The 72089-nt window shown below is 35.1% G+C and overlaps 1 protein-coding gene across 6 annotated transcripts; it reads right to left on the bottom strand.

Annotated features, from left to right (window-relative positions):
* Window positions 1–27403: 27403 nt before the first annotated feature.
* LOC131033634 (uncharacterized) lies at window positions 27404–57782 on the bottom strand. Of its 6 annotated transcripts, none has more exons than XM_057964886.2 (16): window positions 57385–57782; window positions 55229–55401; window positions 54971–55096; window positions 54754–54861; window positions 54464–54574; window positions 51004–51087; window positions 50779–50897; window positions 50383–50484; window positions 50083–50199; window positions 49901–49966; window positions 44806–44872; window positions 37698–37751; window positions 36358–36447; window positions 30803–30844; window positions 30562–30597; window positions 27404–27876 (listed from the first exon to the last, which is right to left on the bottom strand). In XM_057964886.2, the coding sequence occupies exons 2-16, from the start codon at window positions 55286–55288 to the stop codon at window positions 27706–27708; spliced, it is 1353 nt and encodes a 450-aa protein (XP_057820869.2). In that variant the 5' UTR covers window positions 55289–55401; window positions 57385–57782; the 3' UTR covers window positions 27404–27705. The 6 variants fall into 6 exon arrangements, with proteins under 6 accessions (XP_057820869.2, XP_057820872.2, XP_057820870.2 ...); XM_057964889.2 differs by lacking the exon at window positions 57385–57782 and adding an exon at window positions 57101–57273; XM_057964887.2 differs by lacking the exon at window positions 57385–57782 and adding an exon at window positions 56796–56996.
* Window positions 57783–72089: the final 14307 nt, after the last annotated feature.

Below are 72089 nucleotides of genomic sequence, written 5' to 3'. Positions count from 1 at the left end.
GTATTGTTGTAGCAGTATTTCATTATTCATTGTGTTGGAATTTGAACTATTTATAAATTCCATGGTTGCAAACTGTCCTTAGACTGCTAATCCTATGTTGAAGCTGCTCCTTTGAAGGCATTTGGATTGAAATTATAATCATGATCATTGTTCTACTACAATAAAACAGTGTGACAAACTCTTTGATGGCTATCAATACATTATTCATTCTTGTTATATCATATGACTGTGAAGTATACCTCCATGATGGTGACTTTTGATCAGTTATAATGCTATAAATTCCAATGTCCTCATTCATATCAAGATTCCTTTCTAAGACTGTATTTTTCATTGTATTTACTTTGATGCCACTGTCTTGATGAATGGAAGACTGTGCTTTGCATCTTAAGTCATTGTTTCTCTCTTGGTTGTTTTCCAGTGAATGGACTGTGACCTTTTGTGTATTGTCATTGTTCTCTGATAAAGTAATAACAGTCATAAAGACTGTAATCTCTCTAGACAGTGATCATGATAATGGTGTTTGCACCTAACCCTCTATACATTACTAATCTCCTGGTTTTGGGACCCTTAGCAGTTGTAACTATTGCTTTTATGATTTTGATGTACCTGACTTTGGGATTGTCCTTTAACTATTAAGCGTGGGACTTTGTTTTCACCGTTGACTGCCAAATGATCTAGACAACATTGTGTTTGTGATACTACTGTGACTGGGCTTTAACCCTGTATTTTCAAAAAGAATGCCTTCATGATTGTATTCTACCTCCAATCTATGGCTTTTGTGCTGCTCTACAATCTGGATGACCTTCTTTTTGATATTTTCTCACTCTCCAAGGCACTTATTGTGACTCATAACATTGTATTTTGCTTGTGACAAATATACATTGTGCGATGATCTTCCTTTTTGTTTGGGCTTATACTATCCTTTGTGCCATTTATTGCTATGAATGCTCCTCATGCATGATCTTTTCTTTGGCACTGTACTGATACTGGTACATTCAATGTTGCATGCTCTTAATCCAATATGATTGCCCTATAGCATCATTGGGATTGTTATAGCTATTTATCTCCTTTAATAATGTATCAATAGAATAGATGGATGTGAAGTTATTATCCTACTATAACTGTACATTGGACAATGTTCTTTGACTTCATGGTTGCTCTGTGTGAGGATTATTATGACTATATGATGCTATTACTTGGTGATTCATATGGACTATTATTTAGGTATTCTCCTTATCACTGTTGTATGATGTGCATGGTTGCTATCTTATATTTGTCAACCAATCTTAGATTTTTCCTCGATGATCATGCATTTTATCTCATGGAGGCTCTTACAGGACTGGAATTTTATAACTGTTACCTCACATCTTGTTATTGTTGCAACAGGGATTATGGCCAACATAGGCTACGATTGCAACCTCTCGGTGCCATAGAATCTCTTTGTTCTTAAAATTATAGCGGACTGTCAGGTACATTCCCTCTTTTGCATTCCAAATTGTAGTGGTCATTGCACATGACCAAATTTCCTTTGACATCTAGACCATAGTATTAACTTTTAAGTAATAGGGAGAGGAACCAAGTATTCAAATTGGTACCAAGTGATATAATATTACTACTGCTTCTATCTTTCTTTTTTGCTTCATGGTTTAAACTATTCATTTGTTCTTTTTTGCTTCGTGTTTTGAACTATTCATTCAACAACTTATTGTCTTTTTCTTTAGTTCTATATACTTTTTTATGCATCTTGGATTTGCAAGTACATCATAACTCACATCCTCTAACGGATTTTGCTACTACTTGCATCCTTGAAAGTGCATGTAACTTTGCAAATGAATCACTATTTTTCCGCCACCAAAATGAATTGCCACATTGGAGTTATGTTCCTCCAAAAGTAGAAACCATGCCTTGGACACATTCAATTTTGCTTGCCTATATAGTACTACTTTCTTGCTATTTGTATTCCCATAATTTGAGTCTTTCTCATACTATTTTTTATACGTTTTCTCATCGCCTAGACTAATGCATAAAGTTCTATCATAAGCTAGATAGTCCCTCATTGTTGAAAAGAAAACCTTTGAATAGTAGCATACTATTTTACCATCTTATAATAAGATGGCTCCCATGACATCCTCAGTAGAATTTGTGTAAGATTCAATGAGAAACAAAGAATTAGGTAAGGTCAAAATTGGAGCATTGTGATGCAGAGCATCCACCAATCTCAATCAATTAGGGAGATCTTTCTCCCAACTCACCTATTCAATAGGGAACAAGCCCCAAGCCCTCGCTAGGCTACTAGCCCCTCAAGTTGCTTCAACACCCCAAAGACTCACTCCTACTCCCTAGTCCCATACAACCATTGACATACATCACATAGGGCATTCTTACCTTGCCCAAATCTATCTTGAGGTCTTTCAACCCTTGAATCACACAAACTCACAAAATCTTACTCCCTCAAGCCCTTCTCCAATTAGGATCCCTAATGGCTTTTGGACATAGCTCCTAATGCCAAGTAGGCACACATCAACCCAAGGGTACTCAAAGACATCCCCTCTACTTTGGCTTTGGTTTAATCCAATTTTTTTTTTTTTTTTAAAGATATTCCAAATTTTGTAAAGCACTGTCAAAACCCTTCCTAGGGTTAACAATGATCATAAATAATGTAATACGTCATTTGTAGCCATAGGAAGACCACCAAAACTGGTGGGAACTTGTAAAATATCATGCCTTTTCCTATGTTGGTGTTTATAGGGGCTCATGAGTAATTTCGGCACGTGCTAGTTGAATGCAAGGGACTGATTTCTGAGTCACGGTCTGAAACACAGTGATTTCATGGAGTTTGAAGTGGTGTGAATGCATCAATGGTTCTTGGGCAGTCTAGTGAAGGGAAAGAGGAATGTGTGAGGGCTCCATTGACAAGGGAAAGGGTCACCAAGTTGAAGAACCAATAACTAAGCAAACCTTTGGTTGTCCTAAGTTAACAGTGACTGTGACTGTCTGAGCAAAACCAATGAGACAACAATTTCTTGTTTTCCAAATAGGATGTGATGGGAAGTTCAGTGGTTGGATTTTTGGGAAGGTTAGTACATGGACCCTATAAAGTCCTAGAAGCCTTTTGGAGGCACTGAGGAGAGGGGAGGAAGGCCATGTTCATTATTGTCCCAAGCCTACATGACTGGCACAAAAGGACATCGGTGTAACAGTAAGACTTCCTTTGTACTTTGGTTGGTTGGTGGAGTAGAGACCCCTTTTGTGTATGTTGAGAATCCTTCTTGGGATGCCTATGAAGTATATGTGTTGGGGTTATTCATTGTATGCTTTGAATGGGAATTGGAATTCCTAATTGAGAATGTACTAGAATGAGTGACTAGTGGAAGGTCTTATGGTGTTGGAGTGTTAGAGGACATGGGGTTTGGATTCATACATGTTGGAGAGGTCTATGTGAGCATATTCCAATGAGTGAAAGAGGGCCAATAAACATGAGTGTGGTTTTGGATGTATTGTACTTTGTGAGTATTATCACTACCTCTTATCTTTATCTCAAATAACAAAAGGAATACAATGAAAAACACAATAAAGGAGTTATTAGAAATAGGGTACGTTCAACCTAGATTTAGCCCTTTTTATTCCTTGGTGGTCTTGGTAAGAAAGAAGCACGACACAATGAGAGTGTGCATTAAATACAAAATACTAAATAGGTATCTGAAATAATAAATTGGTATTAATCCTTAGGATTGATAAGCTAATAAACAAATTCCATGGAGTAATCTATTCCTGAAAAAAAAGTCCTTGAATTGGGTCACCATCAAACCCATATTTGAGAGGAGGATATATATAAGACAACTTTAGATGCAACTATATGCACTATGAATATTTATCATTTTATTTTTCTTGAAAAATGTGCCTACACCATTCTACTCTTGTATGGATTGTAAAATATTTGAGGAAATTTGTCCACATTTTCTATGATGATATTCTCATTTATAGCGAGACATTGGAAGTGCACCTAATGTAAATATATGAAGTGTTGGGGTTTTTGGATTCCTAGACTGTTTTTGATAAAGAGTCTAAATATGGAGTTTCTATGGTATAAATTACATATTTAGAGCACATCATCAGTGTAAAGGGAGTGCAAGTAGACTGGGAAAAGATCAAGGTGGTTGTGGGTTGTGGGTTTGCCTCTACCACTTGGCCTACAGGGTTACTACAAAATATTTTATAAAGGTTTATCATAGCTAACCACTCCCTTAACCAACCTAACAAAGGAAGGAGCCTTCCAGTGGATGAAAGTGAAACAATAGAATTTTGACAAGCTAAAGGTGGTAATGTGGTCATGTCCTCTATTAGCTATTACTAAAAAATGTCTTCCATTTATTTTGGATTTTAATTATTTTGGAGAAGGAATCAAAGTCACACTCATGCAAAAGCACCCCATTGCCTTTCAAAGTTATAAATCCAAGTAGGCAAAAAGGAGATTTTCAATCTATGATAAAGATATTTTGGCCCTCATGCAAATATTGTCAAATTTCAAGATCAAGATGGACAATGAAATCTTGAAATATTTCCTCAACCAAAAATATTTGAATGAGAAACAACAAAAAATGGTAAACTAAACTTCAAGCATTTGATTTTGATCTTAAGTATGTGAAGGGGAAAATAAATAGTGTTGTTAATTCTTTATCTATGAGAGCAACCTTGAACTTAATGTCCAACATCTCCGCAAATTGGAAGACTAATGTGACACATAATACACAAAGAATACATTAAATATTGGCGTTCTAGAAGTGAAATAACAGATTAAAAGTACTTAATATCCAATGACCTCATGCTCTAAAGGACAAGATTATAGGAATCTAAGATTAAGACAAAATTTCTAAGGGTAATCCATTAATTACTTTTTGTGAGCCACTAGTAGTATTTTAAAATTGATAAGAAAATCAAAGATACGTGCACTTGGAAGGGACTCCAAGGTGGCATCCTCTAATAGGCCAAGTTTTTTTTTATTTGCAAATGAAACAAAATAAAGTAGTCATTTCCAATAAGATTGTTGAATACCTTGCCAATTATTAAGAAAAATGGGTGAGTGCCTCGAGGAATTCATTGTAGGACTCCTCAAGGTCCAAGTCAAGGATTGTATATACATGGTTGTGGAAAAACCCATTTATTATGTACACCTCTTTATCATTTCTTTGAATTAAAAGGCACCATAGGTTGCTAAAGTGTTCTTTGGGGAAGTGTTTATGCTTCATGGACCACCTAAGAGAATTATGAGTTACATACATACTCAATCCTTGAGCATATAGAAAAGGCTCTTTTGTTTGGTGGGAACCAAATTCACGCCCAACACTAACAATTACCTTCAAATGGATGAACAAATTAAGATAGTAAATAAATGGGTGGAATACAATAAAAAACTATGCAATGGACTAGAAAAATGCATGGATAAAATGGCTCCCCTTGGGGAAGTACCACTGTAATACAACTCATCATATTGTCATTGAGTTGAACCCCTTCATGATATTATATGGGTATGAAGATTAAATTTTTGTTGACCCTGTTTATTTTGATAATAGGTTCCAAGGAGCAAGTGACTTCGAAATATGTGTGTTGATTGCCATCATATGGATGAAACATTTGAAATAGGAGAGTTGGTGTTTTTTTTCATTGTAGCCTTGCAAGCAGTCATTTGTAAAGGCAATCAAATATGAAAAACTCGGTCCTCACTTTTAGAGGCCATATAAGGTCCAAAAGTAGGTAGTTGAGGTAGCGTATGAGTTGTAATTACTAGATGAAATTAAAATGCATACTGTGTTTTATATATTCTAATTGAAGAGGGCACTAGGAAAACATATTGAACCTTCCTCGAAGATACCTCCTCATCTAGGTCTCTAAGACAATCATAGAGACCAAAAAAGGAAATTCAAGAGAAAAAACCATAACCAAGTACTTGATTAGATGGAATAATATTCTTACTGAGGATGCAACATGGGAAGGCCCACACTTTCTTGAATATCCAAGCTTTGAGTTGCTCGAGGGAAAGATAAATTGGTTAGGTTCGACTTGTCATGTCCCTTTTCATGTAACTCATGTCATGGATTGAAATGCACATTTATTGACTTTGAAACTTTCCTTGATATCATTTTTCATGTATATCTTTCCCCTTTATCTTCCAAGTGTTGGTCTAAGTCCCCTAAAGGTCAAAGTATGAAAGCATAGTAAATCTCATGAGTTTGTGTAAAAAATTAGAGTGATAAAGTTAACCTTCCCAAAATGACTCCCTTCTCAATTTTACTTCTCTCTCTATCCCCATCAAGGTATTTAACCTTCCTATACCACACCTCCCAACCATTACTTTATTTTTCACTCATCTCTTTATTGGTACTTTAGAGTTGTGCATGCAATCATCGATCCCTTTTGCCAACCCCTACCTTCAAACCGTATTCCTGTCATTTTTTAGTACCCCTCTCAATCTACCACCCTTGGCATTATGAATACCCTTAATGGATAAAATATCAATGTGGCTTCATGTGGGATTCCAAATGGCATTGAAATTCATCCTAGTATACTTGAAATTGAACTACTTGGGTCCATCTAGTAGGACATGCTAAAAGGGAACCAACAAGCACCATTATAATTGGAATGAGTATTATTTTATTTATCCGACATCCTCCCAACTTTTCACCGACGACCAAATTGTCGGACAAACAACATCCTCGTTGATGCATAGTTCCTGGCAAGCGTCGGAATTCTGACGTTAATCAATGAAACATCCGATGAGGATGTTGTATGTCCGACGGCACTCTATTGTCAGACACTCGTCATAATCCTTGTCGGTGCAAGTTCCTGGTCGACGTCATAATTCTAACATCCATCTGACGAGGATGATTTATGCCCGATGACATTCTCTCCTCGGATGAGCGGTCATGGACGTCGTCGGAATTCCGACATTAGCTGGCACTGTCGGAATGACCGATGACAAGTTTTTGACAGCTTCATTTGTCGGCAAAGCGACAAAAAATAGATTCTGACAATAGGCCGTCAGAAATCAGCCCCAAATGTACTAGTCCCAAGGCTTAATAGAGAGAGTGTAGACACCCCAAGTCCACAACTTTCCCAAAATAAATCTCGATCAGCCGTAGATGTGAAAGAAGTAATAAAAAATCCTTTAGCACAAGGAAAGAGCTCTATATTATAAGAAATCAAAGGCTTCCAAGAGTCACATACCCAGCGATGAAGATCTGGAAGTGAAGTCCAAAACCCAAAGAATCTACAAACCAAAGCACATCGTTGGTAAAACTCAATGTTATCAACAACATCTTGTCCACAGATCACCATAGGGGAGTATTTTAAATAGGGAAGAGGATGGACCCCTCTAGAGGGTTGGGTAGCAGATCTTGCTACACGAGCAAAGCTATGCAAGCTAGCAGAAGGAGGTTTGGAGATGTTGGCACCCACAATAGGATGCTTTGAAGTGCTAGTAAGAACTCCACCTAGCAGAGCACCAGTAGCAACCCCAAGATTTAAAGGTTCAGTAGTAGCAGTACCCACTCGACGGGCATGAGGAGGATCATCCATCGACAAAGCAGGAGCACTACTAGTTAGCATAGAGGGACCTGAGTCATCTGAAGGCATGGCCCCAGTGGCAGGGCCATGGCAAGCAGAACCATCGTTGTCCATAAAACCAGTGGGAGTCGTTGCAACAGAACCAATATGGGTGAGAGCATCCAGGGTCGCGACGTTTAAATTGTAGCGGGTAGAAGAATGAGCGGGAGCCATGTTTATTGATTTTGTTACAAAATTTTCAAGCTGAAACAATCTTTCAAGAAACAATGTTAAACACTTTTATTGTTGTTGATATGAGCTTGTCCTCTTTTCATGGAGTTTTTTCCCTCAAGGCTTTCTCCGCATAAACCTTGTGTTATGTGTTGATGTTATGTTGTTGATTTATGCCTTATTATTGATATCTTATGTTAACGTTAATCAATATTTATTGTTGTTATAAGATCACATAAAATAGGTCTATTAAGCATGGTTACTAGGATGATTTTTGGCATCATAAACAAGGATCTAATCATAGGTTTTCCACAATCAAGGCAACTTAATTTTCAGATTTGCATATGAGCTTTAGATTTTCACTTTGCTACTATCCAAGCCTTGAATCCCATCCTTTGATTAGTGTATTGGATACAAATTGATCTTCACAATATTTGGTATTGAACCTATTTATTTTCAAATATTTGGTATCAAAGTTGAAGGTTATTGGTCCTGTGTATTCCTCTATTTTTGGTTTCTTAGCTTGGAAAGCTTGTGGGAATTAATTAGAAGGAATTAAAGGTTGTTGGAAGGCTTTTGGGACTGCAATGAATGTTATGTGAGTTAACTTTGTTTTGCAGATATGTGAGATTGGAAACCATGAATATTATCAATGTGATCTATGTTGGGCATTTGAAGCTTGTGCTTATGGATCTCCATAGAGCTACTAATGCTTATGGATCTTCATGGAGTTTGATAATATGTATGTATCACCTTTTTTGGTGGTTTTGTTCCTTTACATGTGGTCATGTGTAGTGAGAAGGTGTTCATGTTGGATGAGTATGGATATACACCGGCTATTTGGACTATGAAATGGAGTGCTTATGTTTGGTTCTTAGTTTTATCCCATGGTTACATGAAAGCCTAGAAGATAAGCCATTGACCTCTTTGAGAGTTGTGGAGTTGATATGTTTCATATGCTTTAAGCTCTTGGACAACTTTCCTTTCCTTTTTTGGGTTGCAGCAATCTCTTGTTTTCAAATGACATGTATAATGTGAATGTTTGGATGTCTAAATGGATTTCAAATTTATAGAGATGGTTTTCTGGGTTTTACGTGTTAACTAAAAGTTATGGTATGTAGATTTGTGGTATGATTGGATTCACGGTATTTTGGATGGAGATAGTTACAGGTTTGCATGGCTATTTGGAAGGTTCTTCTTGATCTATGGTTACTCCTATGTGGGTTTGTTTGGCAAATCAATGTTGGTATTGATTCTAATGTTTGAGTCTTGGAAATCCATATGTTATGCCTAATAATCTATGTTAGGCATGATACTAATGTGAGGTTGAATCTTCCATTTATTGGAGATTGGAGCATTGATTATGTATTTCTTCTTTGATATGTTGCACATGTGCTAATCTTGTAGATTGTCTAATGAGGATTCGATTTAGTAGGCTCTTATTAGTCAATATTATTACATTGGTATTTTGATTGCAGTGAGAAAATGATTATTTGGAGTATCTGATATAGTTGTTCATTTGAATCTTAGTAGTAGATTATGGTGCATGAGAAACTATGTTCACTTTCAGTGGAGTTTGGGTAATGATGTTGTTCATGATGCAATGTATTACTCGGTATCACTTTCAATGGGATCTTTATGCAGTCACATAATGTGTTTTATCTTCTTTGTTTCAAGATTTTGGTTTTGAGCTATTGTGGTTGCAGTGTATTATGAGTCATGGACAAACTTTGATTAGAAGATGGATGATCTTTTGCAATGGGTGTTGGTGCCATGAGGAGCTCTTGGATTTTTCTTTTAGATTGCAGTGGGAATTTGACATCTTTGATCTATTAACAAAGGATGTGCAGCTGTATCTTCTTGGTTTGGAGATCGTGGTTTGACTTTTCCTTTTGGGAGCTCTTGGTTGAGTTCTTTGATCATGTTGGGGCCATGGAGAATCTTCAGTTAGGAGAATATTGTCATAATGCCTGAAGAGCTTGGTTACACAGTTCATTGGGAGCTTTGGCAATGATGTGAATTCGTCATTTGATGATGGATGGTTATGGTGACATCTTGGTGCTACGGAGGACTTTTGAGTCTTTGGTGAGGTGTTGTTGTTTCTCTTTGGTTTTGAGTATTAATCATTTGCTTGGAGCTTCATAATTTTGCAAGATCACATTTGTAGTTAGCATGGATTGATTAGTTTATGCTCATGGAGACTAGAGAGACTAGGGTGAGGCTATGAGATCTCATGTTTTTGGGATCATGTGTTGATGTGGTGACTCTTTGATGAGGATTTCAACAGAAATATTGAGGAGCCTACACCTGGTTATGGATGTGAATCCATTATGGACCTGGAGAGAAGATTGTCATTTATTCTAAGCTTTATTGCTTGGTGTCGTGAGAACATGACAATCTTTTTTCCCACTCTTGGTCTACTTGGCGGGTAAATGATCTAAGAGGTATTGCCCACTATGCATTCTTTATTTTGTATCTTACTTTCTCATGTGAATAAGTCTTGAATATAGAAGTTTTGAGGACTTGTTGAGAAGAAGATTGCATAGTTTTATGGATTTCCATTGTTCTCCTTATTGTTGATCTTAAGCTATAAATATAGCTTTGAGGACTTATTTGGAGAGGTAAAGGAAATGGTTTGTGGCCTTGGACATAATTACCTTTTTTTTCCAGAATGGATTGTGTGTTTGATCTACTTTTGGTATGAGATGTTTACATTTATTGTTGTCATGTTTCATTTGATTTAATGTTAGACATTGATATCCTTTCAATATAGGAATGGTGAAAGAGATCTTACATTACACAACTTGGAACATGTTAGTGTGGGACAAGGATATGGTTTGATTTGTAGGTTATCTCTTCTCGTTTTTCTTCCTAGATTTTTCTATACACATGGTAGTGTGAAAAACTTGGTAGAGCTATAGAGACTGATAGTGAGAGGTATTGCATCTTTTTTGGTTGCACAATTTGCATATCATCTATGTTTCCTTAACACTATGTGATAGAGGAGTTAGCCACATCTTTTATGTGAAGTACTATAGATGGACTTTGTATGCTTTGATATTTTTCAGATTCAACATTACTCGTGCAATGGGATTTTCTGGATATATGTATGTTTATCCTTTGAGATATCTTAATTTGTTGACTACTGATGTAATAATGAGTTTGCATGTTTCAGTGGATTTGGTTGTACGAGTTATGTAGTTTGTAGGTGTGTACAACCTATTAATTGTAGTGGGATGACTCGAATGTGGATTGTCTATATCCATGAGATTGTTTTAGTGATGATGTCGACTTTGTTAGTTGGCCTTGTCTGTGGTTATTTGTGCATTGGTATGTTGCTTTGAGATAGGAGGTTGGATATATAGAGACTTGATTGCAGGTTTAGAGTTGATATGTTGACAATGTGAAGTTTTATCTATGTTGGTTTATCTTGGTTTATCTTGGTTTAAGGTATGGTTAGCTTGGATGAATTGCAATTTGTTTCAGTTTCTATTCTAGGTGGTATGAGTAAGGTAGTTACTCATAGCCTATGTTATCATTTGAATCTGATGCTTATGTTCATGTAGAGATTGGTGAAAATTTTAGTGACAATTGACATGGTTCACCTTGGAATGTTCCTTTTTTTTTCCATATGTGGCATGTTGGAGGATATGAGGAGTTTATTGCTTAATGGTGGTTGTCATGATTGTTTTTGCAGGTGTCTTGTTGGAGCATGAGAGCATGGTGAAGATTCAAATAGTACATAGATGGCTAAGGAATGGTTTATGCTTGTTTGTATTTCCTATGGGTGTATTTACAATGTATGATGTCAAGTGGAAGAATGTTAGGATTAAGGTTCCATCTACCTTGTAAATCCCATGACATGGTTCTGGCATCTTTGAAAAATGTCCTAAGGCACTTAGGATGTATTGGGAAAATAATTTGTAATATTTAATTCTCACCATTATTTGTAATACATTCATAAGGGGTGATGGGTTACACTAGTAATGGTAAAAATGGGTTGTGAATACAAATATTTAATATTGTTTTCCCCACTTATGGATGTCTAGAATAAGATATTTAATTACTTAAGAAAGTGGGAAAAAAAGTGACCCATGGGCTTCTCCAAATGAGGGTATGGAAGAGGCAACATGTGTCTCTTGGTTTTTTATCATTTATTACATTTAATGTAATGTTTATCTTGCAAGTACAGGTGTCCATGTTGGAGGGAAGGTATTGGAAGCTAAATTGGTATCTTTTCGAGTTCTATGGAGACATTACAAGGGTTGTGGTCATAAGTAAATAATAGTGTTCTTTGGGAACCTTTGTTGGTGGTTTTGGAGCTATTGTCATTCTATAAATAGTCTTTTGAATGTAGAATTAAATGGAATAGTTGAATGTAGTTTTCTCTACAGGAATGAAGGATGGATAGGATGCATAAGGAGGTTGTTTACATGTACATAGGTGTTGATATGGTGGAGGCAAAGAGGGTAATGGAAGTGATTGTATTATAAGACTTTAATTGTAGTTTATGCAAACTTGTCCTCTCTTCTTGGTTAATTTTTTTTCCACGAGGGTTTCTCCATGTAAATCCTATGTTATTTGTTGATGTTAGGTTGTTGATTTATGTATTATTGTTGCTATCTTATGCTGATGTTAATCATTATTTATTGATGCTATAAGTTCACTTAAGATAGGTATATTAAGCATGGTTAACAGGATAATTTTTGGCATTATAAAAAAGAAGGATCTAAATATCCTCCTCGACTAAGGATTTTAAGCTCAATAAATTTTGTAACCTAGCCAACTCATTTTCCATATTTTGAATTTGAGCTTTCAGAACCTATAACAAGTGATCCATCTCTAGGGAACATGACATGATGTAGGAGCGTCTAGGAGTATATGACAATCTCACATCATCCAAAAAAATATTTTTGTGTTTTTTTATTAGGTAAACAGGTTTTTGTTAGTTTTGTTTAAAATTGGAGTTAGTGGGTCTGGTGAATAAACTTTTCAGTTATTGAAGAATCAAGAGTCACTACTATAGTAAATACATGGAAGTGAGAATCAAATAAAGAAAAGAATTTTAATCAAAATTGGTTAGTATATTTAATGCTAAAAAGGTGGTTATTGTTAGCATATTTTTAGTGTTTAAAAATAATAAATGTGTTGGGTGAATATTTTGTCACTAGCGTACCAACGACAAAATATATGATTCACACACAACTATGTTGAGAAATTAATCTCTCCTCTCATCAAGGGGAGGTTCCCTTTGAAATTTCTTCCCTAATTAACAAGAAACTAAAATCTGTGGGTAAGTTTTGAGCATATAACTCTCTTTTTTCAAAGTCTATGTATTCTCCCTCCTCTTTGTTACAATTCTCTATCACTTTTGATACTTAAAGAAACGAACAAACTAATCCAACAAATTATACCAAAACTTACAATCAAGAAGCACAAAATCTTTCTTGAATGTAATTCTAACTAAGTTAATTATCACAAATGGTAAGAAATCCAACTTGCAGTTCAAAGTCTTCAAGTGTACTTCCCCAATCCTTAAAACGACAAGTAATAGCAGCAATAAAAAGCCTACCACTAATCACTTAACATCAGAAAATTTCCCAAATTTGTAAACAGCACAAAGTCTATTTGCACAATTGGAAAGCTCTTTCATAAACTTTAACAATTTCACCAAAAGATTCAAGATCACAAAGAATGATTATGAGAACTAAACATAAGAATGATTCCAATCACAATCACAATCTTCAATCCAACACAAAGTTTGGAAACTATCGGATTGCTATCTTTATTTCCTTGAATCCACTTTTTTACATCAAAAGCACAAAGTCTTAATTGAGATAAAAATTGGACAGAGTTTTGCTAAGCATATTCAAGATAAAATATATACAAATGAGGGTCCTCCTTATATTCAACTGCACAGTCCCACTTGACTACAACTATAGCAGAAATAAAATATACAGCTGCAAGAAAACTTGCAGCATCTAACAATGCAACTACACAGAAAGAAAGTGTCAAAAATGGGACACTTTATTCATCTTTCTCCTCCTCATTGGATTTCTGAAATTCTTCGAACTTGACCAGAATAGATTCCATCTCAGCTTTGTCTGGTATTGGGGTATAGTCGGTGATGATGCGAACACGGAAAACTGCATCTTTAGCCTTTATGTATTTCTTTTTTCCATCTTTCAACATTGATGCGAGGACTTCAAAGCTGACTTGTATTTCTAGCAATTTATCAAACACATTCAATGAGAAATCTTGTTCTGTACAGTGATCCATTAAAGAAAGAAATTCTTGTATGATGGCATCACTGGTCACAAGGTTTTCATTATCATCATACAAGTAACAAGGAATATCAACTATTTTGGCTGAAATAAGATCGATTTCATCATCTCCTTCTTTCTTTTCTCAATCCAGCTCCATAATCATTGACTTTATTGTTTCTTTCTTGTGAGACAATAATGACAAAATTTGGATATATTTCTCTCTGGTTTGAAATACCTTATTCTCCACGAGGACGTCAATTCTGAAATCTTCCATTTTATTCCAAAGGGTTGCACTTCTCTCAATATCTTCTATTTCTTGAGATAAGGAAGTTTTAGCACCTTGCATTTGACTTTGGATAACTTCAAAGTCAGCCAACAACTTAATTGTTGAATCTAGAAGATGAGAACCTTCTGATTTCAATCGAACAATCCACTACTCGACCTTTGATGCCCACTTGTTCCACCTTCTTGAGAGCTTCAGTATCTATAGAAGAAACAATTGGCTCAATTTCCTGAGATGATTGTGTGACCTTGAGAAGCACACTGGTTAATTGCTCACATTTTTGCTTTAATTCATTCTTTTCATTTCTTTCTTGATCAAATATCTGCATCAAAGAATTTAATGCAGTCTGGGAATCTAACTTGACACTTTCATGTGTCTCCACTCCAAGCTCTACAGTCTGCATAGTATAATCCCCAGGTTGTATATCATCCTTATTCTTGTCTGAAGATGGCACCATAACCTCAGCATATTTCCTTTTGGTAGTCGGATACACTAGTACCCGGGAAACAGTCTTTGTTTTTATAGTACCTTTGGATTTTGGTGAAGCCAATTGTTCAAAATCAAATTCATCTGGTGAAATTACTTGTTTCTTTCTTTTGGGTACTACATCCATCCATGGTGGTAATTCTGTGTTAGTGAATGGAGTTGTGGCCTCCTGTTGAGTATCAACTGTTATTTGAGGAGAATTTTGTATTGAAGTTGTAGCAATTGTAGATGTAATTACTGGTATCAAGGTTGAAGTGTCATGTGATATGTCAGTTGATGTAGCAACAATAGTTGCTATTGATACATCCTTTGTAACAACTATAGATGGAAGAGTGGAAGGTACACTAGTAATAATCTCAGTACTTACAAGGGGTGGAACTTTTGTTGTGATCGTTGTAGAAGGTAAAGTCACCATTTGTTGTTCTGCAAATGCTTGCTCCACAGTTTCAGTAAAATCCAACATTGAGGATTCAATAGTGGTTGAAGGAATATCATCCAAACTGGAAAAATTGGATAGTGTGAAATATTGTTGAGCAATCTTTGATTGTGGTATTTCCATATTTAATTCTTCATCATCAAATTCCTCATCTTCTTGATCTAAGTCAGATTCAATAGAATGAATAACAACCCCTAGATGAGTTGATACTTGCGAGGTGGTGGGAGTATTACTCTCTCCTCGATGTGTTGATTCTTCAAGTTGTGCTTCCTCTTGATGAGGAATTTCCCCTTCTTCTAGTTCTTTTTCCTTCTTAGTTTCCTCAATAAACTGCTCCTTTGGTGCCTTTGTTGTTGTCTCTTGCACTGCTGAAGAAGACTCGCCTTTTTTAGACCCTTTGATTGTGAATTTGATTTTAGGTCCTTTTCCCTTAGATTGTGTTGAAGGGACTGAGGGTGGTGCTTGCAGATCTCCTTTGCTTTTGGTCATTGTTTCAGTTGTAGTTGTTTTACCAACTAGACCATCACTATTGTCATCATCACCAGAACTGGTAGGAAGTTGTTTCATTCTAATCTTCTTCTTTAGTAACCATGCATTGGTATTTGCCAAAATAAAGGCGATTCTTTGAGTAATAGATTTACTCTCCTTCTTTGACCATTGCACAGGCGGGAGTGGAGAATCAACAATTTTCCGTTCATAATAGACTAGGTCTACTATGTCATCAGTATCCTCCATGGTCATCAGGATTTTGGCCAAATCCAAATTTTCAATCTGCTCCAATGTAAGGCGGCTGAAATCCGTTCTCCTTATGTCTTCTTCATCCTGACAATCTGCCCATGCATCTTCAAACCCAAATACATGAGTGTAATTTCTTTTGAGTTTATTTTTCATGCCACGAAAATTAAAATTATTTCGAGCTTTGAAACTCCTCATGGAATTCCATTGCGTTTCCTCTTCCATGTTCTTAGCCTTGCGATTAGTCATAACTGAATACCGGCCAATAGATTATGGGAACTTCAAGCCAGTCTTATGATCTTGTGCCTACTTTTCATGCACATAAATCAATTGCCGACATAGTTCCATGAGTATAATGTTCTCAAATGGATATCTTGGCACAATGAAAGGTTCTCCTGAGAAACATCCTATCCGGATGCAAGTGAATGTTGGGAACTAAAGAAAGACACATCCGAAATGAGAAACCTTGCTATATGTTGCTTCTGACAGTCTCTTCTTCTGCAAGTCTTTATCAAACATACACTTCCATACAGCAAAGAAAGCATTATTAACTCTTCTGAAATGATTCCCTTGATTATTGATTGTGAGTTGGTCGTAATAGTTCCAAATAGGTACTAACCTTCTGTCACCCTTTGTAGACAGACCTGGATATTGCCTCATTGAGGTTGCTGCATATACAAGGTATGAGGTCATGTAGAATTTCAGTGTTATTTTGACCTCCTTCAATTGTGCACAGAGTGTGTCACTGATCTGTTCACCCCAATCTATCTTGGTGGCTCCTTTCCTGATTATATTCATATAGTAACACATCCAGCTTTGAAAATAGTGAGAATCTTTCAGACCTTTTACCCGTGCCAAAATGGTAACCATATCATTATATTCCTCATTGAAATCACTTCTATGGAAATACTTTGGCCATCTTGAAGTGGTGGAATTTCTGGCAGTAGAGAGAAAAATTGTATTAATTACTTTCTTACACTTTACCTCATTTTTCTCAAAATATTCTTGAGCACTTTCTTGAGTAATGTTAACCACTTCCTCAACTGGAGAGCCCTTGAATACACTTAAAAAGAAAATACTTTCTAATGTCATAACCACATTCTGATCGACATCTTTTACTTGTCTTGTATTTGGATCAAAATGATCCGCCACTACAAGTACAAAGTTTGGATCATGAGTTGCAACTGGGAAGGAAACATATTCGTGCAGCTCTAATTTGATCAAGTTTGTCAAGCGTGAAGGAGTTTTCTCAACTTGATCAATGAACTCCTGCATATTGACATGACCAATTTTTGTATCCGTTATCTCCTTGATATTGGAGTCAACTAAGCTTTTTGGATACATATTCAAGTATTTATCATACTTGTACTTCATCTTTTTTGTTGATGGTTTGCTTGGTGAGGATTCCAATTGACTTGAGGAAGGCTTTGATTTGTCTTGAGAGGGATTTGACATTTGCAAAGGACTGCATCCAACACTGGGAATTAGCTTTTTTGACAATCATCATCATCAGAAAACTGAATTTTATCAAATGGATCAAGAATTCGAAGCCAGAACGGACTTGGGAACAAAACTGCCAAAAACTAGCAAGTCAAGGAAAAAAGTCTGATCTGGCTCTTAAGTATCAAAATTTGCACATCGGACTTTAAAGTCCAATGTGCAGTGGCAAAACATCTTCCTTTCATATCAAACTTTAGAGTCCGATCTGCAAGTTGGGGAAAAGTTGTTAGCACATCGGACTTTAAAGTCCGATGTGTAGTGGAAGTATGCTCAAAGGATGTGCACACTAGACTTTAAAGTCTGATGTGCTTGAGGAAGAACAAAGATTGACATGTCGAGTTTTAAAACCCAACATGTCAATCAGATAAACCTAAATCTACATATCGGACTTTAAAGTCCAATATGTAAGACAAAATCCTTCTGCTAACACATCAGGTTTTAAAACCCGACCTATTAGCAAAAAGGATATCTCCTGCATATCAGACTTTAAAGTCCGATATGTAGGAGACATAACATCTTCCTTCACCTGCATGTTGGGATTTGAAACCCAACATACAGATGAAGAAAAGGGAAGAAAAGAGATCAGGGACAATCGGATTTCAAAATCCGATGTGCCCCTAATCCCAAAAAAATGAAGACAAAAAGAAACAACAAGAACGAAAAAGAGAAGATGCCAACAAACGGAAAAAACCTGAAATAAAATGGAAACCTACCTCAACCACGGTGATCGACAGAAATCGTTGAATCAGCAAGATGATCAAGAGTCGAAATGGAGGAGAAGAGAAAGAGGGCGTGCGAGGAGAAACAATTTAGCAAGTGAAATGAGGAATAAAAACTCAAAACTTAATAAATAAACCCTCATATTAAACAATTAATGCCAACATTAATGCTAAGCGCACCATGCATGTCGAGCTTTAAAGTCCGACATGCGGAATAAAATTTCTTGCAAGTTGGACTTTAAAGTTTGACATGCAAGCCGCTATTGTCAAACGCACATCGGACTTTTAAAGTCCGATGTGCAAGGGAAAATACCCTGCAAGTCGGACTTTAAAGTCTAATCTGCAAGAGAAGAACTACCTGCAAGTCAGACTTTAAAGTCCGATCTGTAGGGGAAGAACCAAAATATTACACATCGGACTTTAAAGTCAGATGTGCAATTCTAGCAAAAGAAAACCCTGCGGGTCGGACTTTAAAGTCCGACCTGCACGCAAAACTGCAAAAAATAAAAGAACTTAAAAACAAGAAAAACAAAAGGCGAAAAACAAAAGGAGCTAACCAACGGAGCCGATCAACCTCTCCCAGAGGACGTGAGGTACGAAACGGACCAGTTTCGTAGGGCTACCTCACGATTTTAGCTGCGCTAAAATAGAGGACAACAAAATGGTGGCATTTACGAAGTGGGCACATGAGGCTATTATTGAAGAGCCATTTGTAGTAATTTTGATTCAAAATTGAGGGGGATCAAGTGCCAAAAAGTTTTTGAACAAACAAGAGAATTTTTGCGGAAAGAATAAGAAAATAGTTTTTAGTTCATTTAGAGGTTTAGTTCATGCATGGAGAAAATATAAGGAGAAAATGCATGCAAATAGCTCCAGTAGTGCATTTATTTGCACCAAATTGTAGGCTTTCAATGCATAGTTTGATGTTCTTTGTTGTTGCACTATTCCAATCTTTGTAAGATAGATATTTATATTGAAAAAACCACTGTGTTGTTGTAGAAAGGGGGTTTAGATGTTTCATATTGAAGAGTACAAGTTTCTACATCAAGAAGATCACCTAATTTGAATACTTTAACTAGAGATTACAATGAGGTTATATAGTTTGATAATTTGGTGTCTCAATCTAGATGCATGTTTTACAATAGTCTAAGTTGTTGTAGATGAGGTCTTGAGACTATCACTTGATTGTTATTCCATATTTGGAGTTGTTTGGTTAATAAAATTTGAAGCAAAGTTTCATGAAGTTTAGATGCATAGTTTGGACATAGATTTGTGATTTTAATGGTGAGTGGTTTGAGACAGTTGTTTTATATCATTTGTTGCTAGATGAGTATCATTTAGATTCAAATATTGTTGTAATAATGAATTTGAATGGGTTGGACTTGGTGTAAATAAAATAAGAAGAAACTGGTTTGCATCAAATAATGTTTGGTTGTAGGATTGCAAGGGGTACATGGAAAAGGTGAGAAGTTGAAGTTGTAGAGATATTCTTGAACATTTTTAACACCCAGGTTGAGGTTTTGGGCATGAAATAAATCAAGTGGATGGTAGTTTAAAAATTTTGTTAAGGTGTTTTCTTGTAGATGAATGGTACATCTTTGATTGTGCAAGATTTTGTATTATGATTCCATTTGCAAGTTCAAATTTCTATGCAAAAAGTTGTCTCACAAAAATTTTGAGCATATTAAGCAGGTGCTGCAAAGATCAACACTCCTTTTTGAAGCTTTGGTGTTTGATTTGCATTATGAGGTGATTGTAGCTCAGATATTATCTACAAGGTAGGATTAATATCAAAGAAAGATTTATTTCTTAAAGCTTCTAAAGCAAAGGTGTTAATAAACTTAGGCTCATCACTAAAGCTATTCACAAAACAGGAGGAGGTCATTATTTGATAACTTCTTTTAATATGAATTTTAGATTCAAAGCATCAGGTCATAAAACTCATAAGCTAGCATAAGTTTCAAAACACGCTTATGCTCCTAGAAGGCAAGAAAATAGAAGAAAGTTGTGTCAAGATGGATATGCAAATGATTTGTCAAAAAAAGTATTTTGATTTTTTTTTCTAAACTAAACACAATGCTTTTACAAATGCTAAATAAGATACTCAAAGAAAGAATGCAATTAATTAACTAACTAAATACAACAATATATACGAGAAAAATTAGAATGTTCACAAGTACAAGCTAAGTCAAGTTCACTAAAATGAAATGGTGAAAATGTGATCATAGGCTAAGATGTGCATTAGCCTACAATCAATTTTTACTTTTTGTATACATTTCACTAGAAGAAGAGGTGTAAATGGGATCTTCTTTGTGCGTGGTGTGTGTAATTGATTGATTGTATCCAAATGAACTAGGCTAAAGGAGGCAAATATGAACAAGATTAACATAATGCATGAAACTTAGAACAAAAAGGTAGATTTGGGAATGAAATATAAAGAGGAACCTATGATTGCAATCTAGAGGTTGATTGTGTAGGGTAGAGGCATTGGGTATTGGAGTCCAAAAGCATTTTTTTTCAGATGAGAATTTTGAGGATCAATTAGGAGGCTACTGGGCAGTTGTCCTAAAAAAATAGGGCAAAACCAAAAGGACATTAGTGTTGGGCGCTAGGGTCCTAGGGTTTTGGGTTCTACAAAGTCTAGAATTTCTCATCTCATTCTTCTTTGGACATCTATAACATCCAATCAATATCAATCTTAATATTTGGACATGTGCACACAAAAGAAGGTAAAAATGTTGTGTTGTATACAGACTTGTCTATGTCAAATCTTGTGTTGGTGTCCCCACATCTACAAAAACAATTATGAATGATAATTGTTATATGGTCCCTTAGGAGAAAAAGCAAAATTAATGAAATAAACCACAATGATTACCTCGTGCACAAAACCCTTACTTGGATCTAATGTAAGGTGATGTATAGTTGCTCTCTCATAAAACTCTGCAAAACATTAGTGCAACATGATGATAATAAAAATAAATGATACTTGATGTAAGATCTAAGATGATTGATGATAATCTTTAGATTTCTCCACTTGATAGATCTATACTTCTACAATGGTTGAATTGAATTGCTTGCTTGATCATTAGAATTGATTGCTAGTTGCTAAATTAGATTGAATTAGGTCTTGCAAATGAGAAAAGGAATCACATTTATGTGTCCCATACATTTTCACAAAAACCATTCAGGAGAGGCCAACAAAAAGATTATGATCATTAAGGGCCAAAAGCCAACATTCAAATATTTGAATTTGGAGCCAAATTGGGAGGACACAAGCATTGGGCACTCGAGTCAAACCCTTTTAGTTGCACAAAGGGTTAGGCATTAGTCAATGTGTCCCATATTGCAGATTCATATCAAGGAAAGGCACATTCAAATAGGTTCAAGCACAACTACCAAAACAGTTGCTAAACCTAGCATGAAATTGTGAAGAGTATACAGTTTACGATGATCCACTAATATATTGTATCTCTTACAAGGAAGAAGTGTGATTAGGTCTCTATTGATGCTTAGGATTAAAGAACCTTTTATAAATGCTTCCATAGAAAACAAATAAAAATCATCTTTAATATATATCCACCTACTTCAATAAAATTTCACATGCAATCTACCAATCCCAAGCTTTATTATGTGCCAAAAAAAGGGCATGTGAAATAAGATGAATTTTATCTCAATTTACATTCTTAAGTACGTTGCAACTCTCTTTTATTTAGTTTTCATAAAATTATAAACCAATACAATTGATGGCATTTGTTTGGTCCGTATCTAGAAAATTGCTCATTTTAAGCTTGTGTTTCTGTTTTCATGGATCATTAATTGATTTTGGTGACTACAATTTTAGATTGTATTATAGTTGTGCATTTTCAACCATTATTTCCTATTGTCTTTCACAAATCTTCATTTTTTATTGAATTATAGTAGTGTTTAGATAATTGTGCATTATAAGCTTGTGTTTCAGTTTTCATGGATCACCAGTTGATTTTGGTGACTACAATTTTAGATTGTATTATAGTTCTCCATTTTGAACCTTAATTTTTTCTAGAAATTAGTAAGCCTTGGCATGATCTTCACATTTCATATATAAAAATGTATTTGAACATCAATTATAAGGTACATTATCATTTATCAACAATGTTTTAAACAATAAGTAATCATATTAATTTAAGAAAATCCTAATACCATGATTTAGTTGATAAAAATTAAAATTTATCAAACTATGTAGTCAATATTTAGTCTCACAACCACATGTAGAAAAATATAGATTCTTATTCTTGGGGTTTGGATAGTCTAAAATTCATCTTATTTGAATTGCATACAAGAACAATTGTTTCCTATTTTTCTCCTATGACTATGCCCTCGTAGACTCTCTTGAACACTAAACTCAACTAGAAACTACTAGATTTTACTCCTTCAAATACATGTCAATCATTAAAAGAATCCCAAGCTAAGTACATTATAGATTTTATACAAGGTATTCAAATCTATGGACCATCCCAAGATTAATATGATTATAATTGTATATGGTGAAATGGATAACAATAATAACAATATTGAAAGGCTAAATGAGTTCAACCACAAAAACCCTAGCCTAACAACAACAAAGATCCACCATAACATATGAAGATTACCTAAGACAATGCAAATCAAACGAAATCACAAAGATATACCTTCACATGTCCAATAGGGTTTGGATCTCCATTCTTCCTATCTCCATTGATCTTGCTTGATATATTTGCTCTCAGATTTTATGTGTGCACAAGAGCTCAACAAAGAACGAAATGTGGTTGCAAGTAGGATCGTAGTGAAGTCAATTGCATAAAAATGATTAGAATGCATAGAACGATTAGGGTTTGATAATGAGGGAAGCATCTCCTTATATAGAAGACACTATAAGAAATGAAGGGATAAGATTGAGAGGTGTAAAAGGAGGTCAGCTATGATTAGAGGGTAGGTAAAAATAATAATAAAATAATGAAAGGGGTAGGTAGTGTAAGAGATGAATGACATGTGTCATGGGTAGAAAAGGTTAATGAATTAATTAAATAAATAAAGATTTATTTAATTAATAGAAGAAGTGGGATCAATTAAATAAAGAAGATATTTATTTAATTTAGGAAAAGGATAATTTAAATAAATAAATGTATTTTTAAATGAGAAATAAGGCTAAAAGAGGATAAATGAATTAATTAAATAAATAAAGATTTATTTAATTAATAGAAGAATTAAGCTTAGATAATTAAATAAATAAAATATTTATTTAATTAGACATGACAATTTTGGGTGTCTACAATATTCATTAATACTCTCCTTGCTCTTACATTAATTTCGTTTGTCTCAAAGCCGGGAAGAAATTAGATCTAACCTTGAAGTTTTTTTAATCCATAGTGTCATAGCTTCTTTAACTATAAAATAGTAGAGAAAACATTAAATATGGTTTTTTTCTCTATTCAAATAATTAGTTATTGAGAGTTATTATGATAATCAAATCATTATGATAGCCACTTTATTTTGGAAGGTAGGCAAGCATTCATGGTAAATGTTCTTCCTTTGCACTATAAGCCTATGATTAGTTAAAGAAGAAAGAAAAGATTCATAATCTAGCTAATGAAAACATCGCAGTGATGTTATATATGTGAACTATATAATTATCTTTGAGGATCAAAGATTTGTTAGTTGGGACAACCACATCTCCCTAATTCAAAGCTTCAATGAATGTTGGTAAACTACACAAGTGATTCACCAATCATAATAAAAAATACTAATTGATATTGACTATTAAGTATGTTTTTTACATGTGGTTGAAGTATGCTTGATCATAGATCATTGATTTGCCAACATGTTTGAATGTTGAGTATAAAAATGTAGGTAACACTAGGTAACTTTCTACTCATTTACAAATGTTTGATGTATCAATTGAAGAATGATCCAACCGCCATTGATCTTTACTCTAGATATTTGGATGCAGCATACTCATTTGAGAAGATTTGAGACCTCCACAAGTTGTTAGGTTGATTCAATATTGTCTTTCAATTGATGGACATGTAGGATTATTGTGTATTTGATGAAATAAAATTATAGACATAACAAAAAAGAAAAATGCTTAATCAAAAGATTCATCAAAAGGTTTGCATCCCCCTTTGCACAAATCAGTAGTTTTTGACTTAAGAGATAAACATGAACACTTGAACGAAGGGAAATCCATTGGTTGTATAATCACTAATAAAATGTACAACTCAAATAATTAACTTGAATCCTTGGCCAAGGGAGGCATTGCCAATATGTAATGACAATGTGTTTACTGGAAGATGCAAGCAATGTTAATAAACTCTTGAATATAAATGTCTAAGCAAAGGTAGAATTCACACAAAATGAACTTTGAATTTTCCCCCACAAACCAATTTGAATCATCAATAGAGAAAACTCAACTCAACCTAATACTATGAAGCTCTCTTTGGTCATTAAAGAACAAAAGGGTAATCTCCACATTATATGGAGTAGAACTTTGAAAGTGGAAGCCTAAAAATAAGCAAGCATTAAAAAAAAAAAAAAAGCAAAGGTTAAACACATTTTAGGAGATACAAGATTGCACTTCAACCAACTTCAATGTAGTGTTCTTGAGTATTAAATGTCATAGGTACATGCTTATGGTGAAACCATATGTTAGGCTCTGTGTAAAGTCATGGTGTGCCCTTCCACCATGTCCAATACCTCTAAGTTTGGCCTTTTTTTGTTATGGTCCTAAAAATATAAACTAGCAAGTATATGTTATATGTTTCTAATCCTCGAACAAATACTACTCTCTAAGTTTGGCGGCCTTTTTTTGTTATGGTCCTAATATGATAAACTACTAAGTATATGTTATATATTCCTAATCCTCGAACAAATACTACTAAGTATATGTTATATATTCCTAATCCTCGAACAAATACTACTAAGTATATGTTATATATTCCTAATCCTCGAACAAATAATCTTACTATCCTCCGTCATGAGGATGTCATGTTTTTCTATGGCCTTTTTTCCACCAATTGTCTCTATTGAAGCCAACAAGGCCTTAATTCTTCTTACTATCCTCCGTCATGAGGATGTCATGTTTTTCTATGGCCTTTCGTCCACCAATTTTCTCTATTGAAGCCAACAAGGCCTTAATTCTTCTTTTCAATTCTTTAGGTGAGAGATGACAACACTTATTATGATAAACTGCCAAGTATATGTTATATATTCCTAATCCTCAAACAAATATTTGTTTCATCTTAAAAATCATCTGCCAATTTACTTACTATCCTCCGTCATGAGGATGTCATTTTTTCTATGGGCTTTTTTAATCTGCCAATATACTTACTATCCTCCATCATGAGGATGTCATGTTTTCTATGGGCTGTTTTTTTGTCCACCAATTTTCTCTATTTAAGCCAACAAGGTCTGAATTCTTCTTTTCTCTTCTTTAGGTGAGAGATGACAAGACTTACTATGATAAACTACTAAGTATATATTATATATTCCTAATCCTCGAGCAAATATTTGTTTCGTCTTATCCTCCATCATGATGGTGACATGTTTTGTATGGGCTTCTATCCACCAATTTTCTCTATTGAGGCCTCAATTCTTTTTATCTCTTCTTTAGCTGAGAGATGCCCCCTACTATTGCATGACTTTCTACTATTTTGCTCTTATGCCATCCCTCTTTAAGACTAACTTAGCATAAGAGTTGACTAGAAACTACATGCAAACTATTCAAGCATACCCTAGGCTTTCCAATATCCAAGCTACTTATTCATACGCATACTACAAATTTTATACACACTGTTCCAATAGTGAATCAGACTAGCATTGTAACCTTAGATCACGATGATTACTTCCAACCTACACTCTTTAAGAAATCATATCCACCCTCAAAAAAATGATCACACTAGATATGATTCTATGATTATTTCATGCACTTTAAATATTTTCTCTCAAATATATGGTTATCCTAAGGCATTTCAGCAATCATATCATTATAAATGGTACTCAATTCTAGGTTGGTCGATATTCCTGGTTGATGTTCTTCCTTTGAAGATGAAGACTTTTGGGTGAACCTCTAGCAACCTTTGATTGGATTGGAGAGAAGGCAAAGGCTCAAAATCCACCAAGCAAAAGATCTTAGTGACATTGAGACTATGGCAGCTCTTATGACTTCTGAGGACTATATATCTCATTGATTGGGAGCTTAAAAGATGTCAACAAACTTTAAGAGAGGCCCTAAACAAATGAAACTATGTTGGCAGTGATCTCCAATCTGTCCCTATGACACATGGTTACATTGCACTCAGCCAGAGATCATTAATGCCCTAAAAGAATAGAATGAAAAAAAAGGAAATATATCCAAATTATAGGAATGATCATCTAACCATTATTCTAGACACAAGGCATCTGGCTCGTTTAAAAATAGATATTAGACCTTTGCAAGTTACAAGGCCAACTTAGTGTTGGTCATTGATCGATGCATGAGGATCTCCATCATGTGTATTCATGGATTCAAGAAGTGATGATGTATCAAAAAGATGAGTGTATAATCAAGAATCAACAAAAGGTTTTTGATTGTCTTTTCGCTGATTGACAATTCCCGACTTCATGAACGGAAATCTATTGATCGTGTGCACACAGATACGTTATCGGTTGCGATGATAAACAAAAAACACCTAATCGAAGCGGAGACTATGAATACGTGATGAGGATGAATCCATTAAAAGATCCAAATGATGTCGGACTATATGTCCAAATGAACGATGGAAATCACACCAAAACATTTTTTTAATTTTCCCATGCAAATCCATTTGAATCTTTGGAGGAGCAAATGCAAACCCATACCATGAAACTCGACAAAAATCTTTCGCCGTTGAAGAAATTAGATATCTTAATTGAGGCAAGAAGTTTAATAACCAAAATCTTGAAGATGTCATTTCTATAGACAAAAAATAAGTAATCCATGTTGAATCTATTAGGAAAAAGATCTTAAGTTTAGGAATATTAAGGAAATGGAAAAGCTATATTTTTCAAAATTCCTTGGCTTTCTAATCATCTTAACTTGAAAATGAAGACAACCATGAGAAAGGCGATTTTAAGTGTGGACCAAATTGCCTGTATACAAATCAAAACCCTATTCCTCGAAGAGCATCAAACGAGTCATACAACCAATTGAATTAAATTACATTAAAAACAGCAAAACGATGAAGAATCGGGCAATTTAAATTGCATTTATGACAGCTGATCCAATACTATGGGTCATAGGCAAGAACCAGTCAGATAAGAATGAATGAATAATAATACATTCACCTAGCCTTATGAGAGCATTTTCATCCACGTAAAATACTCACGAGGTGAAATCGTTATGAGACAGTATACCCACTAACTCATTTCCATGAAGAGGACAAAAGATGAAAAAGCCGATAATTAGACCAGCATCGCAGGGTTACGAATGCTAATTGAAGGAAATGGCATTGGCGTGAAAAGTATTGGTTGCAACCATCATTAACCATGCCACTTATTGGGCTGTTTCCGTCGCAGAATGGATTTCTTATAGAGAGGTCTGTTGGGTTTCTTCAAACGTTCAAATGGATCCACCCAATTCTTGTCTTCTTTCACAGCTTGATCCCAACGTCGCCGAAAAATTTCCAGTTCAGCCGAAGACTGCCTTCGTATCTGCCAGCCATGCAATTGAATAAAAAAGTTAGTCCAAAGTTACAGTGTAATGCATATTTTCCGCTCACAAATGAAGATGAAAAATTGGTACTATAAATAAAACACAAAATATTTGTTATGCCAACTTTCAGAAGATAACACTAAAGGACAAGACAGGATAAGGAAGAATTAAGTAAATATCACAATACAGATTTGAGGTTAAGAAAAAGAAGACATAGGGCATCGGCATAGTACGAGATGCATGCAAAAACCACATAGCTTGGTCAGCACGAGAAATAATTTGACACGGAATATCGATTACAAACTTCTATAACCAACAAGAAGAAACCTAAATGATTTGAGCCTTGAGCTTTGTGAATTCCATTCCCTATTGTTAGATCGGTCTTGCAAATGTACATATTTAGACTTGAGACTAATGGAGATAGCATAGTAAGTGATTGTACAACCCTAACACTTTGTGTCATTGCATATGATGAGATTATCAACAGCCAACTCAGGACACAGATATCCCATGAGTCAGCCTACCTCTTTTCGTAGATTGTTCCCTTGGAAGTGGCTTTCCTTTCTTATTTTTGTAATTCAGCATTCTCCCTTCATCAATCAATCCAGATATGCTTATTTCTACTCTATTTTCTGTTACTGTATCTGTATACATCTACGTTACCCCAAGTTTCCGGGACGAGGGGACGGCTTGTTTAATCATCCCAGTCCAGGCTTGTAGTTGTAGAATAAAATATAGGGAAAATTTAAAATATATAAGAAAATTCTAAATGTTCATATGAAAACACGGATAAAGCATGCATCTATACATTATAATCATATGAAAACATGGATATAGCATGTGTATGATACTATGAAAACATTTTAGAATGCAAGCATCGAACATACAACACATTATCAATAGACTCAATACTCAATATGCACTCATAATTCAGAATTTCAATTCATTCACATTGTCAATATGCATATCATAATAGATATTAAAGAAATAACATACAAAATGCCGAAAGGCCACACTGCTGCCATATTGTTTCATTGTCAATTGTGATATGGAAATCAAAATAGTACTGAGTAAATACTAAAAAGCAAAGTATAAGATTTATTATTTAATTTATTTTCTATTTATAAATTTTAAAATTTATAATATGAATTAATTTAATTTTATAAATATTTGATATGAATTAATAAATTTAATGTTGCCTTTTAATTTTTGATAGAGGGCCCATGTTAGAAAAATAATAAAATATAGATAGTCGTATTTTGATTTCATAACTATTCAAATTCAATAATAAAAAAATTGATAGTCGTTTTTTAAATTTTTTCAATATAGAGGGCCCATGTTAGAAAAATTAAAAAAAAATTGAAAATACTACTTTTTTTTTAATATTTTTCCCTAGCTCTAGATGTGGGGGACGTCTAGCCATCCCCAATCCGTCCCCCCGTTTCGGGGACGTCCCCTCAAAATTCTGACAATTTGGGGACGGAGGGGGGGACGTCCCCTGGCCGTCCCCAAGTCCCCGAAACATCCCCAGGACTGGGACGGGGATTTTCAGGTAGGGGACGCGTCCCCTGGTTTCATAGGTATACATTGCTACTGCTTTATTGGAACTGTGTTTCCGGTTGTAAAATGTTAGCAAATACCATTACAACTGGTATGAGGGCACCGATATTGGGTAACAATTATGCAACAACATGAAAAGCACAGATAAGAAGTGGCAGATGTGAATTTATTTGGGTAAATTTTCATGCATAAGTTTGTCTTGTCCATTTTGTTTACTCGTTAGTTGTTGGGTAACATTTTGTTATCCTACCTTTTTGGCCTCACCAGAAAACACAGACATTTTGCTATCCTACCTTCTTGGTTTTATGGGTAATAATTTTTTGAAACACAAAAATTAAAAAATTAAAAAAAAAAGAGTTTTATGAAACAAATATCATGTTTCTTGAATCCAATTGTAAATGAATCTGTTCAACTTCCTCGAGTACAATTGATTTGCCCTAGTTTCATGACTTCTAGGTGACATAACAAATGTAAAATTAACCACCCTTAGCTTCACCCAAAGGCCACTTATTCTGTATGGTGGTGGGGTGGACAATGGTTTCTTTAACTTCTACAACCGTTGTCCTGGCCATATATTAGTTTGGCCATGCAATGAAATGGCTACTTTAGTTTTCGAAAGGATGAACAAACATAATGTTTTTTCACATTCAAAGAAGAAAAAATGATAGCCAGCATGTTCCAAGTAGGGGTAACATTTTTCTTGTACCCCACAATCAGTCTGTCAGTTGCCTCCTTGTGGAAGGTCGCATATAGATATTTGAACAACAGAGTGGGTCATATCTTTATGACACAGACATAAGAAGTGGTGTGGGACTCCTTCATCCTCCTTATGAAACATCAGGAGGACATCGCATACAGAGATATAAGAACTGAATAGATCACATCTTTATGACACATGGCAAACAAAGACTTGAGAAGTGTGTGGGATTCTTTTGTCTTCATGACACACACATAGCAAACGAATATTTAAGAAGCAGATCTCCTTGCTCGTGTCTTGGAATTTTCAAAAAACATTTTAGTCTATATCAATAAAGCATCTTTAAGGAAATTTTGGAACCTCGGAGCATTACGCCTGTTTTTGACATAAAAGAAAATAAAAAATCGATATACAAGATATTACCCACCTCAGATCTGTGGTCAACTTTTGCCCAACTCGTTGCCTGCAGAATAAAATACTAAAATGTTTGAGAATGGCTCAAACTAATGCATTTGACAATAGCAAAATATGTTAACTAACAAATACACTGAAAAGAATAATTATTGACAATGTAAAGTGTACATTGGTCCAGGCTTATGACCAGAAACTTTAAGATCACATTGAATACATATGTACAAATCTTGTTAAAAGTATATTACAATTCATACCTTTGTGTTAGAGCGTTGTGCAGGTGCAATTGCAAGAGAACTCTGCATGTCATTTGTTCAGAATAGATGTGTTAGGAATGCGAATATGTATAGTGTACACATTATATTATGTGTCAGACCAGTGAAAAAAATATTGCACAGTACAGTCAAAAGTTCAAAATGCTTCCAACAGATTCATTTAGGACTATAAATAAAGGATGGCATTGCTTAACATAGAAAACAAAAAGAATTTCAGTATTAGCTAATAAATATATGAAAATTAGATTTGTATAATCTATTTTGGGCAATGCTGAAAAACACAGTTTGAAGTTTATCATGTTTGAAGAAAATAAAGTCAAGATTCCTCTTATTTCCTCTGTGCTCCCCAGTTCATTGATGTCAAATACTTTTTCCAAAACTTAGTCCAGTTTGCTTGACTTCTCTAAACTTCTCAACACATCCCTTCTAAGTTACCAGTTCAGCAGGTACACTAATAAGACAATTTAGTTTAGGCTTTTTTGGGTCACCCATACGAAAAACAGATAAAAGTAATAAATATACATAGTTACAGCCTAAAAACAAGAATTAAATTCCATATACCACCACATAAAATGCATATAATACACAAAACCAACATAAAATTAAAAGATACCACTTCAATGTCAATTTGTCGGACTCAAATGTCATGACAGATATTCACTGTTCATGTTTAAATTAATATAATGAGCAATCAGAGTCTTATGGTTCTTTCATAAAGCAGGCAAACTTGGCAGAGGAAACATATCAATGTCTTGAAATTTTCAATATTTGATATCTGAATCTCTGATGATCCTCTGTTGGAAAAAAGACACAGAAAATAGGATGCATGGCTGGAATTTTCCAGCTGTTTGAGAGACCATTTTCATTATTTGCATGACATTGGGAGCATCACAGCAAATAGTTATACAATTTTCTTTGTACATGGAAATGCAGCCTCAATTAATCAGCTGATTATTTTAACAGGTCATTTTGCAGGACCCTAGATTGCCCCACAGGGGATCTGAAACAGGACTTAGCCTGGCTTCAAACTGGCCCGAGATCTGGAGTTTAATAGAGCAAGTGCATCTCTCCGATGCCATCATAGGCGACTCTTCAACGAACAAATGTGCAATGAGAGAGCCTGGATGTTACGCAAAGGATAGAATAAAAAGACTATTAGACTCTCTCTCTCTCTCTCTCTCTCTCTCTCTCTCTCTCTCTCACATTGCAAAAATTATTAATCACAATTATTAATGAATATTAGTTGAATTTAATCACAATTTCTTTCTGGCAAAAATTATCTTTGCTAACTTGATCTGAATTTTATCTTTGCAAAACACGAATATGAAAATCAACCTTGTGACAGATTCTAGCAGTATGTGGATGTGCTAACAACTGCATCTTCTACATTTTTTCTCGAACTATCTATCACTGCAATCCGATTAGATTACACTCATCAGTTTTGGGCACTATTTATAAGTAGGATATCTATGCACTGAATGTCAAAATGCAAATCCAACGACAAGTTGATCACTTAAATTTTATCCTAGATGACTGACTCTACAATATCCACCCCGAAGTGCTGCTGGGGCTTGACTGTCAATTTTTTCACACTTTGCAAGTTGTTATTCTTCAATACTAATATACCGTCTCCATATCTTGCAAAAAAAATATATTGAGATAAACAAATTACTCTTTATTTTCTATTGTAATATCCTTTTTCTTCAATTTTTGAGTAGTCAACAATATGTGAATTTTAAAATGGGATGTATCTAACTGTTAAACATGTTTTGGAAATTCAAACAATCACCCTTGTAAAATCTCTTGTCCATTATGTTTTATTGTAGCGAGACCGTTATGTGCAGATGGATTTGCATCACCACCTTTACTTGGCTTACATGTCTAAGGCTTGCACATGTTCCTCTCTATGTAAATTTTAATTCCTCAATCTGAGTTCATATTATTGCAAGAGATGTTGTAGAACCTTCTATATTTAAGTACCAATTAAGATTAAAATGGAAGATGTGCTTCATACATAGGACAATGCTGTTTATGGATATTTTGCAGGGTTACATGGGGATACATTATCCCCACCCCCTCAGCGTCCTCAGTAAAGGGGGACAACAGGGGATGTCAGCTGGCTCTCCCATCACTTGGGAAACTGGGAAAATGTCCATGGGGGCCTAACATCCATGGGATGGCTGGGATGGGATGCCCCTCAATTGTCTTGGGGATGATCAGGCATCTGTCTGGTGATCTGAAGTTTTTTTAACAAAAAAAATAATTCTACTGGATAAAGATCAAATGTATGATTGCATATAATTGTTGAAAACATTTGAATGACTGCATACAACTGTAGAATAGAAGTTTAATGACAACACACATTTCTTACTTTTTTGATTAATAGGAAATTGTGTGATCACATGCAACCATGGCAAGAAAATTTACATTTGTAGAATAACTGCATACAACTATGGTATGAAACTGTCACCCTGTTGGGCAATTTTATCTTGCATACAGTTGTAAGAGAACAGCCAAATTATAAAATGAGACTAGAGAGAGAGAGAGAGAGAAAGTTGCAATAAAAATATTGAACAATGAGATCAGGAATTTCCTAGTTGTGTTATAGCGGCTATACTTGAATCAATGGACATGTTACATTGAATATCAAATTAGAGAGAGAGAGAGAGAGAGAGAGAGAGAGAGTCTAATAGTCTAAATTCAACTAAGATAAAATTGCCCAACAGGGTGACAGTTTCATACCATAGTTGTATGCAGTTATTCTACAAATGTAAATTTTCTTGCCATGGTTGCATGTGATCACACAATTTCCTATTAATCAAAAAAGTAAGAAATGTGTGTTGTCATTAAACTTCTATTCTACAGTTGTATGCAGTCATTCAAATGTTTTCAACAATTATATGCAATCATACATTTGATCTTTATCCAGTAGAATTATTTTTTTTGTTAAAAAAACTTCAGATCACCAGACAGATGCCTGATCATCCCCAAGACAATTGAGGGGCATCCCATCCCAGCCATCCCATGGATGTTAGGCCCCCATGGACATTTTCCCAGTTTCCCAAGTGATGGGAGAGCCAGCTGACATCCCCTGTTGTCCCCCTTTACTGAGGACGCTGAGGGGGTGGGGATGTATCCCCATGTAACCCTGCAAAATATCCATAAACAGCATTGTCCTATGTATGAAGCACATCTTCCATTTTAATCTTAATTGGTACTTAAATATAGAAGGTTCTACAACATCTCTTGCAATAATATGAACTCAGATTGAGGAATTAAAATTTACATAGAGAGGAACATGTGCAAGCCTTAGACATGTAAGCCAAGTAAAGGTGGTGATGCAAATCCATCTGCACATAACGGTCTCGCTACAATAAAACATAATGGACGAGATTTTACAAGGGTGATTGTTTGAATTTCCAAAACATGTTTAACAGTTAGATACATCCCATTTTAAAATTCACATATTGTTGACTACTCAAAAATTGAAGAAAAAGGATATTACAATAGAAAATAAAGAGTAATTTGTTTATCTCAATATATTTTTTTTGAAAGATATGGAGACGGTATATTAGTATTGAAGAATAACAACTTGCAAAGTGTGAAAAAATTGACAGTCAAGCCCCAGCAGCACTTCGGGGTGGATATTGTAGAGTCAGTCATCTAGGATAAAATTTAAGTGATCAACTTGTCGTTGGATTTGCATTTTGACATTCAGTGCATAGATATCCTACTTATAAATAGTGCCCAAAACTGATGAGTGTAATCTAATCGGATTGCAGTGATAGATAGTTCGAGAAAAAATGTAGAAGATGCAGTTGTTAGCACATCCACATACTGCTAGAATCTGTCACAAGGTTGATTTTCATATTCGTGTTTTGCAAAGATAAAATTCAGATCAAGTTAGCAAAGATAATTTTTGCCAGAAAGAAATTGTGATTAAATTCAACTAATATTCATTAATATAAATATATATAGGATTTATCGTTCATTTGTTAACAAGCACGATCAATGCACGGAAACCATGGCAAGTTCACTTATGAATAGAACATGCATCAACCATTCCATAATCTAGTTGCTCTGTCCACTTCCTCCTCACTCCAGACTACCATATCCAAGAGCCAACAAAAATCTCTATGATCTCTAAAATCTGTATAAGGCAAAAGCTTCTGCAACCCTAATCAGCTAAGTTGCCGAATTGGGTATTGGGTAAGAGTACATGGGTACAGAATGCATACCCATAGGTGATTTGCCTCTGGAAATGAAATCTGTTCCCGGATGCATTTCGGCAGTCAAAATGGTGCTGGAATCGTTCTAGATTCACCACGTCACAACCAGAATTGACTGGAAATGAAAACCTGTTCCCAGAAGCATTTTGGCAGTCCAAAAGTGAACCCTAAGCATACCCATAGGCAATTTGCCTCCGAATCCGATTCGGGTACGATTTGTACCTGGAATCAACGGAAAAGGGGCACAGCACAATTGCGCTGCTTAGCTAATCAGTTCTGAAAATTGGGAGTGAAGTACTGTTAGAGGGGGATCAAATAGAAAGACCAGAAAGGGAAAATAAGGTAAACATAAATATAATTGAGGTGCTGTTATCATTCCAAACTATAGACAAAGGACACAACTAAATTAAGATTACAGCTCAAGTGTAGTAAAAAGTCAATACTCGACAAAATGAACAAGCTAATGACACTTATATTTAAGAAACCCCCCTCCCTTCCCTTCAGTGCCATCTACAATGGAAACACAGATCTGTGCCTCTAAAACCTGCAATTGGAACTTGGATCTCGACTTTCTTCAAAATATACACGGTTCTCCTTTGTGACCAATCACCATTACTACCACTTGCACTGCAGACAACAATAGCATGCACACATTAATTTATCAGGGCCACTCAAACATGGAAAACAATCAGGAAATCCTAGGCTGGTCCTTGAGTGAAGCCAAGGTTATCTTGGCACTGTATCTGAACCTAAACTGGATAAAAAACCCTAAGCCCATTTCCATAAAAACTTAAGAGCAAAGTGAAACAATTTTTTTAGGTTATATTTACATTTGCCAGATTAAATTCAACGAATGCTATGACAGGACAGAATGGTGTGAAACTCTTGAATTTAAGTCCAAATTACAAATGACCTCAAAATTAAGGGTTCAAAACTTCAATGGATTTAGTTGTTGTGAGAAGGAGCTACTTTATTTATTCATATTGCATTGATATTCTATGAATAATAGTGAAGTTCTAAAAACTACAATTTAAGCCCACATTAACCCCATATTACGTAAAAGGTGGTTTTTGTTGATTATGAATGCTTTTCATTTTTTCAGGTTCTTGCACATCAAAGTTTTACTATTAATTTACATCAGCTCTTTTTGATACAGTTTTTATATTGAAAGAAACAATCAAGCTGAATCATGCATATCTGTTCAATAACATAAACAAAATATTTTATGCAATCACATTCATATTCTCTATTAAAACTGCCAAAGAACACTTCCAAAAAGAATATGTCAAGTTGAAGTTACATATCAACCTTGTTAGCAGAAGGCCCTCCTAATGATGGTATTCCCTGGTGAAAAACGAATTCACTGTCAATCACCCCAATATTCTTTGTATGGTCTCCCTGAAATATCCAAGCATTAGTTTAAGTTAGAACTAAAAAAGAAATATGAATTTGAAAAGTGCAGAGCAACAATGGCTAAAATCTTATCGACTCCAATGTGACATATGAGAGTTTCTGTAGTAAAATTAAACAAAATGGATTTAAAAGTATCATAGTCTATAACCAAAGCTATTCAATACATAAAGATTTCATTATTTATTTAAATTTTGATTTTTATCATTATCGATGAAGACCAAATGGCTTCTTCATAAGCCTTACTAACTGTATTAAATTGAAAATATAGTAAATTAATTAAATCAACTTAAGTGTCTCAGTTTCATCGATGAAGAAAGCAAAACAAGCATGTTGTTGTCCAATATATCTACCTATAATTAGGAATTCAAAAAAGCTAGATGTGTGTTCTAGCTAACTCAAATATTTTGTCCAACCATGTTTAATGAAATAACACCTCCAAATATAGAAAAAGTTAATATTTAATTTCTTTAAATTGATAGACTATGCACATTAAACTGTTTTAAATAAATGAATCAAATCCATGGAAACCATTATGTTAACCAACTTCGAGGTGAGACATAATTGACCGCATTAATCTCGGTAGCTACACCACCCACAGAATTTAAAGAACCTAAAGGAGCATGAGTCATATATTCTGCTGAACGTCGTTCTTGCCAAGGTTGTATGTCTTTTTTCAGCTTACTCAGGTCCAAACCATTAGGACCTCTTAGAGGTTCCAACCAGGGAGCACGAAGATCCCAAAAACGCATCGTTTCCCCTCCAAAAATAATTTCTCCAGTAGGAGAACGCATAAGATATTTATTATTTACCTAAACCAGTAGGCCCTTGGGCAGACCCCACACTAGCTCCAAGACGTTGGTCTCTAACTAGAAAAGTAAATGCTTGTGCTTGAGAGGCCTCTGGGCCGGTAGGTCCATAGAATTCACTGGGATAAGCTGTATTGTTAAACCAAACAAAACAACAAGCAATGAAACCAAAGACAGAGAGAGCCGCCAAACTATAGGATAAGTAAGCTTCTCCGGACCATACAAACGCGCGGCGAGCCCACGCAAAAGGTTTTGTTAAGATGTAAAGATGTAAAGAACAAAATATTGATATTAAAAAGATAAACCTGAAATCTTCAAATACAGATATGAGAACAAAACTTTAGCTAAAGGCCACAATGTACCACAACAGTATTCATGACTAATCTAATCAAGTAGAATCAAGCAATAACAATAATATAGGAAGCAGACCTTTGCGCAATATCCAAGCTTCATATCCATCCCCCAACCATGAATGAGATCATTCTGCACAAACAAATCCTCACATGAATAAACATTCTACTGCCAAAAAGCACAGTTAGTTTTTTTGTCTTGAAAATTCAAAATATATTTAAATTTCTCTTATGTTATTTAAACTATTGCCAACTTTCATATTGTACCCCTTCCTAAATGGGGACACCAATCACATTAAAGAAGTGACTACTCAAGCGCCCAAGAAAGTTGTTAGCAATAATTAACTCTGTTAGTTCGTTGTATATTTATGAAGCCATTCTCAATGCAATCTGACAACAAACTCAGATGTGTGTACAACAATACACATAAGCACTAGATATCCAATAATAAAAATAATGGATTCACACAAATAACAAGACAATGATATAAACCTAAACTCGGAATCCTGAAAACACTAGGGATAAGCAAATGCCATCCAAATTATAAATAAGAGGAATTTGCTTCAATAAGATAGTAAGATAATGATGTAAAAATTGAAAGTTGTACCACACCAAGTCAGTCTAAAAATACCACAGGCCAGATAACTGATGCTAGGCCTAAAAAATAGTTTCTGACAAGATAACTGAAACCGGGCCTCAAAATTACTTTATGATCCCAGGGCTTCTCAGAAAACCAGAAATGCAATGAAAAAGGTTCTGAGCTATAAGATATATATATTGAAAACAAGAAATGCACAAAAAGGTTTTAGTATTAAGGTTCTGAGCTATACTCTCTACTAAAATTCACACAAAGTTCTTACAACAAAAGTTGTTTGATGGTGGCACAAGATTAACATCAAAAAAAATTCTCTAAAATATGATAGAAAGTTTCCATGATAAGGGCATTGCTAAGAAGGTTCGACAAGGTAAATGGACAACCCTAAAACTAGGGAGGATTAAGTCAGAATTCAAATGGTTCTAACTTTTTCCATGAGCACTGATAAGATGGTTAGACAAGGTAAACGGACAGCCCTAAGATATTATTCAGAATCACCTTGATCAGCTCAGTACAGCATATGGTATATCTTGCAATTTTTGGAGTGCAATGTAATAATTTTTTGGGATATACAGTGGAGCATATACCTGGAAAGGGGAAGCAGCTATGACTCAAATCAGATAAAGTCAGACTTGCAAATCCCTCCGAACTATCACAAGCGGGATAGTGCCATTCTTCCATAGAATTGAAAAATTCAAATTAAAGAACCTTGTCATAGATGAGGGGAATTGTTAGTGAATTTTGGGAGCATATTAGAGTGGCCATTATTTGGTTGGAAAAGCTTCAGCACTTTGGTTATTACAAAGTTGGATACCATAGGACTTTGATGCCAGAATTCTATGCCTGCATAGACTTATAACTTAAGTGAATAAATACAAAACGCCACGTATTTCTAACTGTTAAAATTTAACATGAATAAGGGGTATCTAAGGGTGATCATAAGCCCAAGATGAATGCAAAGAATGAATGTTTGGAAGGGGTATGTAAGTTGAAAATGCTGAAGCCTAGCCATGTAGGACAATGCTTTCATTCAAATGGATTTAAGACCCATCTCATATTAGAACCTATATCTTGATAGCTCCCAATAATAAAGTAATTCACTCCCAAGAGTAGTGTTGTTGTGTAGCTAGGTCGGATCCCTTCTAGGGTCGACCTCGTGCACAAAATGCCAAGTGGCCTGTCGGCCTTCACATTTGGATGAGTCTAATTTGGGGCAAGCGGTCATACCCGTAGTTAACAGACTACAGGACATATTTGCACAGCTAGGAAGCGCCTCCTCCATTGATTTGCCTTAGGTGGCAGTGGTGGGAAGCCAAAGCAACGGCAAGTCGAGCATTCTGTAGGCTCTGGTTGGCCGCGACTTTCTTCCGCATGGCCCTGATATTTGCACTCGCCGCCCCCTCATCCTTCAGCTCGTTCAAATTCCTGGCCCCCGGAAAGTCAAAGACAACAAAGATGCCTTCGCCTACGAATGGGGTGAATTTCTTCATCTCCCCGGCAAGCGTTTTTTTATTTTTATTTCGCCACCATTCGGTCGGAGATTCAGGCTGAGACAGAGAGAAGTTGAAAGGGTGTATCTGATAAGCAAATCCGGCTGAAAATATATTCACATGTCCTCAATATAACCTTGGTTGACCTACCCGGTATAACAAGGGTACCAGCAAATCCGGCTGAAAATATATTCACATGTCCTCAATATAACCTTGGTTGACCTACCCGATATAACAAGGGTACCGGTGGGTGATCAACCTTCTGATATTGAAGCTAGAATCAGAACAATGATTTTGTCCTATATTAGGCATGCGACTTGCATTATACTAGTTGTTTCTCCTGCAAACTCTGATTTGGCAAATTCAAATGCACTTCAGATGGCAAGAATGGTCGACCCTGATGGGTCTCAGACAATAGGTGTGATAGCAAAGCTAGATATTATGGACAGGGGAACTGATGCTCGGAATTTTCTTGGAAATGTTATTCCGCTTCGACTTGGCTATATAGGGATTGTTAATCGAAGCCATGGGGACGAATCAGAGATTGCATTCAAGGAAGGAAGATTGCTTGCTTTTTTTCATTGAGGAAGAATCAGCATTCAAAGGGAGTCTGACATATCGTCAGAAGTAACCTTGGACGAAGAGGTCAGAAGGTTGAGAGGGAGCTTGACATTTCAGCTTCAGAGGGAGCCTAACATTCCAGCTTCAGAGGGAGCCTGATATTCCAACTTTAGAGGGAGCCACGTCATCATGAAGATTTGGTTAATGAGTTCTTCTCTGCGAGGGAGAAGTTCGAGGTGCAATCCCTTGTTAATGCATTCTTCTCTAGGAGAAGTTTGAGGTGAAAGCCCTCGTTCCACCCTCTGCAAGTAGGTATGGTGTGAAAAATAAATTGAATGAATGATTCAATAATCGGATGATTACATTGAACGATATACACACGTATATATAGAGGTTACAAGACGATGTTCTATAATATGTTCTATAATTAGAACATAACATTAAAGTAAAAGATTAAAGAGCTAAAAGCTAATTAATTAAAAAGAAAAAGCTAAATGCTAAATAAAGCTTAAAAGCTAATTAACTAAAAAGCTAAATGACCATTAAACAAGGAACTAAATATAGGTGACTAAAATATAATTAAATATTCTAATACCCTCCCTTAATGGTCATTCTATCTACTAACTACCCTACAGAAGACACTGCAGGTCTTTTGATCACAAATGAAAAGAACACTCTGCTACAGTGGAGACCCTCCCTGGATCTGAAAAGTGTTAATGACCAAGAATACCAGAATCCATCCAACCTAACGTTGGGTAACCAAACTGAAAATTGAAACCATGATTTTGAGGAAAATCGGCAAACCCTTTTGCAGAAGAGTATCAACTCTAAAACTGACTGCAAGATACCATGGTTGCAGATGTTCGCCTTGGCAGGTGCGACCCAAACTAACTGCAACAAAGCACGATTTTGAGGAAAAAACCGTCAAACCCTGAAATGGGAAACCCTTGAAAAGAGAATTTAAAACGGTAAAACCCAGATAACTAAAATCTTAAACGAATATCGCGGATTACAGATGAGATAATTTTTAAGGGAAAATTATAAACCCTGCGAACAATTTTTGAGGAAAAAATCGTGAAAACCCTCCCATGATTTTTTGTGGAAAAAATCGTGAAAACCCTGGGATCTGTAAGACAAGGTCTGGCCTAAATCAATCTGATCAAGGCAACGATATTCAGATATCGTGAAACATGCACTGTTTCCAAGTGTTGTGGTAGTTGTTGAACTTTTGACTGTGTTCCAACATGATGTTGGTCAAAGATGCCATCACAAAAAATGAAGGTTGAACGAGGTCAACCTAGTGAAAGCATGAGACAAAAGAATCTGATTCAAAAATCAAAATAGAAGTAGCTGTACAAAAAATCTAAAACCTTGGAGGAGAATTCTGGCACAAATTCTAAGGCACGAATTTTGAGGTTTGGAAGAAACCTAGAAATTAAAATTTTCTACACACTTAAAACAACATAAATGGTGCCCAAAAAACAGCAAAAATCCCAACGTCCACAAAAATAGCAGAAATTGTGAACTGTTTTTAAATTCCAAGGCAAATTTGCTGGCACAAAATTCAAGGCACGAAAAACGAGGCCCTCAAAAAAATCTGAGACCAACTCAAAAAAGCTCTCGAAAAACCCACCAAGAATCTAAAAAACAGAATACAGATCCGACGGCTCAAAAATTGAGGCATAGAAAACGATGCACCCAAAAAAATCTGACGACGAACCAATTGAGGTCTCGAAAAACCCACCAAGAATCTGCAAGAAAAATAAAATTTCGACTTGAACTAAAAGGTCAAAACCCTAGTCGAAAATTGCAAAAACCCTAGGAAAATTTTCAATCTACAAAAAAAACTCCAAATTGCAGGCCCGAAAATCTCCAGAACACTAAAAAAAACATGAACTGCTGCCTAGCACAAAGAAATTCGCCCACGAACCAGAAACCCTCGAAACCCTAAAAAAGCCTTCAAAAAAGCAAAATCATTTTTTTTTTTTTAAACAATTAAAAAAAATCTGGAAAATATTCCAGAAAGAAGGCCATGATTTTTTATTAAAAAGTTCGCCAAACTTTAAAAAATCTCATCGACCCACTCTAATACCATGAAAAATAAATTGAATGAATGATTCAATAATCGGATGATTACATTGAACGATATACACACGTATATATAGAGGTTACAAGACGATGTTCTATAATTAGAACATAACGTTAAAGTAAAAGATTAAAGAGTTAAAAGCTAATTAATTAAAAAGAAAAAGCTAAATGCTAAATAAAGCTTAAAAGCTAATTAACTAAAAAGCTAAATGACCATTAAACAAGGAACTAAATATAGGTGACTAAAATATAATTAAATATTGTAATATGGTGGATCCACCCTCTGCGAGTAGGCATGGTGGAGATGCATTCTTCTCTGGGAGAAGTCTGAGGTTAGAGCCCTCGTTCCACCCTCTGCGAGTAGGTATGGTGGATCCACCCTATGCGAGTAGGCATGGTGGAGATGCATTCTTCTCTAGGAGAAGTCAGAGGTTTAAAGCCCTCATTCCACCCTCTGCGAGTAGGTATGGTGGATCCACCCTATGCGAGTAGGCATGGTGGAGATGCATTCTTCTCTGGGAGAAGTCAGAGGTTAAAGCCCTCGTTCCACCCTCTGTGAGTAGATATGGTGGATATGCATTCTTCTCTGGTAGAAGTCTGAGGTCAGAGCCCTTGTTCCACCCTTTGCAAGTAGGCATGGTGGTAATGCACTCTTCTCTGGGAGAAGTTTGAGGTGAAAGCCCTCTTCCACCCTCTACGAGTAGGCATGGTGGGTGTCATGAAAGAAATTTTCATGATGTGCTTGTTCACCCTCTGGGATTAGCTATGGTGAACATATTATTCATGTGAGTAGGCATGGTGGGTATCATGGAAGAAATTCCATGATGTGCTTGTTCACCCTTTGGGAGTAGCTATGGTGAACGTATTATTCATGGGAGTAGCCATGGTGGTAGTCACTATGTGACTTGGTTATTCAGAAGGAATCCTCTGTAGCTAAGAGGGAGTGTTGTTGTGTAGCTAGGTCGGATCCCTTCTAGGGCCGACCTAGTGCACAAAATGCCAAGTGGCTTGTCGGCCTTGGCATTTGGATGAGTCTAATTTGGGGCAGGCCCTATTTGGGCGAACCACTTGTGTGTAACTTGTGATTAAATTAAATGTAACTTGCAACAAAGGGAGACTCATATGTAACTTGTAATATATAGGTCTGACATGAATTCAAGAACATGAAGGACATGTAGTGTGCTCGGGGGTGACGATAAGAGCTTATCGTCTATGGTTGGGAAAGCAAAAGATCTGATGTTTGCATGTGGTTAACGAGCACTACCATAAAATCAACACATAGAACTTCTATAGGTTTCTCAAAGCCAAATTGCCTTGGATTAAACATTCATTATGCACATGTAGGAGAAAAAGGTGGCTCTGCTGCTGCATCACTCCCTCTCTTTTTCTACATTCTACGTAATTTCTAATTACTACTCCCCTAGATGACTTCAAAGCGTGCTAAACTCTATAAAAAATTCCTAGTAATATAATTTCTCCTGCACCTGAATTCTGTCAGCCTCACTGAATTTTATGCAACAAGGGTTGGTATTACCATAAACAAGGGCTCATCCTCCAGGAAACTGCCACATATTTCTGGGAACTATTACTTCCTACACACTGGCTGAACCTTCATGCGAGACTTCAGATTTCAATCTCAGATAAATGAAAATTATCTGCATACCCCCAATTTCACAATAGCTTTTTCTATCGTATGCAACACTGTACTCACCTCTTTTGATACATCTGGATTTGCAGCTCAAAAAAGAAAAAACTACAGTGCAATGGAGAGCTCTGAAATAATATTATTTCTTCCTCTTAACATAACTAACACCTCATGCACCCACTATAGCAACGAAAAGACAGGTACATTGCCACTGGAAATGGGAATCGTATTTAACAAAAAGGATAGACCTTGAAAGAGAGATTTAAAACCTAGCCTAACAACACTTACTAAATGACAAAACTACATTTTGAGAGTCTATAGTGCACCTCTAAACTATGCAAATTTCTCAGTGTTCAAATTCCTTTTCTGTACTCATCGTGCATGCAACATGCAAAAAATCAAAACCGCCATGAAGCCAAGAGGATGGATGTATCTTTCCGAATGACATTGTCTTCAAAAGGTCAAAAAGATCGAGTTTAGAAACCGCTAAGTTGCAATCTTCTGATACATTATTTAACTGCAAAACATCACCAATAATTTGAAAACATCTACCAGTTTGTTCAACACGACTAAAAGTGTGATAATTTATCTACAGAATAATTGTTTGCAATCTCATTTTTTATTTTTGTTACAGTAGACTGAACAAAACCCAGAAATCATTTAAAGGGATACATACTAGGATCACAGATATTAACATCCATTCATCCAACAATATACATCAATCAAGACACCAAAATGGTTTATTGCAATTTCCAACAGATGTGATTGAAAGGCTAGCCAAAGCCATTGCGAAGATAAAGCAAAACACCTGGATAAGGTGCCAGGTACACTGCCAGGCAGCTCGAGTAAACACAGGTACCATTCCTTCCACCCACCTGGACATAATGAGACAACATTTTATAAGCAAACCATCATGTAGCAATATTGACAGAAAATAAAATGTTAATTGATAAACCATATGGCTAAGAATTTCATCTGCCTGTCTATTCATGCTTGCATACTTGTAAGTTGTAACTATGTGTGTATGTGTCTGCATGAGCTTGTAAAACTATGTTCACAGGAAACACAAACACATAAGATGTACGGAAAAACAACCAGCCAATTTTAGAAATGAAAGTGTTAATAAAATAAGTTAAACAATTGTGTGGTTTGAGGAGAAAATTGCCTCATCTGACAATGGCAAACAGAGTGTCATCCAAAATGTTGATGCAAAAGTGTCTACAGAATTTTCTACCTAAAATATTCAACACATGGACTGCAGAAATATTGTGTTAAACAGTTGCTAAGAAATGAGACATAATACAGTTTAAACTCAACCTGAGTGTCATCTGATATGATGATGCAAAAAACCTCCAAAAGCATATTTACCATTCTTACTGGAATGTTGAAAAATCACATCTACCATACACTTTGAATGTCACATATTCATTGAGATTAGCTTCTAAAAATAACTGAAAGCCAACTGTAATCATGGAAGTGCAAGAATAAGATGCCGAAACAATTGTTTAGCACGGTGAAGAAGAAGCTCTTAATAGGCTATAAAAGCTTTGTAACTCCTACAAAGTTAAAAACATGTACAATATTTAAATCGATAAATCACAAAATGCATGTGCCTTGTAATCCGGAATTGCATGATTGGCTTACATCTCAAAGACTGGCTAATTTAGAAAGATATTCAAACACTTATGACAATAAAGTGGTCACATGCTATCAAAGCTTTAGCAAAACATATAGCACACAATAAAGACAAAATTTGTTAGATTTTCTAGTACAACTAAGAAACAGTTGGCTGTAGCTAGCTTATGCAAGGGCTTCATGTATGTGGTATTGGACTCACAACTGCGCCATCACCATAACACAAAAACATATGTCAAAAGAGATTTACTGCTTCTCTGAGAATCCCCCACTCCGTGTTCCATGTGCCATGTTGCCTAAGAGTTTAGAACCAACACAGTATGCCATGGTATAACCATTAGGTAAGGAAAATATAAGGATGTACTAATGCAAGAGTTATGTTCTGTGTTGCAAGCAAAAACTAGCGCTCAATATGAAAATGTCAAAGACAACAAAACCAAAAAGGCAACAGGAGCAAAAACACCTCGCACGTATAACACCTCCCACCACCACTAAAATGAAAGAAGAAAAGACGTCCAATACATGAAACCAGCACATTGTGCTTTTTGCAGCTTATGACATTCAATGAACGTAAAGCTAATTAAGAAACAGTGAGCAAATAGCTAGCTTATGCTCAGGCTTCATGCAGGTGGTGTTGAACTCATGACTGTAACATCCCAATCGCAGCAGCACCATAGTAAGTTCACTGTAACATGAAAGTCAGAATACAGAGTCAATAGATTCCATGCTTATCTGAGAATTCCACCATTTCATGTTCTGTGTTAACTAAAATCAACGACAGAATTGCAAGAGGTTAAGGAAAATACTATGATGTCCTCATGCAAGAGTTGTGATCTATGTTCAAGCAAAACTTAACCTTATACAAAAAAATGCAAAAAACAAGAGATCCAAAGGAGGATGAAACAGAGACCACTAGTAATTGTCATGACCTACGCCTCCCAAAACACCAAAAAACATCCCAACACCAATGAAATATGGAAGAAGAAAAAGACATTTAATACATGAAACCAAAGCATCATGTTTCATTCAAGTAGAGACATTTTTAATGAGTATACATCCAACTAAGAAACAATTAGCAACTTAAAATTAGATATTGTGAATCTTGTAAATTCCTTAAAAAGGGATCTCGAAAAGACTTAAAATGGTAAAATCAATAAACCATTACACAGTTATATCCAGAAATATGTTACACTGTTTTAAGTGTGAAAATTTTGATTCTTTAAGTAGCTAGGTTACACGAGGACTTATGCAGGTGCTGATGGACATTAAACTGGACTATCACCATTGCACCATCATCATAGTAATCTCACCATACCATGAAATTCCCCACTTGTCAGAAAACCCCAGAATCCATGTTCCATATTTCCTAAAATCAACAAAGTCTACAACAGCATATAACAAAGGGGTAAAGTGAATATTAGGATGTCCTCAAGCAATAAAAATGCTCTCTGCCCCAAGCAAAAGTTAGCACTCCAGATAGAAGTGCAAAACACAAAAAAAAAATACGAACAATAACAGGGATGAAACAGTGACAATTAGTAATTCTCATAATTTACATACTGGATGAAACAGTGACAATTAGTAATTTTCATAATTTACAGCTTGTATAACACCAAAGAATATCCCAACAACACTGAATCATGAAGAAGAAAAATACGTCCAATACATGAATCCAAAGAGACATTCAATAGGCATAAAACCAAATAGCCAACATGCAAAAGGGAACACATCAATTATACATTAAAATCCAGTTGGCCAATTACACAAAAGAAAATGTGATAGTGAAATTAGAAATATACTCGGTGACATGAAAAATCTAAGTTCCACGCAGGCTCATTTCATACCAATGGACCAGAAAGAACACATCAGAACAACTCCACAAGCATATAGACTATTAGCAGATAGAGTGTAGCACTCCATTGAGATAAAGCATAAAGGCAACTCCAATTGAATACATGAAACTTGCCAAACTTGAACAGCTATGCACCTGGAATAGCATTGACAAATATTATTTTTTTATTTTAAATTTACAACAAAAAAAATGAAGAAATGAGAAGCACTATAGAGTTGGTTAAGGAAGACGAAAGGTCATTTCCATAAACACTCTTAAAGCTTCTCTTTCTTCAAACAAATTAGTTAGATCGGTGGCCTCCATCATCTTGATAACTCAGTCTATTTCTCAAAATTTAGAATTGTGGAAGTAAATAAAAAAATTGTATTTAATTTAATTTATTTGAGTGATTGTGTCTTCATATATTTGTTGATGTTGGAAGGTGTGGAGTTTGTATTTAAGGAATGTGAAATGCCCTCCTATTTTTTGGTATTTGTGAAACTGTGTGGATCTATTTCCTTTCGTCTTTTTGAATGCTCCTGTAATTAGCTCGAGTACAGTAGAAATCTGTGACTAATAGTTCTATGGAGAGATGGGAGAAATTGCTACACAAACTCAGAAGTATTACTGACAGAATAGTAGAAAATCCACTTTAGGTCAAAAACTCCAGTTTATGTAGCATAGAAAGGTGCATTATTTAACTGACAAAATAGTGGAATAGTCTTTAAAATCAGGAGTATCAATGTGACTATAATACTTCTAGTTCCGATTTTTAATACTGACAGAATATAGTCACAGTAATACTTCTGATTTAAAGAATTTTCATTTTAACCTTTAAATTTGTAACAGTAATACTTCTGATTCTATTTTTATTTTTCCATGTAGAATGTTAGGTGGAGGAACTGACCGAGTTCCAAGGCCAAAAGGATCAGGTGGAACAGCCAATGTAAACTCTATCCAATGCATTGGAAAGGTACCTACATGAGGGTGAAGGCTTATTTCTTTCACCTTCTAGGAAACAGTGTTGAAGGTTGTCTAAATGCATCAGGACGATATGATGCTATGAGGGATCAAGAAAGTGTTGATGGTAAGAGTTGCTATTCGAAGCTCTCATGTTTCAACAATAGGGGCAACTACTGCAGCTCAAAGTCGTAATAGAGAGTCAGAGGTGGATGTGACTTCTAGAGATGTAACAACTAAACATGCTCGCAAAAGACCACACATTGGCTACTCAAACCCCATTGGAAGATTGTTTAACATGCAAGGTTGAGAAACAGTTGATGCAGCAATTGCACGATTCTTTTATGCAAATGGAATACCATTTAATGTTGCTCGCTCACCTTTCTATGGAGAGATGGTCCAAGCTATCAATAATGCACCAACAGGCTATAAACCACATAGGTATGAAAAGCTTCGCACTACTCTAATCGATAAAGAAAAACTCGATTAGAGGAAAAAACTGCACCATTGAAAAGTGTGGGGTAGGAAAACATGTAGTGTTGTGATGGATGAGTGGACAGATGCTAGGAATCGTCCACTACTTAACATCATGATAACATGTAGCAAAAAGCCTTATTATTTGAAGGAAATAGATTGTTCAGGGGTAGAATTATTTGAAGGAAATAGATTGTTCAGGGGTAGAAAAAAATGAAGAATTTCTTCACAACCAGCTATGTGACAGCATTGAGGAGGTGGGGGCATCACATTTAGTACAAGTTGTTAATGATGCTGCCCCTGTTTGTAATGCAGCAGGCATGTTGATGCATAAAAGGTACAAGCAGATATTTTAGACACCATGTTGTGTGCATTCGTCGAATAATGCACTCAAAGATATTGGCAAGTTTCAATGGATTTCAGATCTCAAAGAGAAGGGTAGAAAAATACAAATGTTCATATGTAACCATCACCCCACACAAGCCATTTATCATAAATTTGCCAAGGTGGAACTTCTCAAACCTGTTGATACACATTTTTCTTCTTACTCTATTCTTCTTGACTGCCTTTGTGAAGTCAAAGGAGTTTTGTGTTCCATGGTTGTTAGTGATGCATGGGCAACTTGGAGCCAATTTTTCGCGTGAGCAAGGTGATTTTGCTTCAATGGAAGCTTATAATGATATGAAAGTAAAGAAAGACCCTATAAAGTGGTGGTGGAACCATGGAGGTGAAACCACCATACTGCAATCATTAGAAATACAATTGCTCTCACAGGTAGCCAGCTCTTCCTCTTGTGAGAGAAATTGGAGTACTTATGGGTTCATTCATTCACTTTGACTTCATTGAACACCAAATGGAAACTCAAAACCACAAAAAAAGTGAGCCTCCCCTTGGGAAATTCTGAGAACAGTATGTGTGTGTGCGTGTGTGTATCAATGCAATGCAAGATGCCAATTGCTATATGTCATTTCCAACAACACAAGATAAGAAGTTAGAGAGCTACCCAGCACATGGAGGCGCATAAGTGGTAGCAGAGCAGCTCACATTCCCTCGATAATTATGTGATCGTCTGACTAAGCAGACAAACAGTATCTTATCATTAGTACGTTTAGAAGACAAACTTCTTAATATGTGCATTCAATGAAATAAAAATTAGACATTGCAGTTAATCAGAAATATACTTGCCTGTGCACCCTTCCTGTTTTATTTCGGATTGTAATCCTATGATGTATTTCAGTTGAATTTGGGTCCAAAGCTGGCTGTGAAATCTCCAAGCCCTCTTCTTTCATTATTTTCAAATATCTGGCAACAAATACACAACTTATGTGAACAGTATATTGCACCCCATATTCATTGGTTTGCACAGAGACATTCTCAGATTTGAATAATAGCTAAGTAAAAAGTTGATAATCATGTATATAAGAATTAATAACATAATTATTTAAGAGAATAATATTTTCTGTATCTACTAAAGTTTGCCCATACCTTCCGGGATGGAAATTATCAACCCCGATGTCTTCATCCCAAATAAATATATAATCATAAATGGAAGTAATGTCAGGATGTAAAAAACGCTTGGCAAACCACCTGCAAAAGGAAACTGTACCATTTAGCATTGAAACATCTATGTTAATAGCACTAAAACATACTCAAGTACTGCTTCCTTACACAATAAGTCTATAAGCCAATACTGGTAACAGTGCACACAAGGAATGCAATAACAGATGTCTTTTTCAACTACAGAAGTAAATTTAGCTGACTTTCCCTCACATTAAAATTTCAACATTTCTTGAAACTACTTTTTGGTCATACTAGACAAGCATGAATGAAAAAATTAAGGTTTCAATGATACATAATGGCAATCATCTACATACAACTTACCATTTTGTCTGGTTTTGAGCAACTATGTGTGCAGCCTTGCTAATCCATCCAAGATCATTCCATCCATCCAAATTGCCATCATAATGAAAGAGTATAATTGTGAAATTCTCTGAAAGAAACTGACATCAAAGCCCAATTTTAACAATAAATAATTCAATTTACAAAGAATCAATTCTTTGAAAATATGATAATAAAAATTTTCTTCTTAGGAATAAAATTATGAACCTTCTGAACAATGCAATTGACATTTTTCTTTTGTTTAATTCCAACAGTCATGGCTAGTAAATTCCGATGCTGCTTCCCCATATCCTGCCACATGAAATTTGAACAGAACTTAGCATTTTATGATGTCTATTACAGAATTCTCAACACCAGTTCAACATTGTACATGAGTCACAAACAAACATTACGATATATTAAATGTTGCCATTATATGAAAAAACAAGTATCATAAATATTCAGGTGTTGCTAGGATATTCCATTACAGTAAAATAGACCACATTCACATTGCCATCCCTGTACCCTCAATTTCTGGTGACTACATTTGTACATGATATACCATATAGCCATCTCATTAAAAATCTACTCACACCTTGATTGATCAGTGCCCCTGTCCCTGTAACAGTACATGTACCTTCAGGTATCTATTATTACTGTTCTAAATAAACTTCCAACAGTTGCCACTTACCATGTAATTTGGATGATGACAGACAACAAAGTACATTACCCATGGTTTCTGGAGGGACCCCATGTGCCAAATTTCCTAATACCTAATATCTTGCTAATCTTACCTTTCTTTCTGGGTTTCTATTCAGATATTCCTGAAAACAAATAAGCTCTTACTTTTTTAAATCCAATGAAAGAAACTCACTTCAAAAAATCATAAAAATCCCATATTTATATCCCAAAAAATGGTGCATGCACGAGACTAACAGAGTGACTGAAAATTACTGTAGTGAAATTATGAAGAATGAGAAGATGCAGAGCAAAAGGAGGCAAAAGTGTATGTAAATGCAGAGAGAGAATCCAACAAATCTGTGGAAGCGCCAACTCCAAGAACAGTTGGGATGTTGGGGGCAATTACTCTTCTCATCCTAGTATGATTTTAATTTTTTGTCATACACATAGTTCAGATAATGGATTCAACAAATGGATCTTAGTCTGTAGAAATCTTTTTGAACTTTGGATATAAAAAAAGCTATTCTAACTTGACAAATAGAACTGAATAATTAATTTACATTTAGCACGGAGCCATTGACTTATAATACAAATATATGTTTATTTAGATATCTTAAGTCAATCTTTTATAAAATTTATAAAAAAACTACCAAAATTTAGCAGAAAATCCAATATTTTATGTTTCAACTTCCAGAGAGCACTTTAGTACAGTTGATGTCTCCCTTCCCAAGTACAAATTTGACCATTACAACTAGAAGTTTAGTGATTTCAGGGTTTGTTATTATTCCAGATTCAAGATACAGTTGATGTTTCAACTTCCAGAGAGCATTTTAGTACAGTTGATGTCTCTCTTCCCATGTAAAAATTTGACCATTGCAACTAGAAGTTTAGTGATTTCAGGGTTTGTTATATTTCCAGATTTTAAGATACCCCCATTACAACTAGAAGTTGAGTGATTTCAGGGTTTGTTATATTTCCAGATTTCAGGATATAGTTGATGTTTCAACTTCCAGATAGCACTTTAGTACAATTGATGTCTCCCTTCCCAAGTACAAATTTGACCATTACAACTAGAAGTTTAGTGATTTCAGGGTTTGTTATATTTCCAGATTTCAAGATACCCCCACTTGATCTACAAATACCTTAGAGAGGTGAGAAAAATAGCACAAAGCACTTATACAAGACCAGCAGTACAACACGATGCTTATTCATCAGAGGTATGCACCACCAGAAGGTGAACTTTATTATCAAACATATCACTAGTTACATCATCACACGAGTTTAAACCCCATTATAAATGGCCTCTACAAAAAATATGCCACCAATAAATACTACAACATCTTAAGCATAAACTATCTATTACAGTTTATATCCCGGGGGGACTCTAGCAGCACCCATCACAAGGAATAATAAAATTGAAGTTTGGTGAACAAAATCATGGATCAGCAGGTTTAGGAAGAGTCCTCGGAGATTTTAAAGGTTGGCCCGTTCTGTTATTTGCTATCAAAGAAAGTGAGGAAGCCAGTAATCAAGCAGAAATAATAGCACTGCTCCACCGACTCCACAATTAGAATAATATGGGTTGGAAAAACCTACAGATGAAAGGCATCTCTCATATCATTATTAATGTCATGAACGGAGACTGAGTTAAGGCATGGAAGCTTGTAGCTGTTATAGATTTGGCTAAGTAGCTAGCAAACATATTTAAATTAATTTTACGAAGTCATGACAAATGCAATGGTGGCAAGTTATCAGACTTGGCAATAGAAGGAGATACAGCCACACACCACGGCAAGGCCACAAGTCCCACTGCTCTTATCTCCATGCAGGGTTGACACGGTCATTCAGATAAATTTTTGAACAAGGCAAAAGAGGGATTACACACCATGATCAGAAAAGAAACAATTTTATATTTTTGAGGGCACCCAATTTGAGCTGCCTGCAAAATCTAATTTTCTGATGGCATTAACAGGCAATTATGAGGGCCCCTGGGGTATAAAAAGTACAAGTTAACTCCCCATTTTCACTTTGACAACATGCTCTATCAATTAGCAGCTGGAGGCAAGGGCTTGGCACCTGAACTCCCTGCTCGTCCATTCAGGCATCTCTTCTTCCTTTGGCAAAGGCGCAAAGGGTTTTGTGAAAGAAGGTGCATAAATTTGTGGAATGAGATGAATGCTGGAAAAGTTGGTTGCAGTCCTACCAAATGCCATCTTTTTAGGCTGCCTGAACGAGTGCTTCTGTGACCAAGAACTGAATGAAGTTACACATTGAGGCTCCTCCTCCTGTCATTACCTTCTCTTCTTGGTCCAGGCAGACCCATATGGCATCCACTTCCCTTATGTAGTCTAATCTTCAATGAAAGGGTTGATGGTATCAACTAAAGCTCTATTTTTACATGGACTCCTCTGTGATTTCAGTATCCTAACAGACTCTTATGTCCTCCACTTCCCTTATAACAGCCTCATTGTTCAATGAAAGGGTTGACAGCTTCAACTAAAGCTCTATTTTAAATGGACCCTCTGTGATTTCAGGTGGTTATTGTACTCTTAAAATTGATCAATGACTTCTCTCTGCATGTTCTGACAAGAGTGGAGGTGATTGCAATAAAATATATTACCAGATGGATCATTACAAAGTATAAGCGTTATACGCAAGAGGAATTGTGTGGCTTCACAAAAAAATTGCAACTTCTATAATTTCTTGATTATATGAAAGGGAGCAACTATTCAACAGAAATACTGATACTTTTCAAAGTGGCAGGTGATTGTAACAAAATATATTACCAGATTGATCATTACAAATTGTAAGCTTTATATGTAAGAGGAATTGTGTAGCTTCAGAAAATATTGCAACTTCTAAATTTGATCATTTGAAAAGGACAAATTATTCAACAGAAATACTGATACTTTTCTAATTGTTGATCTTCTAATTCAACATTTAATGCATTATTTTATCATAGATTCATACTCCGAAATACATCACCACAATGATTTTAAATACTTGCCTTTTTCCTAGAATGACTCCAAAGAGGTTTCAATTCTAGATCAGAAGTCCCTTGGACAATTCCTCGCGGTAATGATTCGACGCCATTTTGTTTATGAATGTTATTTTGATCCTGATGAGTGTTGCAACAATTCATGATAAGTAGGACATACGCACTGAGGCGAGGGAAGAACAAGAAAAAATACACTAAAAGACACCCACCAGACAACCAGATTGACATTTTCAATGATTTTAAATGTTAAGTAAAACATAATGGACACCATTGTATTGAATTTGTCCATGAGTACTTACATGGAAATGCCACTCTTCTAGCTGTTCTTCTGTTAGGTATTTCCTATGACTGGATACAGCAAAACTTGGAAAGTTAACTGAATCAAAAGGTCTCCATCTTCCATCAATCTGGAGATTACCAAATATTGCCCATAAATATCAAACAGACATGAGAGTTTCCTTTCAACACTATTAAGTATAATGTTCTAATAAAAAACAAACTGAGTATAATCTGTACCTTTGTCTGTTCATACTGTTCTTTCATAGTTACGCTTATCAGGAACAACATGAGCAATGTCAAAATTCCCAACGAAGGAATTGTCCTCATTCTGAAGCCCTTTGGTCCCGTCACTTTTGAATCCCCCTGCACTTAGGTATGATATGCATAACTGTGAAACCTTAAGAAAAAACTACAAAGAAACTAAGGATTTCCTCGTGAGAAAAAGAAAGTGAAACCATTCACAAATTTCATTTATAACTGTTCTTTTTATCTTACACATTCCCGAAAGATTTGGCCATAATGAGACTTAGAACGCCAGGATTTAAAGATCTTCATGGATGTCTCCCAAGAACATGTGCAGAAAACATTCACTCACTGCTATCGATCTGTCCTCCCATTTCAATTCTACTTATGAAATAATTAGAGTGAAACTCTCAAAATTTCGGAATCTGTCAACAATCAGATGTAATGTAGGTTATCATCGATTCTGACTGGCAAATCCTGTTGTAAATGCATGATCAAATTATCTTACAACATAACCAAGAAACAATGAATTCTTAATAAATGATCAGCACAACTGAAGAGTCATGATCAAATTATCTTACAACATAACCAAGAAACAATGAATTCTTAATAAATGATCAGCACAACTGAAGAGTAATAATCACGTCTGAGATTCCTTTACAAGTCATGTGGGCATAAGACAATGGAAAACTTGAAGGATAGAAAACATTTCTACAGGCAAATCTTTCCATGAATATAAGCAATAAGTAATGCGTGCCAATAATGAAGGAAAAACATGTAAAAAAATCACTTACCACTGATCAATCCCTAATACATGCTTCCTAAGAATGCTAAGTACTCCAAAGACGGTGGTGACAGAAACCCAACCAAGGAGAATATTTTAGTATGTCAAAAATCATAAATGTTTTCCAAATATACTTATATCATATTTAAGCAAAGAGCTCCATTTCAAAAATTTACAGATATATGAATTATCAAATTTATATTTGAGTAAAATGCATAAATAGATATCTTAAAAACATTCAAAAACTTAATTAACTCTCATACTCCAAAACTTACGTGCTTGAGACACAAAAAGAAAGCACGTATGCCAAAAATCAAGCTCATGTACGTTGGTAGCCGCTTAGAGACTAAATGTAATGTTCATTTTCATTGAAGACGTCATCTGTTTAAACTTTCACTGAACATTTTTATACTAGCCTTGCTATTTCCATCGCGGTTAAATGTAACAATAAGTCCTGGGATTTACAGCAGCCAGAGTCATCTTCAAACCTGATAAGGTTGCTCTAGTTCTAGTCTGTAAGTGCAAATGGTGATAACAGAAGCCCTCTCCTCAAGCTCTAATCCTCGATCACCGAGTAAAACTTACAAAGCAATTCCAATATTAAGTATTTGCAGTCATTATAAAAAATTTCCTATCAGCTACTAACGGCAAATTGTTATCTGAAAAGCGGCTGCCGCCGTTAGCAAGGGCTGCTCTACTTCTACTCTATAAGTGCAATCGGTGGTAACAGCTCGCTCTTCAAGCTCTAATCGTCGATCACCGTGTAAAACTTGCAAAACAATTCCAACATAAGAAATTTACAGTCATTTCGATTATATTCCTATCCGCGAACAACGGCAAATTGTTATCTGAAAAGATTGTTTCCCTAAAATAGCCACTAAAACAACATGAACCCAAACACATACAGAAAATTAACTATAAGCATCCCATAGAAAATGTTTTCCAACTAAATTTTCGTCATTAAATCGTACGAATCCTAAAAGGCTCCACCTACTGGCTCCCCGCCGAGTTCCTCATTCACATCACAAAACTTACCATGGCTAAAGATCTCTATTCTTCGACCATAGCTTGCAAAACAAAAGTTCCAGTGTTCAAACCCCAGAATCATCCCACCTCCACACAAAGAAGCATAAAACGACAGATGCCAAAACCTACCAGTAAAACACACTCAAAACAAACTAGCATGAAAAAGGTCACCTCAACACTACATGATCTACAGAAACCCAATATTTTACCAAAATTCTTGTCCCTAAACACATACACCGACAAATATAAATACCACTCTATTACACCACAAAAGACAAACCGACATCCAAACAAATCAACAAATACGCACTTACTAATTAACTAAATAATCCAATCCGTCAATTGCAGAGCAAGCTCCAAATCCACAGCTCAAGCCTCAACACCAAAGACATCCTCTATACATCCCTAGGCGTATTCTATACGACGCAGAAGTCACAGTCGAGAAAAAAAACTACATTTCAGTAATAACATTTGAGATCTAAACTACAAAACCCCATTCCAAGCCGAATTCAATGCAATTTAAAGATAGATACACATTGCGTATATATTGCGCACGGTGGCACATTTATTACTACTCAGCAAATACATCAATCAGTACCTGGCATATGCAACGTGCAGGCATACCGCCCACCTCATTTGCACCGCTAGACTTCCACTGCGTATATCCTTCCTATTACTCTTCCTGTGTTGTGTATATACATCCTTCTCCTCCCCTGGAAAGCGCGTTAAGTATAATTTTTTTAGAGGATGATACCTACTTTCAAACCATTTGCTCCATATTTATATCTCGGAGAATGTTATTTGACACAGCAAAACGTTTTGTGACAGATAAATCGTACCGCCTAACACTTGTCCTGCATTATAAACGGCTTCTCAGGAGCTTTAAATCTTGAAATCCAGATATTATTATTAAAAAGAGGCGTTAAAGTTAAAGTAGGTGTGAAGTGGAGGAAGAGAGATAATTTAGGAGAATCGGTTTTTGTTGGACTTAGATTTTTGCTTTTTTGTCTACAGGTGTGACCGTCGTGTTTATGTTTTCGAGTACTTGGCAAAATCTGAAAAATTTTAAACGCTTTTCTCTTGATAGATATTTCACACCATTTACGTGGGTAAAAACAAATACAAATTTATTATTTACTGTCAGTCTAACTAAAGTGGACTATTTCATCATTTCCTTGGGTGAATATAAAAATTAAAAATATGGGATAATTGTTAATTTTGTTTAATTAATGTTTATCTTTAACACCTAGTCAATTTGCTGACCTTTAGGTACCAAATTGAATGATGATTGAGCTCCAAAACAAGGTAGGGGCACGTAAAATATCATTTAAATTGTAGAAATTCTATAAAAAAATATATAATATTGTTATAAAATAATACATGAGTCTAGTTTTGCTTTGAAATAGGTAAACAAGTGTTGTCTTTTTAAATTGTTTGGACTCATCAGTCAAAGTAGCCACAATTACTTGTCAAATAAATGTTTTTGTAGAGGCATAGATTAGGGTATAATATCATTTAAATTAGTGTTATTTTATAAAAAAATGTGTATAATATTGGTAGAGTATACATCAATCTATTTTTTTCTTTGAAATTGGAAAATAAGTATTGTCTTTTTAAATTGTTTGGACTCATCACTTTGGAGTTTCCACAACTACTTGTCAAATAAATGTTGTTTTATAAGAGAAATTAGACTTTGTATTTTATTAAATTTGAAACTAATTGATTGTTTATTCTTGTGTCAATTTAGGATGTGATGTATGGTTTTATTTTAAAATAGTGAAATAGATGCGAGTCATACAAGATGTAATGTGATTAATATTTTTCTTATCTATATTGCTTTTAGTGTTCCACTTCCCAAAATATGTAATTAGTGTTTATATACCAACTTTTATCAGTAAAAGGTGGATGTAGCTTTCCTTGGATACTATTCCATCTTTAACATGAAACTAGATAACAATTTATTACCAAATAAATACTTGTTTCTATATAATCAAATTATGTTTTTGCTCCTTCCAAGACATCTAATTTATGTTAGTATAATATTAAATTTAGAGTTGTGACCCTTGTTCTATTCTATTCTTAGAATAGAAACATTAATCTTGGTAATAGTAAAAATTGCAAACCTTATGCCTTTTGTTTGTTTGTTTTGGACTTATTTTGATTACATTATCTTTTATGCAATAACAAGAATACAAGTGGTGTGATCCTAGACTAAAGTTTGCATATTCTCTTTAACTATTCTTGATTCCACCTCCACATGTCTCCATACACACCAATCTAATTTATTTATAGAATTTAGATTATAAACGTTATCCTTATTTTTTAATTATATCTAGTCATATACATCATAAATCAACAACCAAGAGTATCCACAACAACTTCTTAGATATATTTCAATTTTGTAACATAAATTGGACTTTGTGTTCTACATAAAAAAAAGAAAAAAAATTAATGATTAATCAATTGCATTTGACTAATTTGTTTATATATTTTATTGCTCATATACATAAAGATCTTATAGTTCGAAGGTTGGAAGCTTTGAAGATTACAAATGTTTTAACATGACATATGGTTCCACATTAAAAGAGTGAAAGAGCACGCAATGGTAAAGCCATCCATTTAAAATGTTCTTCAATCCTACGAGTTAGGGTTGACACCCATTTTGTTAAAAGAATAATTTTCGAAGGAACTGAAATAGATTTCAAAGTTGGTCGTGATGGTGGTCTCTAGATGTCAGAGTGTTGCTAGTGTGATACAGGGCAACAATAAAATATCGGTTCAATACATCTAGTGGAGTACAAGCCCATGTAATCAAAGGAGATTATCAATGTAAGTTATTTATGTAGTAGAATATTTCCATGGCATTACCAACGTAAGTATTTACTTGGATGTTCTATTGGTTGCAACTAGGGAGTTTCCTTTAGCATTTTGAAATTAATACAAGTTTTATGGTGATTTTTTTCTTCTTATGTATGGATGTTTACATCTATCTTTTGGATTATGAAGTATGCTATGTTATAAATTTCATATTCTTTGGTGAATATAAAATGTACAACTAATATTCCTTTTAATTTCAATTTGTATTCATCTTATTAAGTTGTAACTCCATTGCCCAATACTTGGTCACTAGTCTAAGACTCACTTGACCCTCCTCGCTCTTCTAAATAAATAAAAAATAATTATTATTTTTTATAAATAAAACATTTAGTTATGTGCATCCATGTTCATCAATATAACCAAGGAAACAGTTTATATAAGCCAAAATATGAACTCATCTCATGTAGCTCATGCTTGCACACATTTATCAATTACATAGGAGTTATTGTAGCTAGTTTTCCTTGACCTAGTGATGACTTTTGAGGTCAAGTAAGCAATTTGGTTTTATTTGCTGTTGTATTTAGTTGTTCATTTTGTTTGCTTCAAATACATGTTAAGGCATGTACTCCTGGAATACCCTCCTAATTCTAAGTTGAGATTAAATGTGACAATTCATTAGAGAATTGCAAGAAGAATTTTATATGTTCAACATCAATAACTAGTGGTTTAGCCTCATGTCATTATTCCACTTCCACCAAAACACCTAACGAGGAATTTAATTAAAAAAAAATGATATGTGAATGTACCTTTACTTGGATGTTATCACATATCCACCATAAGATCACACAATCTAACTAACTTATGATCCTACTATGACTTTTTAATTTAAAGTTACATATGTATCTTATACTATTCTCCTCCAATGGGACAAGGAAATGGAATCAACACTTACAGCAAGGTCGAGAGTTAATTTAGTGAACAAATATATAATAATATCTCTTATATATTCAATTGCTTAAATAATTAACTAATTTAAAATATCTAAAATAGAAATTCATGTTTGGATGTGGGTGGCTTGAGAACCATAATTTTGCTTGTTGAGCACTACTTAAACTATTATAAAAAGAATTTAAAATAGCTTAATCAACTCATTAAAAATTATTATGATCTATTATTAATACTACAAGGGTTGTAATTATCTTTCAAACTACAGTTTTACTCTAAAATGGGCTTTGAAAAGCGAAGGCTACAAAAAACATGCAAATAAAAAAGCACTAAACATATTATAAATTAATAGAAGCAAGAGCCTATAAAACCTTTCATAATGTTATAACAGGATATAACTAAAACTTGTTATAAATTACAAAAGTATTTTCAATTGTAGAGTATGAAAAGTGAATCGCTACGAAAGGGAATGAAACCCTTTGAGGATTCAAATCTCAACCCTCTACTCCAACCATACATTTAGGTAACTATGACCTTTTAGTTTATTTTGCAGCACCCCTCCCTAATTCATCTTATTCTTATGCATCGATAGACTTTATGGTCCTACCTTAGACTCTCTTATGATGTTTTTGATTGATACTTATGGATCTATTTATATTGATGGTGATATGTTGTCATGATTGTATTATCGTTGTATTCGTGAAAGGGACGATATTATATCACTCATTTATGAGCTAGGTATGATGTCATAACTCTCTTTCACTTTATGATTATTTTATGATATATGCAATATATATGTTGTTGTATAGACATTGGTGTTGTGCAGGAATGCAGGTACTAGACATTGACTCCCCCTGATTTCACAAGTTTGAGCATGTCTCTAATCCCAATGGCAAGTTGATCAAAGGTGACATGAGACCCTATCACACACTCTAGGATTAGTTGGTACCTCGTCAATTTTGTTGTAATAGCTACAGTTGCCTTGTTAGGTGTTGTGTGGTACTTTATGTGATCCTTATGCTAGGATGCCTTGTGGAGTTATGATTGTTAATTAATTAATTCACATGGTTTATTAATATAAAATTAAATTAATGGTTGGTCTTAATATTTGAATATAAATGTGTATTTAATTATTAAGGGGTTATAATATTTATTAATGTTTATGTTATGGGTTTATATTTATTTAAGTATTTGTATTTCATTTGTGCTTTTAATTTATTTAATTTTTATGGCTATTGGTTATTTATATTATTTACTCTTCTTGTTTGATTTATTATTTATCTTACATGCCCTCTTTTGTTATTGGTTGTGGGAGTGTAATTTCGAGGTTGATATAATTTAAATAATATTCTATCTTGATTTTAGGTATGGTTGGTAAGGTTTATTGTATTTTTAATTATTTTTGGTTGGCTGGGAGGAGCTACAGTTTTTGGTTGATTTTTATTTATTTGGAGTTTTGAGATTTTTGGGAGGTTCTTTCTAGCTGGAAATTTATTTGTCGCATTTCTGAGACTTTGGTTGGTTTTTTATTTTGGCATTGGCGCATGGATTGAAGATTGAAGCTTGATTTGATTCTTGATTGGAGTTGAGACTGCGTTGGTTGGTTGTGGAATTGTCATGTTTGTGTTTATTCTTCTGCAATTCTTTCTTGTCCATTACTTCAAATTCCAAGTTGGAGGATTTAAATCTTCTTTGCAATTTATTTTGAAAATATTGTCTTCTATATGAATGTGGAAAAGATTGATTGTGTTGTGTGTTTGAAAAATATTTCTAGTTTGGAATGTGTGGTTATTCCCTCTTGCATTTGTTGTTGGAGAAGATTTGTTGCTTCTCGTGATGGACTACGTGACGATAGTTTTGTGATATTGTTATTTCCTTCTTACCAAGTCTAGTTTTGGTTGTGAAAATCCTAGAGGCTTTGGCCTCAGGGAATTATGATTGTATCATTGGACATTATTCAATGTGTTGATCTCCCAGCTTGTATTTTGATGTTTGGTTTTGTCGTGTATGAACTCTTGTTCAATATCGAGCAGGATATGTCTTCACTTGATTTTATGTTCTCTTATTCTATGTCGGATTTATGGTTTGGGTTGCCTTATGCCTTTGTTTAATTGTGTTCGGTATCATTTTATATATTTAATATGTTTTCAGACTTTGTCAATTTATTCTATTTCGTATCCGAGTCATTTCGACTCACTATTTCATAAGCACTAGTTTGGTGAACAAATGCGCCAAAGTCTATGTTAAAAACGTTTGTCTATTTTGTTATATGCGCTAATCATTTTTTGTGTATGTACTATATTATTTCGTATATGCACTGTTGTATTGGGTGTATGAGCTAATCTATATTTTTAAAATATGTAATTATGTTTTGTATATGCCCAAATCTATCTATTAGATGCGCTAATCTGGTTATTATATGTGTTAAACTATTTAGCAAATGCATTGCGATTATGTTTAGATTCGTCATTCTAGTTGATGAAGGCACCATGGAATGTTTTGAATGCCCTGGTTCAATCTGCATATGCGTTATTTTGTTGCATTTGGTGTTATGAGTCGATTTCATCATCTGAGACTTATTTTTGTCAAACCAAAGGCTTGCTAGGTTATGTCTGTGTTTTCTGTGAATCTCGTATTGTGCCAGATTCTATTCTATTTGATCTAAGATTGGTTTTATGTGGTTTGTGGCTTCTTGGATATTATTTCATCCATCTATGAATTATTGGAATTCATTTTGGCATTGTATCATGCTTGAGGGCATTGGCTCTTGGTTGGAATTATTTGATATGAGATTATGGCATTTGGCATTATGATTTAGATGTGTTTATATGCATCCTTGTATGGATATTATGTGAAATCTTGTAAGAGTCTTGTTGAATTTATATGATATATTATACCCTGAGTTTAGGAGCATGATAGGGAGAGTGGCTTTCAAGTGAGTGTTGTGGTCATGAGAGATAGGCTTCCAGGAGATGACTTGACATAGATGTTGAGGTCTATACTACAAGGAGATCTCATTGGAAGTTTCCTATGTGTAAACAAGTGATAACTTTGAATAATAAATTAACCTAGATGGGAAGGGTAATATAATTTCACATTAATAAGATAATGAATTGATTTATGGTGCCCCACTCATGGACTAGAGTGCTAGTACAAGCTCATGATGAGTTTTGGGAAGGCCTTGGAGAGGCAACCAAACGCCCTTGATTCTCTCAAAGGTTGACGATTCTGCATGGGTATCATGGGTGTCGAGTCAAGAGACCACCAGGACAATCCCTTTTTGAGGTGATAGCATGTGATGACACTCTTCCCTATACGCGTTCTCATTTATTATGATTGGATTTGTTTGGCAGCCTCTAGAGGCTTGTTATCTTGTATAGTGTGTTTTATGGATAAGCCATGTGTTGTGGTTTTGGTTATGTCCTTTGGATGTTAGGTGTCAGCTCAGGTTTTGTGTGTGTGTGTGTGGGACCTCATGTCATTCTCTGAAGTACGGGGGGTGGACCTTTTTTGTTCCACATGGTCGGGTGGTTTGATCCCTTCTTCCATTGAGATTTTATCTTCGTCAGGTGTTCGTGTGTGTGGAGTGGATTCTTTATCTCTTCAGATTTGTGCTTCGATTCTTATAGTAGATTATTATGTAATCTCGTGGATAGAAACATCATTGTAATCATGTACTTTGGATGATTGTAATTGTGAACTATGACTCATTATTGTAATAATATATATGGTAATGAAGTGATGATCCTCGTGTATATAATATGATATGTAAATGGGACATTGATATTGTAGATTGTAATTGTGATTTCTCATCATATCAAATGTTGTAGGTAGGAGAAGGTATTCTTTGTAAGGCATGATTTCTACCCTAGATGATTGTAATTCTAGTAATTAGTGATTAAGGTTCTTGTGATGTACTTGATGGATATGCAATAATTGTAACATGAGTAGGCTATTGTGTTAAAGAGATATGAGGTTTCTCTATTAGGAAATGGTTAGAGATATTGCCTTAGAGATGTTATGAATTATCTTATGGTAGAATTATTGAGTAGAAATATTTGTATTTGGGGCTTTAAAATGAATCTTTTATATTAGTTGTGTTCTATGTTATGATTCTATGGGTAAGTGACTCGAGGACAATGGATATTATTATTAGAATATGGTTCATGAATGTGTAATGGTTTATTTCCTACTATCTTAATGTTAGGATAATCGGTGGACAATTGAGAGGGGGGGGGGTGAATCAGTTGTTAATAAATTATATAACTTTAAGCACACAAAACCTTTTATCGAAATGCATAAACCAAATATTAGAATAGTAGATATAACAATTAAGCATAAACATAAATCACAGAACAATTACCAACCATCCATAACACATAACACCATGATTTGTACGTGGAAAACTCGGTATAGGGAAAAACCACAGTGGGAAGCCTACCCATAGTCAGATAATACTTTTGCAGCAAGTATGTGATTATAATAAGAGGGGCCTGCACATGTAGGAAGGCCAACAACCTAGAGCTCACTGCTCATCACAAAAAGGAGCCTCACTAACTACAAAATAAATCTAAACTACAATCCGGAAAGATGAATGAACTGCAAGAATAGCATCTCCTATGCCTGAGTACTGTTTCGGTTAAGCTCAATACTGGAGGTCTTAAACCTCTTTTACAAACCCAATTCGATCACCTATGATTGACCAAAACGTCTGCATATGATTACAACTTTATTCGCACACAGATAATCTCATAACCATGACCTACCACATATATATGATCTACAAAGAGAGCTTACATTATATTTATACCAATCCGGGACCTAAACAATTAGGTCGGCCACCTAAAAGATTATAGAATAGATATGTTACATAATCCCACAAACCAATGATAAACCAAGTCGGCCTAAGACCAAAACAACATAAACCAAATAATAAATCCGATCGATGACGCATCGAGAGCATCAACCAACACATTACATAAACCGGTCCATAACCTAATAGACTAACCACCAGACCTAAAATAGGTCGCCATAAGCCAAATGAAACACCACGAACAACTAGAACACGAACATGATAACCATTAGCATCTTGATAACCTTCTAGAAGTCACACCAACACCACCTATCAGATTCATCAAAATATCTTCAACAAAGTGTTGCTTGTAAAACCCTTACCGGTAACCAAAAGGCTGACTAGAACATATGATAGCATGTGGATCACCAAATCCCAAACCAACTGAATGTGATATACATCAGGAACACATGAATAACCAATCCAAACCAATTCCAACAATCGGACCAAAACCGGTGACAAATCTCCAGATCAACATGATAATCCAACCACTCTACCAGAAGCCGGTAGACAACAAAATAGCTAGTGTTGACATCAATGCAACACATAATCAATTCCTCCAAATTTCCAACACTTAATTGAAGTGAACGTAGATTTAATGAAGGGAAATTATGCATTAGTGATATTGCTATTGTTTATATATGGTTGTAATATTGAGTAATAGCATTGAGACACCCTAGTGAATGTTATCTATGTGATGTGATTTTATTTTTTCTTGCATAGTTATGATCTTATGATAATGTTAAAATGGATATACATGTTTATCCCGACCTTTAATGTGTTGTGTTCAATCATTTAAAAAAAAAATCTCCATTTTCCTTGTTAGTTGGTTAGTTTCTCTAGGGTATTTTGGTGAGCATTACATTTGGTATCAAAGCCCATGTTCATACACTGGGTACTCTGGTTTCATGTTGAGCCCATTGTGCATAGTAGTAGTTTAGCTTGGGTTAACCGTGAATTTATCCTTGCTAGCTTTTGGAGCAATTTCCATAGATTCTATCTTATAGATATTTTGAAGTTATCTTATAGATGTTATCTATCAAGGTCGAAGACTCTCTCTTAACATGTGCTAACACAGATAAGACTAAAGAAAAATGGTTGGGTAGTTGTGTAGGAGTTTGTCTCTGTTGAACCCCCATTTTGGTGTTTTCACCTCTGTGGATAGCCTTAAACAAGATTTGAAATAAAAATACTCAAACAACATAATAAAAATATCAAGACAATATCCTCAATATAAGAATCTTTAAAGAGTGGCCACCCTTAAGAACAAAAGCAAGGTAGCCTGCTAGTACAATTAAGAAGCAACAACAATCTCCAAGACAAAAGTGACCTCTTTGAATGATGATAGTAAAGATTTTACAAAATGTCATTATAGCAACGATAATGACATGAAAACAGTGTGTATATGGCATTGAGTAAATAATGAAATAATGAAGCTACAAAATACTATACAAGTTATATCAAGTGAGAAGAGTGTTGAATGAATGTTCAAAAATAGATTTGGAGAAAAAATGAAATGGTTTTAGCAACAACCAGTGACCCTCAACATCTGTGCAAGTTGGATAAGGTTTTACACTACCGAAATATAGAAAATATAATGTCCCAATGACTATCATAGTTGTAGATATTCAAGGGACGCTAGTGCAATGCACATATGTTCAAGTGCAAAACAGACATAATGGTCAAGGAATCAACCGTGCAAGGTGGCAAGGTGGCAAGGTATGCTTTGAATCAGGATTAAGGTTAATTATCTTGATTGTAACTAAAGTGAAGGGTTATGTAATGTGAAATTCCAAAGGGTGCATTTTATAATATTACATTTCCCCCCCACTTTACAAAGCATATTTGTTTGAAATAGAATGTGAGCTAAAGTAGAGAGAAAGACTCGATAGTGCTATACCCAAGATATTAAGGGGAAGGAGAGTCTTCTATTTGTGTGGATTTTTCCCCATGGAAGAGACTTGAGTAGATCCCACATAAAGATTGTTAAGTTGTATCACCATAAACATGTTACCTGCAGACAAACATGTTAGGTGAAAAGTGAAAATTAGACATCAAAATTATGTAGACATGAGACAGTGTTGATATGTATGGGTAGCAAGTTGTGTTATGCTAAGGACCATATGTCAATCCTGTTAACGTGTGACTACTACAAACAACATTGTAAAACAACCACAACAAATAGAGATAAATGCTCATAAAGTCAAAGTCAGGTGAGTTGCCCCCACACTAAATGATGAATAAGATAGTTTGATGGAGAAATATGTTCAAAAAAATCACAAGATAAGAGATCTATAATATGAATATAATAGCCCCCCTTATCATGACTTCTATTACACATAAAGGATCACATGTAATTATAAAGAGAAGAGATGTCATGACATGAAAGAAAAATGAGATGTATTTATGGAATGCTACCTTACAAAAGATAGCACTGTAATGGTGAAAAATAGGGTTTCACCAATTATGGTAACAAAACCACTAATTTTACTTGGGATACCACCACATTGAAAGAGGTATGGACCTAATAGATCTAAGCAAGTAATCCCAATGGGAAAAAGACTAAAATTTTGATTAGGTTCACTTGGTTTGTTTGCCCCTCTTTCTATATTGAAGGTTGTATTTGTGAAATGTTGAAATTAGGGTAAAACAAGAAATTTTTGATGTAAACTGACAAAAATGGTAAGCCATGAGTGTCCCATGGAGCCACCAACTTGTATCTAAGCAAAATAAGATGTGTTGGATCTGTTCCCAAAATTTTGACCTGATTTTTTGGGACCAAGTAGTATTAATTCACCATGGTCCTTCGAATTTTTCACCATCAAAAGTTGAACCTATTCATCTCTGTGAACTTTGTCGATCCTCCTGAATGCAGCTTTGTACCTGTTTCCTACACATAGCAAGAAAGGGAAAGATGTTGGTAATAGTGGTTTGTCTAAGTCAAACCTCGGTTTAGGAATTAGCCTTGAATGAAAAAATGCAAATAATGAAATAAAATACCAAATAGATATACCTCAGGTCTGCAATTGTTGGTGATGATACTTTGCTCTTTGAATGTAATCACAAAGATTATATGTAATGGCACGACAAAACATAAAACCCTAATCACATAGACATGCTTGCACAAGATTGATGTACTTTTGCTCCACAATGCTTGAAGGATGAATATGCAGCCTTGAAGATCTCTGAAAATGCTTGATGGTGAATGCTTCACAGATGCACAAATATTACGGATGGAGACTTACATCTAAAATGAATTGATATAATGTCTTTATATAGGGGTGTCTAGGTAAATTACCGATTAGGCTGACCTCCAATGGTTTTGTGTAGCCTCGAGGATCAAATCCTAGCGAGGAGACATAACACCTACCCCATTTCAAATTGGGGCCCCATTGAGGGGGACCATGGTATTTTAGGGTGCCATGGTCTAGACTAGAACGTACCACGCCCTAGTCCCAATGCAAAGGGGGCCAAAATAAGGTGCTACAGAGGTGGGCACCCCTCTACAAGACCCACAACTGGTTGCACATGACATCAAAGTTGGGTAATAAGCACAAATTGGACCTAGATAGGAGATGGGGATAAAACATGCTAAATTAGGAGCACAAAAATGAGGTGTAAATTGTACCAGTGACAATTTACGATGCTACATTTAGCCCCCACTTTATTGAGAGTATGAGCCTATGCAAATACTCACGGTAAAGTAGATGAATGATGAGAGAGAGGAGAAATTAGGAATGAGATCACAAGGACATAAGACATCACTAATTTTGAGGAACCAAGCCCCCGATACTAGGAACTTAACTCACACAATCTCATGCAAGGACACACAACAAAAGGGGTAGGCACTAAAAACAAGACCTAAAGTCAACTATCTGAAGAGACCTCGATAATCAAAATGTATCAACTACTAATATCATTCTTGAAATGCCATTACAAGAACACAAGCGATCACATAAAAAGAGAAAAAGCATGCATCAAACCATGAACCACAAATAGCCAAGCTATGACCTTATGATTAGAAGAGAGGGAAGATATGGATATCACATTCTAGTTGTTCTTTACTAGGTGATCCATGAGAAGAAGAGCGAGAGAAGACATGGATACCATAGACTAGTTGTGTTTTGCTAGTTCCACTCATCCTATTGTGTATGCAATTATCTGGATTCAGGTGTTAAGCACCTTGTGTGAGAGTTTGTTTTCTCTAGTTTTGAGCATTGAAAAACCTGCGTAAGACATGAAATGAAAATGCAAATGTGTCTAGTTTTGGGAACATCTTGTGTAATAATTTGTTTGCTTTGGTTTCGAGTATGCGTAACCCCACGTAAGACAAATATATGTCTAGTTTCGAGGACATCTCATGTAAGAGTTTGTTTGATCTGGTTTTGAGAATGTGCACCATGTATAAGCCACATATAGATGTTGCATATGGTTTTAGGCATGAAGTATCTTGTGTAAGAGTTTATTTTCTCTAGTTTTGAGAATGAACACCCTGTTTAATACATGCCAAAATATAGTACAATATAGTACAAAGAGGGCGATATGTATGCCCCCCCTTAATATGTCAACATAGCTCTATGTTGATGTCTCGAGGAAGCTAGAAACAAGGATACACACCTTCAACACCAAGGAGATATCCTTTTAGACAATAATATTTATAAATCCAAGCTAAAGAGGCAATACTCTTAAAAACAAGGACAAGATGCTTGAAAAAGAGATATCTTGCAACAAGTGTAAAGAGAACTTGGAGGGGAAGAGATCTCTGCTCAAAAGAGGATGAGGAAATACTAGGATGATGGATCACACATTCCCTGAGGGAAGATTTTTCATAAGAGACGTACCATTTCAAGCAAGGAATAGGTACTAACCAAGGAACACACATGTACCTGCATGAAGGATAATTCCATACAAGAAAGGACATAAAGTTATGAAAAATGCAATCCATAAAGGAAATAGTAAAACCTTAGAAAGAGGAGAGATGATATTCTTGCCCCTAAGCATATAGACAAGAATAAATAGACTATTATGTTGCTCACTAAGTATGATTTCACCTAAATTTGTACCACTGTGAATGACAATGAGGCTCGAATAGGAGCGAACAACGTCACATAGTGAGGAGAAACATAATAGGAACTTGAATGTTATTTGAAATGATTATGAGAAATATGCCATTTATTGTCACATTATATTTTTTATGATACCTAAATCAATATATTGTTATATTTTAGTTTGCAAAGCTTGACAATCATTAGTAGAATGGGCATGAATTTGATGATAGTTGCAAAAAGAATAATTTTCAAGATATTATATACGTTTCCTTATTCTTTTAGGGAAAAGAAGAGAAATTAAATTGGCGTGAAGGAGGTTGGACAAAACATTATTTTGTTGTAATGCTAGATTGGAATGAGAAGATGTGGATTTACTAGACAATGGAGTAGGGGATGTTGTCAAAGGAAGAGGTTGGAAATCTAAATTTTCATTAGAAAAGTGTGATTTCTCATTACTTTCAAAAATTTGTTGCATGCATCCTAAAACTTGTCCATTGTATCCATGTGCGAGATTATGAGAGGGTTTGCTCTTAGGTGGAATTGGATTGAAGTTTAAAGAGACCCAATCAATATCTAGACATGTGTTAGGATGAAAGTTTTGAGTATCAAATTCAGTCATCTTAGATTTTCTACAAAAAGGCGTGAAATCTAATGACCCCCAATCATCCTCCAAGAGTTCTTATTTAGGAACATCTTTAATAGGAGATGGTGTATTTGTTCGAATCAGAGAGAGGGTTGTAGGAACTAACAAAGTATATTGTGCTTCAATTTGTATGTTCTTGTCATTTTCCAAAGAAAACACTTCATTAGTATATATGTAAGGCACTGCATGATAATCAAGTTTTTAATTCACCCCATCCAGAACAATAATTTTATTTTTTTTGGTGAGGTAGAGAGACATCTTAATGAAGGTGAACAACAACCTTAGTCTTCTCAGTAATATGAATGGCATTGATTTGATCTTGGTTAGGTTCTTCATCTTGAGGAGAAAGAGCACTAGAAATGGTATTATCTTATTTCCCTAAAGTATCTTCATGACAAACCTTAGGAAAGGGACAATCATATCTCATTGATGCTCCATCTCTAGGGGAAAGGTTATTGTAATGAATAGAATGTGAGGTGTTATTAAGAGAATTGTCAATTATATCACCCTCTTTTATCACAATATCATCTTCTTTCACCAAAGTACTCTTGTGGGGGAAGGACATATTAAGAGAATGATTAACATAATCCTCCAATGGTTCATCCCAAAGAGGGAGATCATAAAAAGAATTGTTAATAATCTCTTCTTGCATCAATATGTCCTCTTTAGGGAGAGAAACTTTGAGAGAGGAGTCCTTGAAAGATTCACGAAGGAGATTTTCATATATCTTAATTCTTTGTAACTTAAGAGCATCCTCTTGCACCAAAGTATCTTTGATAGTACCCTCTTGTATAAGCATGTCATCATGAGTAGGATAAAAATCAAAGTCATAAGCACTAAATGGCTCATGAAAGGTAGTAAAGTCTTGTAAAAAGAAATTTGACATTTTCCTAATTTAAGAAAGAGGAAACTTGTAATGAAAGAAGCTAATGTAATGAAATAAAGTATAAAGGGACTAGTCTAAACACGCATGACAATGCATTAATTTTTTTTATCTT

This window comes from Cryptomeria japonica, chromosome 3 (assembly GCF_030272615.1).
Source record: "Cryptomeria japonica chromosome 3, Sugi_1.0, whole genome shotgun sequence".
In the NCBI taxonomy this organism is placed as follows: Eukaryota; Viridiplantae; Streptophyta; class Pinopsida; order Cupressales; family Cupressaceae; genus Cryptomeria; species Cryptomeria japonica.
The sequence above is the reverse complement of the archived record's forward strand: the minus strand, read 5'-3'. Positions and strand labels throughout refer to the sequence as shown.

Bases quoted from the DNA above. Each gene is read 5' to 3' on its own strand.
- LOC131033634 (XM_057964886.2), bottom strand. From the start codon at position 55,288: ATGAAGATCTTTAAATCCTGGCGTTCTAAGTCTCATTATGGCCAAATC. The intron at 55,097-55,228 runs GTAAGATAAAAA...ACCTAAGTGCAG, and splicing joins GCCAAATCTTTCGGGAATGT to GGGGATTCAAAAGTGACGGG. The intron at 36,448-37,697 runs GTCTGCTTCCTA...TGGATATTTCAG, and splicing joins AGCTTGGATATTGCGCAAAG to GGAGACCATACAAAGAATAT.